This window comes from Bos grunniens, chromosome 29 (assembly GCF_055505025.1).
Source record: "Bos grunniens cultivar Pamir isolate PY7600 chromosome 29, Bosgru_T2T1.0, whole genome shotgun sequence".
NCBI lineage: Eukaryota > Metazoa > Chordata > Mammalia > Artiodactyla > Bovidae > Bos > Bos grunniens.
The window spans coordinates 12,122,745-12,194,394 of NC_141193.1; the positions used below are offsets into that span (position 1 = coordinate 12,122,745).

The 71,650-nt window shown below is 42.4% G+C and overlaps 1 protein-coding gene and 1 pseudogene across 1 annotated transcript; both read left to right on the plus strand.

Annotated features, from left to right (window-relative positions):
- Positions 1 to 232: 232 nt before the first annotated feature.
- Positions 233 to 9,261, plus strand: LOC147342107 (pregnancy-associated glycoprotein 1-like). Its single transcript, XM_086384512.1, has 9 exons — positions 233 to 333; positions 1,399 to 1,549; positions 2,524 to 2,641; positions 2,740 to 2,858; positions 4,029 to 4,222; positions 5,143 to 5,259; positions 6,938 to 7,079; positions 7,167 to 7,265; positions 8,969 to 9,261. Exons 1-9 carry the CDS (start codon positions 233 to 235, stop codon positions 9,116 to 9,118), a joined length of 1,191 nt encoding a protein of 396 aa, XP_086240638.1. The 3' UTR covers positions 9,119 to 9,261.
- Positions 9,262 to 28,647: 19,386 nt separating this feature from the next.
- Positions 28,648 to 39,908, plus strand: LOC147342108 (pregnancy-associated glycoprotein 1-like; annotated as a pseudogene).
- Positions 39,909 to 71,650: the final 31,742 nt, after the last annotated feature.

The window sequence follows — 71,650 nt, forward strand, 5'->3', positions numbered from 1 at the left end:
CTTCTTAGATGTCCATGCAGATCAGTCTGATTTTCCATCCAAGCTTCAAGGAAGAGATTACAGTTCAATTCTATGTATTCTGAGAAGCTTCAAAGGCCACTCGCGAAGGACACTGATGAAGGTAAAGATTTTATCGAGACCTTTGTGGTTTTTTTAGATCTTTTAGTGGCCTACAGGGGAAAACTAGGGTAGGTCAGAGCATATATAACTAGGGGCTCCTGGTCACCACTACATGCTAAGAACCAAAACTTTCCTGAGTACCTGGAGCCAGGAAAGAAGCATGAAGTGGCTTGTGCTCCTCTGGCTAGTGGCCTTCTCAGAGTGTATAGTCAAGTAAGTATGGGGACTGTAAGCCACATCATGTTCCTTTCTCGGATTTTTCTTTTCACCTGATTATTCCACCCATCAGGTTTAGAAGGCAACGGAATATTTCCCTAAATCTTTATTATTGATAAGTAACTTGCTCTAGGAACTGTAGATGCCAAGGTCTTATGTCGATATGCATGGCTGCACAATTCTTGGGGTCCAGTCATGTCGTGACCTATTGAAAATGCAACTCCTTGCAACTGTTCAGTGCACAGTCTATGCAGATGTCGATGTGGTCCTGTGGAATAGCACTTTTCTACATTTTATTCAACATGTCCTCTTTTTTCCCTGTCTACTTAAGTGTGTATATGTCTATGTCTACATCTCTGTATCACTGTCATTTATCTCTCCATCTCTTTGGAAGGCACTGGGAGTGTATTTCTCTCTGTGTTGTTTTCTTTTAATTTTTCATTTGACACATCCTTCCTTCTCAAGCCTCTGAATTTCCCTTACTTGTTCCCTATATCTTGGATTCTTTTTTCAACTCTCATTTCTCTTTCAAAGTGGAGAAAGATACATTGTTTTATATACACTGTTTTATGTCTGACAAGCAGTGTGACCACAGTCAACTCAGAAACCTTTTGCATTTCAAATTGCTCCCTTGTAAAAGAGGATAAGAGTTCCCCTTCTACCTCCTTCCCTGAGGTTCTATGAGAAGGATAGTGTGGGATGGCAACAGCAATGCTAATGACTTTCATGTTGAGACTTCTTATTTATCAGGTACCTTATATCCATCACTTCACTTATCCCCAAGATATTCTTTTTTGGAGGGTTTGTATTGTTACATTCCACCGTTTTACTGAAGGGGAAACTGAGACACCACACAGTCATATGGCTTATCCAAGATTGCAGAACAGAGCCTGTATTCAAAGTGATGTCTTTGCCATGGTATATGCATAAAATTTTGATAATAATGTGCCTCATAAAAATGATTAGAAAATACAGAGGGTCATTACAATGACAATTATACCTTAACACTGACAGCTAATTGTAGCATCCTCTTTGTTTTCTTTGTCAAATGTTCCATGAAAGAATACCTCTAAGGCAAGTGAAGACCATGAGAAAAACCCTCAGTGGAAAAAACACGCTGAACAATTTCTTGAAGGAACATACTTACAGTCTGTCCCAGATTTCTTCTCGTGGTTCAAAACTAACTATTCACCCACTGAGAAACATCATGGATGTGAGTATTTTGGGGGGATGGTGCTCCATAGAGCCCCCTGGTGCTCTAGCCTAGCACCGAGGCTCATCTGGAGGTGCCTGGTGGGATGTTGGGGTTGGGGTTCCTGCAGGAGGCAGACACACTGGAAAACAGGGACCCCACCCAGAGGAGAAGGTACTCTCATCCTCAACTGTTGGTCTTGGTGACTGGGCCCGGCAATTACCAGGTGGCAGGTAAACTCCCTTTCTGTGTCAAAGATGTGTCATTACTTTGAGGGCGATTGTTCCTTAGGAACTGTGTGAGCCACTCAGTTACAGATGAAGAGTGAGCCATCACTGATCAAAAGGTAGAACCAACTGCAAAGCAACTGTGACTCCCCCGGCAGAGGAATTCAGTTTCCACAGATGCAAGAACCACAGCAGTAAAATGTTACTGAACTTGTATTCCGTGTAAGGCCATAAGAATCTAACACTGTGGTTACTGTTTTTAGATTAGACAAAGGGCTTATTTTGTCTTCAAGAATGCCCATGCCAGCCTGAGAGATAGGCAAAGGGTATATACATGTCGAGTGAAAGGGTCACCTGTGTGGAGTTGATTGGATGTGGTCTGATAGAGGGAGTGGCAGGGGTTGATCCAGAATGACCTCCTGGAGAAGGGGGCGCTGAGGCTGGGATTGAAGGGACTACAGACCTTCTCAAGTGAAGGTACCAGGACTTCCCTGGGTGTCCAGTGGTCCTGGAGGCCCAGTGATTATGCCTCTGTGCTTCCAATGCAGGCGATACCACTTCAATGCCTGGTCATAGAATCAATATACTGCATACAATACAGCACAGGAAAAATATATCAAATGCAGACATCTCTGTGACCAAAGTCTGTGAGCTGCACGGTGGTTAGAAAGTGATCTCAAGAGATATGTGACACCCCAAGGGAGGCAGTAGTGTGGGAATAGAGGGTAGCCAGTTCTGCACTAACCCACTCCCTCCTTTTCACTGTAGATGCTCTACGTGGGTAACATCACCATTGGAACACCCCCTCAGGAATTCCAGGTTGTCTTTGACACAGGCTCATCTGACTTGTGGGTGCCCTCCGTCTTTTGCCAAAGTCTAGCCTGTGGTGAGTACAGACACCCCCTACCTGGACCATCCTTCACTTGCCCTGTTCCCCTGTTTCCACCCTTGGCACCTGATGACACTCATCTCTTGTGTCTGCAGCTACAAAGGTTATGTTCATACATCTTCAGTCTTCCACCTTCCGGCATACCCAAAAGGTCTTCAACATCAAGTACCATACTGGAAGGATGAAAGGACTTCTTGTTTATGACACAGTTCGGGTAACAAATGCTGAGTCTGGACTGGCTATGGAGTGACCCCTGCTTGCAAAACAGATGTAGGACCCTTCTTAGCCTAACTCCCATAGATATTGGCCATCTTACCCACAGGACCCTCCATCTGGGGAGACAGTGCCTGTGGTGACACATGAGCAGATTAGCTAACCCAGAGGGTGACTTGAAGTGTAGACTTGTAGCTCCTCTGCCCATGAGCAGTTCAAGTCATTTTGCTGGGGGCGAGAAAATGGGAAAAAAAACACCCAATTTTATATTCACAGACTGTTCCAGGCACTTTCAGCTGATAATTGGCTTAATCCTGCAACAACCTCACACAGCAGTTACTCTGATTAGCTCATGAGACATATGAAGAAACTGACGTGCAGACAGAAAGGGCCTTGCTGAGGGTACACATGTGGTAAAAGGTGGAGTTAGCCTGGCTTTTCAGGACTGAAGTTGCTGTGGGGTGTTTGGGGACAGGATAAAACTGATCTGGGGACCCTGGGGGCAGTCAAGGGCTTCAGGTATCCATAATGCGAAACTGGAGGCCTGAGAAGTCAAGGGGCCTGATAAATGAGTTGTCACTCTAGAGGATCCTTGAGAGTCTAATTAACCTATGGCCTGCCTCCCCCAAATTATTTGAGTAGTTCTGCTCTCTCACTTTCTCTCTCATACATACTCACACAAATGCACACATATCCCCAAAGGTGAATTCCCCAGGCAGTAATTTCATAGAACCCTGCAAGTAAGATTGTGTTTTTGGCTTCTGTCTTCCTGGACAGATGCAGAATCCACAGTACCTTACAGAGAATGCAGTCCATTCTTGTCATTAGGTCACAGTGATGCCAAAGAGAAGGCTATCTTTTTCTCCACTCAGTTTGCCATAAGATGGCACCAATGGGTCCTGGCCTGACTTGGTTGCCACACCTGTACAGAAGCCACGAGGCCAATTTGACTCACTCAGGTGGTGTTTTTCAGAGGGGCAGATGTTTTAAAATTCACAGCCTCTCTCAAGTGGAACCCAAATTCCCCTCCCAGCTTGGTCTAATCATCTGAGGGCCACTGAAGACAGAGCCCAGCCTCAATTCTTCTCTGAGGATCTAATGGCAATGTACCCTAGCCCATTCCTAGCCCATTTCACGTATCTATGAATGGGAACACTCTTCTCTCCCATAGATTGGGGACCTTGTAAGTACTGACCAGCCATTCTGTATAAGCCTGGCAGAAGTTGGGTTTGACGGTATACCTTTTGATGGTGTCTTGGGCTTGAACTATCTGAACATGTCCTTCTCTGGAGCCACCCCCATCTTTGACAACCTGAAGAATGAAGGTGCCATTTCTGAGCCTGTTTTTGCCTTCTACTTGAGCAAGTAAGTCTGAGATAGACAATCTCTTTATCCAAATTAGCTGTAAGATGCTTTCAGTTGCATGAAAATTGTAGAACACTTGATAAAGAAGTATCTTGAGAGATAATCTAACCCAGGATAACTATGGTCCAAGGGCCTTATCTGGCTTCACCAGTGGCTTTTATAAATAATGTTTTATTAGAACACACCCTGATCCTGGGCTCAAGATCAGTAAATTGGTCTCCTGGGGTGAGTGAGGAGGAAGGCTAATGGAAGGCAACAGGAAGCATGTTGAATAAAAAGCATTAGGATTTTCTTATGTATTTGATAAGGAAGTAAGGAGAAGGATGGTGGATATCTTTCCTTCCTCATTAGCATTTCACTGGGAGCCCAGGACCAGCTACCCAATTTGCAGGTTCCAGTGAAAAACAAAAGTGTGGGACACAAAACTCTGGAAACCTTGTTCAAGAAATATTAGGCATTTCAAGACAGGGAGAGCAGAAGTGGGGTGCCTTCTGAGTATGGGGCCCTTTGGACAGTAGAGGTCACAGGCTAGTGGAGCCAACTCTTGGTGACCTGAACCCACATCCTTAGAACTCCCAGGCCTTGATTTTCCTGAAAAATGACAAGGTGGATAAGGCAAAAGCCAAAAGCTTCAGCACCGTGTCCTCTGAGGGTGTTTGAGCACTCAGGTCCCTGGAGGTTCAGGGTGTCTTTAGAAGACATAGTGGGTGGAGCCCAACCAAGTGATTCAGCTTCTAACCTCCTCTGTGCCACTCACTAACCACTTACAGACCTCAGTCTGGATCTCAATCACTCCCAGACACTATTTCTGCATCTCTATGTGGGGACCTTATTAGGGCTTTGATGGGTGGACAAGCACAGCTCTCAGACAGTGCTGTTTTTACTGTCCTCCAAGGATCCCCCCTCACTTCTCTCTACAGAGACAAGCGGGAGGGCAGTGTGGTGATGTTTGGTGGGGTGGACCACCGCTACTACAAGGGAGAGCTCAACTGGGTGCCATTGATCCAAGCGGGCGGCTGGACTGTACACGTGGACCGGTAAGCCTCTTCCTCTGAGGGTCAGCCCAAGTGATGCTCCCGCTACTGTACATGGACACAGGCAGACACACACAAATGCATTCTCAGACACACAGTCACACAGACTATACACTATCCACAATGACACAGACAGACACACAGACACATGGAAACACATAAGCAGACACATATAAACATACACAGAGGCACATATAAACATGCATAGGTAGTCAGAGACACACAAGCACACACAGAGACACATACAAACACACATACAAATAAACACACAAGCACACAGATACACAAACAATCCATGGGTTCAGAATCCCCAGGCCTTCTGAGCATGGCTCTTACCAGGGTCCTAAAAGGGTACAGAGAGGTCTGTGCAGCTGGGAGAGAGCTGCATCCACTGCCCTTTGAGGTGGGGAGCATGGTTAGAGGACCCTACATTGTGGTGAACAGACGATCAGGGAGTATTTTAGCAGCCTGAACAGAGTTATGATAAGATGACCAACAGTCCAGGGCTACCTTGGACATAGGAAGTTCTCAGTACAGATAAACGTCTGTTTAAGAACAGGGAAAGTTCTGAGCAAATGGGGAAAACTGGTCTCCTTAGGGAGCAGCTACCTAGCACTGGAGAGAGGTTGGCTGCAGTCTTAAGACGTGAAAGCAACTAATAAAAAAGACACCCCATGTACCTGGGCACACAGTGGGGGGGTCTATAAGAGAATCAGGAAGGTGGGATCCAGGAGTGACCTGAGGACAAGAGGCATAATTGATTGGATTCTGTGTGAGAGAGCATAGGACAAATGCTGACCTGTCCTTTGGAGTTTCTGTGGGCTACTTATATATTTCCTGGTCAGGGTCTCAGGGTCTGAGCTGGTTGTTGGAGCAGTGCTTGGAGACACCCTCTCCCAGAGGAGCCCCTTTCTCCCCCTACTATGAGAATCTGCTGCCCCGGTGAATCTTCATCTTCACTCTGTGTGCTACCCGTTATTTGTTCCCCACCAGGTACAGCTCTCTGGATGTTTCTTATTGTTTTCTCAGTCTTCATTCAGTCATTGAACAGACAAGCATTGGCATCCACTGTGTGCCAGGCACTTTAGGGAGGCAAGGAGACTAAAACTTGCCCTCACATCTAAGAAGGCAGATGTACATGAAGTGACTCACCCACATAGTGAATTGTGCCTTTGGTACATGCTAGACATGAGGAGGAGAAGGCAATGGCAACCCACTCCAGTACTCTTGCCTGGAAAATTCCAGGGATGGTGGAGCCTGGTGGGCTGTTGTCTATGGGGTCGCACAGAGTCAGACACGACTGAAGTGAGTTAGCAGCAGCAGCAGCAGCAGCAGACATGAGGAAGGGTCTACAGAGAGTGACCAAGACAGGAGACTTATAAACATGGGGGAAAGACTTCCCCAAAACAATACAATTAAGGTGGAATCCAGAAGATGAGAAGAAATTTGCTAGTCAAAGTGGAGTGGAGTCTTCTAGGAAGGAAGACCAGTCTGTGTTAAGGTGCAAAATATCCTGTTGTATTCAAGTACTGCATTCGAGGATGTCATGAAAGGTGCTGTGTTGAGAGCAAGGGAAAAGAGGGCAAGAGACAAAGGGCTGTTTAGGAGACAGTCAGGAAGGGGTCAGCTCTGGTGAGACTCAGATTGATCTTGATGCCTGCTTTCTTCCACTCTCTCTCAGCATCTCCATGAAAAGAAAGATTATTGCTTGTTCTGGAGGCTGCGAGGCCCTTGTGGACACCGGAACAGCACTGATCAAAGGCCCAAGAAGACTGGTCAATAACATACAGAAGCTCATCGGCACCACGCCACGGGGTTCCAAGGTGAAGGGTCATGCCTCAGGTTCACTCCCAGTCTCCACACACAACAAGGATCTCCAGGGCCAAACTCTCTCCCTCTCTCTCTAACAGCACTACGTTTCATGTTCTGTGGTCAATACCCTGCCCTCTATTATCTTCACCATCAACGGCATCAACTACCCGGTGCCAGCACGAGCCTACATCCTCAAGGTGAGGGGACAACACTGAGCGGTGTTCTTAAATTGGGGCTTGCAGCAACCCACGGGCTGCTGTTGGGAGGAGCGCGCCCTCTACTGGCCATCTCACACCATTGCAGATGCTGATGAGACCTGTGGCTGGGTCAATGACTGCCAGAAAACCAACCATTTGAGATTAAAGGGCCGTCTGGGACACTTATCTTCATGAAACAAATATGGAGAGGCCACACCATGCTGGCATGGTGGGAGTCACAAGGGGGGACACTAAGGTCCTCAGTCCTCAAAGAGCTTCAATTCAATCTGAACCCTTAGCTGTATGAACATGGAAGTCAGCTCTAGCGGTCCCTGAAATAGGCCATGTTACAAGGAGAATGGCTGGGGGCATTCCCAGTGTGATGTCCCAGCATAAGTTAACAGTCTGCCTTCCCTTCTCAAGTTTTTTTCTGGTTTGGATGATAAATTACATGGTCAGCTTAGTACTCGGCTGCATCTTCCCCTTGCTCTGGCCAGGTGCCTTCCTTTGTGAGTTGGGATACCCGACCCCTCTGTGGGGAGGTTGGATACTAAGGTGAATACTGGGTGCACAGTGACTGCTCAGCCCCGGCACAGGGTGGAGGCTTCATGTCAGCTCCCTGCGGGAGTTCAGAGCAGGCTGATGGGCTCAAAGAAGGCTTTGAGGAAGAGAGGGAATTTCAGGAATTCTAAACCACAAACTCATTGAGCCATATGCAGGTTTGCTTGGTTCAAGGCAAAACTGCACTGCATTCCATGTAAATGGCATCTCAAGGTGGTCTGCACTGGAGCACTGGGGCCTTACTAAGGGTGATAAAGGCTACAGGTTGACCAGTGGGGAAGGGGAACCAGAGTACGTTACCCAACCAAGCCTGGAGTGGCCAAGGAGGGTGAGTGAGGACCAAAGGAGGCTTTGTAGAGTTCCTGAGTTAAGTCTTCAGGAACGTGTTGTGGGCACTGATCTATTTAAGATGGATGACCAATAACGAGTTACTGTGTAGCACAGGGAACTCCCCTCAGTTATATGACAGCCTGGATGGGAGGGGTATCTTTGGGACCAGGATGCACGGATACATATGGCTGAGTCCCTTTACTGTCCACCTGAAACTCAGAACATTGTTAATCAGCTATACTCCAATACAAAATAAAGTTTTATTTTTTAATAAAGTATGGATTGTGGGCACACAGGAGGAGAACCAGCATTCTCTACAGAGAAAACAAGGAGCAGGAGTCATAAGGAAGGAAACAGGGAGTGAGGAGAACTATGGACACACTTGTTCTTTTCTAAAAAATTATATTGAAGTGTGGCTGATCTTCAGTTTTGCATTAAATTCTGCTGCATTGCAATGTGATACAGATAAAAAGTGTGCTATACACATAAAAATATTTTTTTCTTATTCTTTTTCATGTGGTTTATCACTGAATATTGAATATAATTCCTTATGCTCTACAGTAGGACTTTGTTATTTTGTATTCCTCTGTTTCCCCAACTCCAAGTCTTCTACTCACCACACACTTCCTCATGGCAACCTCATGTCTTGGCCCTCTTTGGTTTTGGTTGAACTCTCAAATCCTCTGCTGCTGAGAAAACCCCTTGATACTTACCAAAAGAGGGGAATAAAACAAATTGTGCTGGTTCTGGGTATTGGTGGGAGGCACCGGTAAGGGCTCATGCTGACTGGAGTGTGTCTCTGACTCCCCCAGGATTCTGAAAGCCACTGCTATACAACCTTTAAAGAGAACACAGTGAGGACGTCTAGAGAGACCTGGATCCTGGGTGACGTCTTCCTGAGGCTGTATTTCTCAGTCTTTGATCGAGGAAATGACAGGATTGGCCTGGCACGGGCAGTGTAAATGCTGGGAGTGGTTCAGGAATCAGTAAGGCCTCTCCTAACATACACTCACTCACCCTTTGAGCACTCCTTCCCAGGATGCAGGTGAACTGTATTTGGTGGTCTGCACACCCTATTCTCAGTAAAGAATAAAGGGTTTCACTCATAATGGTGCTGAAACAAATTGGTGTGTCTGTTTGTGTCTGGCAGGTATACAATGATCAGGAAGGTTCTAGAACCAAGTCTGAATCAAAATTGAGAGGAGCCCTACTCCAACTGGCTTCAAGGAAAAGGGAGACTTATTTAAATGATTCTGGGAATCCAGGACACAAGAATCGGAGCAAATACAAAGATTTCAGTGACTGGATCCAAGAAATCAGAAGTCATCAATTGTCTCTCTCTTTCCCTTCACACTTCTTTGATGGTCTTAGCCTGGCAACTTTCTTCCGTAAGGCTTCTACACCTAGTGAAGGAGTCCAAGCTACCTGCCCTAGGGTTTTAAATCCCAAAGGCATCACCTAGTAAGGAAAGAAGATTGCAGACATCAGAGTTCAAGGGTGTTCTCTGAATGACCCACCTCAGATCACATGTACAGCCCCAGATTAGGCATTCTGGCAGGGACATGGGGACTTTTCACTGGCTTTACATGGTTTTTGGCCCTGACCCAGCAGCACACATTATTGTCAATGTCCTCCCGAACTACATGACTGAAGCTGGGGAGAAACAGCCCAAAGGATAGCCACTGGCAGATGGTCTAGGCCATGGAAGAGTTTGTGATGACCCACCTACTCCACCACCTCCTCATTCAGAGGAATTATAAGGGGTAATGAAATAGACTCTCTCCATCCCATCTCAGATGATCTTATCACTGGGCTTCTCCTCCAGGGGATTTTGGGTGAGGTAATTCATGCAGAGCTGGTTCCCTCTTGTTGCCACACCCCTGTCACCAGGTCTCTGCCACATATGCCTGCTCTGTCCTTTCCAGTCCTACTTGGTAAGTGGTAGCCCCAGTGGATCCCTGAGCCATCCCCTTCCTCCAGGACCCAGAATGCCCCTTGCTTGGCCTCCAATGCTGGGGAGAATGCAACACATGTATTGGGGGAGCCAGGGTACACAGAGCCTTCAGCCTCTCTGAGCTTCCTCCAGGGGTGGAGCTACAAACTATTTGCTTGGAGCTGCCATGGTTAGGCCCTTTTGCAGTGGAAGCATCCATTCTTTCCACCTTGAGGCCCTCAGTAGATGGCTCGGCTAAGACAGCAGGGGTTAGAGGTTGACTTCCTTTCAGACTGACTGGTTTGATCTCCTTGTTGTATAAGGGACTCTCAAGAATCTTCTCAAGCACCACAGTTCAAAAGCTCAATATTTTGCCATTCCCCCTTTCTTATGGTCCAGATTGCACATCTGTACCTGGTTACTGGAAAAACCATAGTTTTGACACTACAGACTTCTGTAGCAAAGTGAGTCTCTGCCTATTTTAATACACTCTGCAGGTTTCTCATAGCCTTTCTTCCTTCCAAGCAGCAAGTGTCTTTTAATTTTGAGGCTGCAGTCAAGGCCCATAGTGGTTTTGGGGCCCAAGAAAATAAGATCTGCCACTGTTTTCACTTTTCCCTCATCCGTAAGCCATGAAGTGGTGTGACAGGATGCCATGAATGTTGAGTATATTTTTGTGAATAGTTTTTTAATCTTGTGTTTTAAGCCAGTTTTTGCATCTCCTCTCCTCATCAAGAAGCTCTTTAGTTCTTTCTTGCTTTCTGCTATTAGGGCAGTGTTGTCTTCATATCTGTGGATGTTGATATTTCTCCCAGCAATCTTTATTCCATCTTGGGAATTATGCAGTCCAGCATATCAAATGATGTATTCTATATAGAAGTTAAATAACCAGAGTGAGAATATACACATTGTCATGGTGCTTTCCCACTTTTAAATCTTTCAGTTGTTCTGTGTCTTATTCTAACTGCTGCTTTTTGAGCTACATACAGGCTTTTCAGGAGACAGGTAAGGTGATCTCGTACTCCCATTTCCTTAAGAATTTCCACAGTTTGTTGTGGTCTACACAGTGAAAGGCTTTAGCATAATCAGTGAAGCATATGGAAATATTTTCTGGGATTCCCTTTTCCTATGATCCAATGGATGTTGGCAATTTGATCTCTTGTTCCTCAAACCAGTATGTACATCTGGAAGTTTTTAGTTCATGTATTGTTGAAGCTTAGATTGAAGGATTTTGAACATTACCTTGCTAGCAAGTGAGATGAGAGCAATTGCATGATAGTTTGAACATTCTTTGGAATTGCATTTCTTTTGAATTGGAATGAAAACTGACCTTTTCCAGCACTGTGGCCACTGCTGAGTATTACAAATTTGCTGACATATTGAATGCAGCACTTTTACAGTCTCATTCTTTAGGTTGTTTTAAACAGCTCAGCTGGAATTCCAACACCTCTCCTAACATTGTTTGTAGTGATGCTTCCTAAGGCCCACTTGACTTCATACTCCCGTATATCTGGCTTTACATGAGTGATGAGTGCTTTACCCAAGCATCATCACTATCCCAGTCATTATGACGGTTTTCTTACAGTTCTTCTGTGCATTCTTGCTACCTCTTCTTAATCTCATCTGCTTATGTTAGGTCTTTGACTTTTCTGTCCTTTATTGTGCCCATCCTTTTATGAAGTGTTCCTCTGGTAGCTCCAATATTCCTGAAGCAATCTATACTCTTTACAATTCTATTATTTTCCTCTAATTCTTGCAGTGTTCATTTATGAAGACTTTCTTATCTTTCCTTGCTATTCTCCAGAACTCTGCATTCCATTGTGCATATCTTTCCTTTTCTCCTTTGCCTTTGACTTCTCTTATTTTCCCAGCTGTTTTAAGGCCTCCTCAGGCAACCCCTTTTTAAAATCACATTTATTTTTCTTGGGAATGGTTTTGATGATCACCTCCTGTACAATGTTACAAACCTCTCCATCCATAGTTCTTCAGGCTACCAGACCTAATCCCTTGAATCTATTTTTCATCTCCACTATAAATTCATAAGGGATTTGATTTAGGTCATAGCTTATTGGACTAGTGGTTTTCCTCAATTACTTCAATTTAAGTCTGAATACTGCTTGCTTCTGCCTAAGTTTGGTGCCAGATCACCACCCACCACTCCCAGTGGGTGTGGAGCAAAAACACACAATTTGAGGACTGTTACCCTGGGTTTGTGCTTGGCTTTTCGCATGCTTAGCTGTGTGACTTTGATCAAGTCTCAGAACCTCAGTTTCCTCATCTGGAAAATGGGCACCATGATGATAGTTCCACCTTATAGATTGCATGTGTGCCTGGTGAGAACAAGTGGCCCTGAGAGGGCTTTCTGGGTTCCTGAGTCTGGAACAAATATGAATTATTCTTCCACCTGGGGAGAAGGAAATCTTCTGTTTAGAGGTTATGGCTGCCATTTCCAAGGCTAAATACTGATTCAAGCCAAATGATATCTATCTCTGAAACATGACACAGAACTCTGAATGAGACAATGCTTCTGTTTTCTGGGCTCCCAAAAGAGCTAATGATTACTGGCTCAGATTATTCCCTTCCTCATCCTTACCAGTCAGCCTTTCATTGTCAACTACTTTTAGCCTGAAATCACACTGCAAGGAGAGTTGTAAGGCTTTTGGTCTCTTTTCCATTTCCCACATCTCCAGCATGGCAACAAGTAGCTGAGATGGCTTCTTGTCATAGCAACAACTATGGCAACCTGTACAGTCCAATCTCAGCCTGTTAACGAAACTTTCCCCGTTTGGCCCCTCATGTTTAAATTACCTGCAGTTGCTTTAGAAACCTTACTATGCTTGCTGTTTAACAACAAAACATGTGTGGATTTGATCTATTTTCTTTCCCAAGCATGATTTCAACCATGCAATGAAGTAACCAGACATTTAGTCATCTAACTACTCACAGGAATTGACAAAAGCACACCACCCATAGTCCATTTCTAGCTTGACCCAAAATGACATTGAAGTGATCTGCTGAAATAATGTGATACATTGGCATGTACATGCCAGAAGGGGCATTTTTTCTGGATTCGTCTTCCACCTAGTGCAGAATGTCTACCACAAGCCTTGCCTTCCAGCAGCTGTTCACCTGGTTTTTGCAGACTCAGCCCGCCCCCAATCCCTTTCAAATCCCTCAGTAAAATCTAGAGAACAAACTCAGTCAAAGCTCTCTCTCCTGGAGAAAACAGTTTTTGTGTTTTTAGAAAATAATGTTTGGTAACACATTCAAAATCTTGTACTCCTTGCCTTGGATTCAAGGACCTGCACCAGAGGATGGGAAGCCTCCTCTTCCACCCAAGTCTTTATCCACTTCAACCAGGAACAGAGCCCTCAGTGGACTCCATGTCCTTATTGGTATTGTTCAGTTGCTAAGTCATGTCTGACTCTTTGTGATTACATGTTCGGCAACAAAGCAGGCTTCCCTGTCTTTCACTATTTTGCAGAGTTTCCTCAAACTCATGTCTTTGAGTCGGTGATGCCATCTCACAATCTCATCCTTTTATTCCCTCTCCTCCTGACCACAATCTTTCCCAGCATCAGGGTCTCTTCCAATGAACTGGGTTTTCACATCAGATGGCCTAAGTGTTGGAGCTTCATCTTCAGCATCAGTCCTTCCACTGAATATTGCTCTACCACTTCCAAAACAAAACTCATGTTTCAAAACACCTAATAATATTGAGCATTGATAAAGTTTAGTAGAACAGGGATCTAGTCCTCTGGGAAATCTCAGCACTGCCGCCCTGCCTTTCTCTTACCATTCTCTCCACATGGCATAGAATTGGTTCCCTACAGTTTCTCCAGCTTGAAACCGCTTCCCGACCGATCATTGTCAGCTGTTCAGGAATAGTTCCTTCCTCCTTCCTTAAAGACTTCTGCCTGCTCCCTGATTGTCCTCTGTACATCAGTTCAGTTCAGTCTCTCAGTCATGTCCAACTCTTTGCTATATCATGGGGTGCAGCACGCCAGCCTTCCCTGTCCATCACTAACTCCCAGAGCTTGCTCAAACTCATGTTCATCAAGTTGGTAATGCCATCAAGCAATTTGGTCTTCTGTCTTCCCCTTTGCCTCCTGCCTTTAATCTTTACCAGCATCTGGGTCTTTTATAATGAGTCAGTTCTACCCATCAACTGGCCAAAGTACTGGAGGTTCAGCCTCAGCATCAGTCCTTCCAATGAATATTCAGGACTGATTTCCTTTAGGATGGGCTGGTTGGATCTCCACTGCAGTCCAAGGGACTCTCAAGAATCTTGTCCAACACCACAGTTCAAAAGCATCAATTCTTTGGTGCTCAGCTTTCTTGATGGTCCAACTCTCACATCCTCTCATGACTTCTGGAAAAACCGTGGCTTTGACTATACAGACCTTTGTTGGTAAAGTAATGTCTCTGCTTTTTAGTATGCTGTCAAGATTTTTCATAGCTTTTCTTCCAAGGAGCAAGCGTCTTTTTTTTTTTTTTTCCCCCAGCTGCCATCACTATCTGCAATAACATTTGAGCCCAGGAAAATAAAGTCTGTCACTGTTTTCATTGTTTCTCCATGTATTTGCCATGAAATAATGATCTGTACATACCTCATCAAGACCATCCCCAAGAAAATGAAATGCAAAAATGCAAAATGGTTGTCTGAGGATGCCTTAGAACTAACTTAGAAAAGAAGAGAAGCAAAGGCAAATGGTAAAAGAAAGACATACCCATCTGAATGCAGAGTTCCAAAGAATAGCAAGAAGAGATTTTTAAAAAGCCTTCCTACCTGATTAGTGCAAAGAAATAGAGGAAAGCAATAGAATGGGTAAGACCAGAGATCTACTCAAGAAAATTAGAGGTAGAGAAAGATCATTTCATGCAAAGATGGGCCAAATAAAAGACAGAAATGGTGTGGACCTAAAAGAAGCAGAATATATTAAGAAGAGGTTGAAAGAATATATAGAAGAACTATACAAAAAAGATATTAATGACCCAGATAACCATGATGGTGTTTCACTTAGAGCTGCTGCTGCTACTAAATCACTTCAGTCGTGTCCGACTCTGTGAGACCCCATAGACGGCAGCCCAGCAGGCTCCCCCATCCCTGGGATTCTCCAGGCAAGAACACTGGAGTGGGTTTCCATTTCCTTCTCCAATGCATGAAAGTGAAAAGTGAAAGTGAAGTCACTCACTCGTGTCCAACCGTCAGCAACCCCATGGACTGCAACCTTCCAAGCTCCTCCATCAATGGAATTTTCTAGGCAAGAGTACTGGAGTGGGGTGCCATTGGCTTCTCCGCACTTAGAGCTAGACATCCTGAAATGTGAAGTCCAGACAGCCTTAAGAAGCATAACTACGTGCAAAACTAGTGGGGGTGATGGAATTGCCATTGAGCTATTTCAAATCCTAAAAGATGAAGCTGTTAAAGTGCTGCACTCAATATGCTAGCAAATCTGGAAAACTCAGCAGTGGCCACAGGATTGGAAAGGTCATTTTCATTGCAATCCTAAAGAGAGGCAATTTCAAAGAATGTTCAACTACCACAAAGTTGCACTCATCTCACATGCTACCAAAGTAATTTCTGCAAGCAAGTCTTCAACAGTACATGAACTGTGAAATTCCATATGTTCCAGCTGGATTTAGAAAAGGCAGAGGAACCACAGAACAAATTGCCATCACTTGTAGGTCTTCGAAAAAGCAAGAGAATTACAGAAATACATGTACTTCTGCTTTATTGATCATGCAAAAGCCTTTGACTGTGGATCACAACAAACTGTGGAAAACTTATAGAGATGGGAATACAAGACCATCTTACCTGCCTTCTGAGAAATCTGTATGCAGGTCAACAAGCAACAGTTAGAACTGAACCTGGAGCAGCATATTGGCTCCAAATCAGGAAAGGAGTACGTAAAGGCTATGTATTGTCACCCTGCTTATTTAAATTATATGCTGAGTAAGTCATGCGAAATGCCCAACTGGATGAAGCACAAGCTGGAAACACAGTTGCTGGGAGAAATATCAATAACCACAGATATGCAGAAGACACGTGTCAGAATGTGAGGAGAAACTAAAGAGCCTCTTGATGAAAGTGAAAGAGGAGAGTGAAACATTTGGCTTAAACTCCACATTCAGAAAATGAAGATCATGGCATTTTGTCCCATCACTTCACGGCAAATAGATGGGGGAACAATGGAAACAGTGAGAGACTTTACTTTGGGGGGCTCCAAAATCACTGCAGATGATGACTGAAGCCATGAAATTAAAACTTGCTTGCTTGTTTGAAGAAAAGCTATGGCAAACCTAGCAGCATTTTTAAAAGCAGAGGTATTACTTTGCAGAAAAAGTTCAGTATAATCAAAGCTATGATGTTTCCAATTGTCATGCATTGATGTGAGAGTTGGACCATCAAGAATGGTGAGTGATGAACTGATGGTTTTGAACTGTGGTGTTGGACAAGACTCTTGAGAGTCCCTTGGACTACAAGGAGATCCAACAAGTCAATGCTAAAGGAAATCAATCTTGACTATTTATTGGACAGACCGATGCTGAAGCTGAAGCTCCAATACTTTGGCCAACTGATGTGAAGAACTTACTCATTAGAAAAGACCTTATTACTGGGAAAGATTGAAGGCAGTAGGAGAAGAGGACGATAGAGGATGAGAAGGCTGGATGGCATCACCGACTTGATGAACATGAATTTGAGCAAGCTCCAGGAGTTGGTGAAGGACAGGGAAGCCTGGCATGCTGTAGTCCATGGGGTTGCAAAGAGTCGGACATGACTCAGTGACTGAACTGAACTGAACATACCCCATAGCAAATGCTAGTTGTAATTGTCATGTTTCTCCCTCAAACCAGGGCTCCCCAAGGCCCCAACACATATCCCTAGTCAAGTCTGTACCCATGCACAGTGCCTAGAATCCACAAAGCATTCAGTGAGTTCTGATTGCAGGGGGACCTCCAATTTGGTAGACATAGAGGAGCAAAGGACACATTTATCCTCCTGTCCCAAACAACTTGAAAGTAGAAGAGATAAAAGAAAGATCAGTTTTTTACATCAAAAGTCAGGCAGCAGAGTATGGATTCCCGAGGCAGGGAACAAGCAAGGTGAGTTCTACAATTGCCCCAACTCTAGAAACAGTTTCCAACACATACATGGAAGGGGTATATAGGCAGAGACAAATGGTCTCCTCAAGAAGAGAGATTTGAGACTCTAGATAGTTAGGGTTCACAGGACAGAGCTACACACAGAGAACTCTGGGAGTGTGCAGGTGATACCCCTTCAGTTTTCAGCAGAGAGTTGATAGTACTGGTCAGTATTACAGAGAACAATCCTTGAGTCTCAAATTGAGCCAAGTCTAACGGTGTCCCCACCCACCAGCATGGAAATTACTCATATTTCCCATGACATCAGTATGGTCTGGAAGACAATATTACCTTACTAGTGGGGGATAGTAAACCTGGGCTAATTGCTGGCCTCTTATAGCTAAACAAAAAACTGAACAGCAAGCCTTCAAAAAATAAAACTGTTTCCAAGATATTAACAATGTTTGCAAACAGTGCCAGGAATAATTTATAAAAATTAAAAAATATCCAGCATCCAAAGGGTAAAATTTACCATATCCAATATCCAATTTAAAATTTCCATATGAATTGTGAAAATATTTGTCCTAGGTCAATCATAATATTGTAAAGAAATTATCCTCTAATTAAGATACACACATAAATTTAAAAGAAAAACATTTCTGATATATAAAGAAGCAAGAAAATATCCATAATGAGGGAAAAATCAATTAGTAAAAACACAGTTAAAATATACATTACATCATTAGCAGGGAAGGACATTAAAATGCTTACTACCTCAATAATCCTTATATTCATGAAGCTGAAGAAAACTGAGTATGTTAAATACAGACATGGAAAATAGGAATGGAAAGACTGTGGAAAAAATTAATTGTGCATCACAGAGATTTGAAACAACATTAAGAATACTAAAATATATGTAAATGGAATCTTACAGGAAGTGAAAGAAGGAGACTAGAGAAAGAACTTCATAATTATTGGCTGAAAAATTACCAGATATGATGAAAGCTTTAAACCCATAAACATAAAAGCACAATTAATTCAAGGACAAGAAATATGACAACTATTCAACAGTGCATGATAATTCATTGTTTAAAACAATCAACCAAGGAAATGTAACCAGAAGGAAAAAGAGACACAGTAGAAGAAAAAAAATAGGAAAGATAGCAGATTAGGCATATGAAACAATGTTAGCCAAAGTACATTGGCACCATATCTTAAAATGCTGAGAGAAATATAATTGACTCAGAATTCTATACCCAATAAAAATGCATATCAAAAACAAGATGAAATACTTTCTCAGACCTAGAACAACTATGAGACTGCATCACCACCAACAGACAAATGTAACAAGAAATACTTTTTAAAAGGCCTCAAACGTGAGATCTCCATAATTCTAGCCATCTCAGTCCTTCAGAAGACCTTGATAAAGACAAACAAATACTAAAGTAGAAATAGTCATTGTGTTTCTACCCACTTCTAGAAAGTGTTGCTAACTCCTCAGTACTGGATCTTGCAATGCTGGTGGACTAGATGGAGAAGTGATGTGAACAGAAATAAGGAAGGTGAGACAGGTAGGTCAGAGTGTGAGGTAACAAAGACAAGGTATTTAGAAGCTGAAGAATTGAGAGAGATTTGGGACCTGGGTTGGAAAAGCAGTTTTCAAAAAAAATTGGGTCATGTGGTTCATATAATCCTCACTTCAGTCCTTAGAAGATCTCTGTTATCTGCCTCTTTTATCTTCAGCACAGTTCAGGTCCATCTAGCTGTTTCTCATTGCTGTTCCTTTCTCCTGGCTCCCACACTGTGCCCAGCCATTCAGCCTAATCCATTCGGAAAAGATTTGTTCTTTAAGGCAGACACAGCAGGCTACCTACAAAATGATCTATTATCTGCTTCTCTTTCAAAACTGAAAATAGTTATATAGCCATGAGCCCAGTAGCTACGGAACTGCATTTCCTGCCCACCTGTGCTCTTCATCATGACAGGTAACTTAGAGATGCAAGCAGATCAGTAAGAGGGATTTCTTGGAAGCCTGCTTTCAAGGAGCTGATTTAGCTGAGAGATGGGACTCTTCCTTTCGCCACCTACTTCCTAACTGTTGTCTGGATTTTAGTTTTGATGGCTGGAACTCCTGCAGTTGTATTAGACAATCATGTAACCTTGGAGATGGATAGCACCCAAGCTCTGGCTGGCCCACCTCAAGCTTTGTTCCAGTGGGAGAGAAAAATCAAGTTTATCTTTCTAAAGTTATAGTTTAGTTTTTTGCAATGTGCATCCAAACGTAATCCTGATACTACTCTGTGTTTAATACAATACAGCCTTATTATTTTGTTGGGTTTAGTGAATATATTTATATTTTAAATTTTTATAATTTTTATTTTATAAATTGATTCATCAACCATTATACCTAAATTGTATAAATGCAAAATTATTATTTTAACCATGCTTTCCTTTAGATTTTGTATTTTTATAATTTCTTTTTTTATTTTTTATTTATTTTATTATTATTTTTTAATTTTACTTTATTTTACTTTACAATACTGTATTGGTTTTGCCATACAACAACATGAATCCACCATGGGTGTACATGTGTTCCCAATCCTGAACCCCCCTCCCACCTCCCTCCCCATACCATCTCTCTGGGTCATCCCAGTGCACCAGCCCCAAGCATCCTGAATCCTGCATCGAATCTAGACTGGCGATTCATTTCTTATATGATATTATACATGTTTCAATGCCATTCTTCCAAATCATCCCACCCTCTCCTTCTCCAACAGAGTCCAAAAGACTGTTCTATACATCTGTGTCTCTTTTGCTGTCCCACAATAATAGTGGGAGACTTTAATACCCCACTCACACCTATGGGTAGATCAACTAAACAGAAAATTAACAAAGAAACACAGACTTTAAATGATACAATAGACCAGTTAGACCTAATTGATATCTATAGGACGTTTCACCCCTAAACAATGAATTTCACCTTTTTCTCAAGGGCTCACGGAACCTTCTCCAGGATAGATCACATCCTGGGCCATAAATCTAGCCTTGGTAAATTCAAAAAAATTGAAATCATTCCAAGCATCTTTTCTGACCATAATGCAGTAAGATTAGATCTCATTTTTATACTTTCTTATCTTCTTTCCTTTCTTGTTTTCTCCATATTTGTACAGCCTGGGCCATCTCCTCTCATAACCTCATCTATATCCATATCTGCAGGCCAAAACAGACCAAGAGCTGTGTGGGGAGGACCAAAGAAGAATGAATTACAGGGACATGAATGAAGGTTTGTGGCCTTTGCTACTCATCATGAATGTTCTTCAGTAGGATCACGTTCCCCTGCCCTTCTGTGTGCCCACCACCCCCAGGTTTGCTATGACCATGGAAGATTCTTCAGCCAGTGGAATTTGAGTAGAGGTGATATGTTAGTTCCAAGTGGAAGTATTATTTTCTGTCCCATTAGCTGGAATGCACATGTAATGACAGGAGCCTGGAACAGCCATGTTAGACCAGAGGTAGTTAGCACAGGTAGAAGATGTGACAAGAAAGAAGTGGGCCCTCATCTCTGTGGAGAGACCTGCACTAAGATTACATGAAAGAGAATTGAAATTGTATTTAAGACAATGTTATTTAGGGTTTGATTGCAGTCGTTGTTGAACCTGTAACCTAACACTCAGAATAACTGATCTTTGTGTTAGCATTTTCTTGACATTAGGGTCTGAATGAGACAATATCTACTAACATGTACTTAGAAGTGAGTCAAGTGACAGCCCTGCCCTCTGGAAGCTGCGGTCTAGTGTGGGATTCAGAAACTCAAGCAAGAACAAAGCCACATGGCAGGACAGTTTCAAGATCCTGTAGGAACCCTTGGGAGGGGAACCTCAATCAGTCCTTGTCTCAGGAGGTTGCTTGAAGCAGGGACAATCCTCTATGTTTCTCCTCATAAATAGGCCATGGTACCAAGTTTCATGTAAAAGTGATTTATTTCAAATTCCTTCCAGAGTATTTTCCCTTTTGATCCAGTACTTAAGATATGCATTTGAGTCCTGGTTTGGGAAGATTGTAGATGCCCCAGGGTAACTAAGCCGGTGGGCCACAACTACTGAGCCTGAGTGCCTAGAGCCTGTGATTTCCATCAAGAGAAGCACAGGATTGAAAAGCCAGTGCACTGTATTAGAGAGTAGCCCCTGCTCGCTGATAATAGAGAAGTCCTGAGCAGCAATGAAAACTTAGTTAAGTGAAAATGTTTTTTAAAAAAAATTCCTCCAATTAAAATAAATAAATTTATATTAAAATATTCTCCCAGAGAAACCAGTGAGGTCTCAGGGGAAGCAGGACATGAAAAAGGATGAAACCAATCTGGGTCTGATATCATGCAAGTCATCGAGAGGGAAGCTACAGCCTGTTTTCATAGGGAAATTGGGATGTAAGTTTTGCCTCAAACGTGCCGCAACGCAGGCTGCTGCTGCTGCTAAGTCACTTTAGTCGTGTCCGACTCTGTGCGACCTCATAGACGGCAGCCCATCAGGCTCCCCAGTCCCTGGGATTCTCCAGGCAAGAACACTGGAGCGGGTTGCCATTTCCTTCTCCAATGCATGAAAGTGAAAAGTGAAAAGTGGTAGTCAAGTCACTCAGTCATGTCTGACTCTTAGCGACCCCATGGACTGCAGCCTACCAGGCTCCTCCATCCATGGGATTTTCCTGGCAAGAGTACTGGAGTGGGGTGCCATTGCCTTCTCCACAATGCAGGCTAGGGAGCTGGGATTTCACTCTCCCACTAGCACCTCCCTCTAATCCTTCAACTAACACCCAGCTGGTGTCTCCAAGCCCTCGTATTAGATCCTCCAAAAACAAATCAAAGGTGACACTAGAAGCAAAAGACACCAAAGCTCAGGAAAATGTAACCTCAGAAAAATGTCTAGATTTCTCCACCTGTTCTGCCATATCCAGCATCATATCTGAAATCCTGCTAGTCTAAGGAGCTCCATTGGTCTCTACATGTAAGCATTTAAAAAAAATCAACTTTTGATCTATATAGGAGTATAGTTTATTTACAGCATTATATTAATGTTAATTGTATGAGAAATTAATTCCCTTATACATAGACATGTGTCCATTCTTTCCTAGAGTCTTTTCCCATACAGGATATTACAGACTATTGAGCAGAATTCCTGTGCTGTACAGTAGGTCTTTGTTGATTATCTGTTAAATAAAGTAGTATACATATATTAATCTCAAACTCTCAATTTATCCCTCTTCCACCTTTCCACATTGGTAACTATAATTACTGTTTTGATGGAGGGGGTGTCTAGGCACTTGTTGGATCAGGGTCTGTTTTTGTAAGAGTGCAGTGGCCAGGGAAAGCAAACCTGAGAGAGATTCATTTGAGTTAATGCTAAATGTTGTGAAGGACCTGGCCATGCAAAAGCCTGGGAGAAAAACATTCTGGATGTGGGAAGTAGCCCCTGCTAAGGACCAAGGTAACCAAGTTTAATGAATGGCTACCCTTCCACAGTCAACCTTTATTCCATGCTTGGAACTTGGCCTACAGGTCGACCACCATGAGCTCATCCCATGCTTCAGTTGTGAGTTAGCAGAAATGAGGCATTTCAGCCTTCCCAAGAAGGGAGAATCTGGGGCTATCACGAGGCTGAATATGCTTTGGCCTCAGTAACGTGTCCACAAACTGGTTATCACCAGGAGCATCAGGTGCCAGGGGCACCACCAATGCCTCTGACTATCCCCATGTACTTGTTCTCAGGAGTAGAAATGCCAAGGAACTCATAGAACAAAGAAACAAGTAATGACTCTTGTTTCATCTTGCCCTGTGTGAAACCCATGGCCCTTTGAGCATACTACTCTCTAACCAAAAACTCTTTTCTCTTTTGCTTCCTCAAAGGTAGCTTGTGAATTACATCAGCACCTGACTGTGAAGCCTGGTGGATGGAACTCAACTCACAATCATCTGGGACCTAGAGATGTCCAGCCTAGTCCTGAGTTTGTGTCCTTTTTCTCCAACCAGATTCATAAACCAAAGTCCCTACAAAATATAAGGGTGATTTTAATTCTTTCAAGGCTTTTGAATCTCCAAGGTCTATTTGGAGCATCAAAGAGGGAACACATTCCCCTGCATCCAGGCTAGTCTCAGACCTTAGCCTCCCTCAGCCAGGGGTTCCCTGAGGAAACATAAGACACTTATCTAATATTCCTGACAGCTGAGAAGAGAATCCTTCTCACTCTTAATGCAGGTTTATGTTATCCAGTCACCCAAAGGTCTGTGTTGTCTGAATGAGGAGCGGGAGTTCTGGGGATTCTGAGTTGGGAGTGAGTCAGTCACCACATCAGGACTGCCTCCTGGGGTCACTACAGCTGGGGCTCCCCCACTGTGCCTGGAATCCAAAAGAAACTGCCCTGAATATTGCTTTCCTGCTGCTACATGGAGGCAGGTCTGCTGATAAAATTGGAACCAGAGTTGAGGGGCAACGGGAAAGGAACTTCCACTCTGGTGCCTGCAGATATGTGAGAACTGCCCATCAGTGGATGCAATGGAGTTTTCTCTCATTTTTCCCTTTGTGGAAGTCTCCTGGTCTGAGAACCAGAGTTTCTGGGTCCCAAGTATTCACTAACTTACCTGCAGCTTTAGAGTGAGTCATACCACCCAGGGTTCAGTTTCCCACCTCTTGGATGACAGATACTGGACTTGCTCCAGAATACTTGTTCCAGACTGATGCTCAGTGCCAATCAGTGGACAAGAGGCTCAGAGGTGGGTGTTGCTGAGGATGCTGAGGTTGCCTCTGGTGGGCAGGGGGCTGTAACTGTCTGGTGATGTTCATGGGTCCTGGGCTCAGACCTGGGAGTGGTAGACCACTTGGCACACAGCTGCTGTGACACCGAGGACCTTAGAGGCCTTGCCCCCTCAAAATTACCATCATTTGGATTCTGTGGGATGAGGTCAGGTACTTAAAAGTCAGATGTTAACCATGGGGAAGTTTGTAGATTCAGCAGAAACCCAAATTAGGCTGATGAATCATCTCTGCTAAAAAACTCAGAGAACTATATATGCCAGGACTCTTAGACAAATTTTGTAGTATTTTAAATACCATTAAAGTAGGTCATCTTTTGGATGACCTGCCATTTGCTCTCTGGCTTGGGATGATACCCACAGTTAGGGTGGAATCAACAGGCTCTGGGGGATGTGGTCCCTCTCCCTGTGACTCAGTAGGAGTGAGTGCAGCTCTCTCCCCTCCATATCTGGTGCAGGAATTTCAGCAGGAAGGATGTGATCTCCAAGTTCAACCAGAAGACTCAGGTAGGTGTGGCCCACAGGTAGATGCTATTGTTTTCCCAGTTGCTTTTTCCTTCCCTCCTGGGTCCTGTGAAAGCTGCCCACCTCCTGGTTATTGGGTTCTGAATTCCTCCTCTCTTCTCTTGCAAATATCCATGCAGTCCCACTTGTGGCTTCCTCTCTACCCAGGCCTAACCCTTCACATGCAGATGACACTAAAGAAGGGAAAACAAAGATGGGTCTGCCCAGTTCATTCTTTCTAAAAATATCTGCATTCCTTCTGCTTCCAGACCCTGTCCTGAATCATTAACATCTCCAGCTAGATGACTCAGCTAAGCAGGGTAATGGAAATGCAGATGGTGGGGGGCGGTAAAGTTGTCAGGTGTGTGGGACAGTGTTCAGATAACAAGAGATGAGTTGGAGTAAGGAACATGTTGTCCTCCAACCACTCATTCATTGGGGACCTACCTGAATCTGCTATCTTGGGCTCCTCATGGTATCTCTAAGATAGAGACCTAAACTATCTGTCCATTTCCCCATTGGCCTTTGAAATCCCTTAGCTTTCTGATCCTTCACTATACCCAAGATTACTTTGTGCATTTCTTTACCCAGTCCTGAAATCAGCCATCTCTTTAAGAATCCATGCATCGTCTGATGGGAAATGTATTTAGAAGCTACATGTGAGACCTCAGAATAGTCACTGTTATCAAGTTGTCATTGCTTGTAGGTTTTACATTGGTCAGAGAAGGAAGGACACATTTTCCTTAAAAAACTAAATTAAAAGGAATATAATTAGTTGGTATAAACTTATGCTTTCAGTTGAAGGTTTAAGACAGCAGGGTTTTAATTAAAGTTCTTTATGTTATGAGTGAACCTCTTTTTCTAGCCACTGAAAGGCTTACATCAGAACATTAGTTTTAATTCTTGTGTTGCTTTTACCTGTTAACATATATGTGATTCTGTCACAATAACAGAAGCAATATGAGGAATAATAAGTTGTTGAATATAGTTTCAGATTTCTTTCCTGTATTTCTTTTGATTTTTTTTTGGTTTTGTTTTGGATGGGCAGTGTTTTTGTTTTTCCTTAGAAGATATTCCACTTTGAATGTACTCATAATTCTGAATTTTAAAGCCACTGTTGTTATGGGCAGCTAGTCACCGACTTGATGCAATCGATTTATCAGCCTTTGTTCTCAATTTGTTGAGTTCAGTTCAGTCCTTCAGTCGTGTCGGTCTCTTTGCAGCGCCATGGACTGCAGCATGCCAGGCTTCCTTATCCATCACCAACTCCCGGAGCTTACTCAAGGTCATGTCCATCGACTTGGTGATGCCATCCAACCATCTCATCCTGTCTTCCCCTTCTCTTGCTGCCCTCAATCTTTCCTAATATCAGGGTCTGTTCCAATGAGTCAATTCTTCACATTAGGTGGGCAAATAATTGGAGCTTGGACTTCAGCATCAATTTTTCCAGTGAATATTCAGGAATGATTTGTTTAGGATGGACTGGTTTGATCTCCTTGCATTCCAAGGGACTCTCAAGAGTCTTCTCCAACACCATAGTTCAAAGGGCATATATTTGTGTCATTTGTCAGTGACGTCATAGTCCCCTTGTTGGGATTTAACCACCAGAACGGAATTGAAACAATGTGCAAAAATGAGTGTTATGACACCGTGCCCCATCTACACACATCTGGTGACTAGGAGAGGCTCCTGTTGTATTCAAGGGGCAGTCATTGATAGATCTCATGCAGGAATAGACCCTGGGAGTCCTGGATGAGTCATTAAATAAGATTGTCTTTACTTGGCTGCCACTATTGTTTTGTCTTCTTTGATTGGGAAGACATTTCAGAATTGTCTTTTTTGTATGTTTGGTTTGGCAGACAAAATTTTTCACAGCATAGACCCTATGAGGAAATTATATCAGAAATATATCTATTTATCTTCAACAGTTAAACTTGTTGGTTTGTATGTCCCCGGTGATATTTCTTTATAAATAGAAAGGAAACACACATGTTCAGTGTGCATTCAGTCTCTTTGTAAATCAACCAACATGAATTAAATTCCTCTCTGTCCCCACTGCACTCCCAACTCTAGGCGAGAAATAAAACCCTGCAGAGACTGAAGGCTGATTCAAGCACATTGCTGTGGAGATTTCATTCCCACTGTTCCCCACCCCCTTTGGAAAAAAAAAATTAGTTGCTAATATTAAAATCAGTACATTGTACATATGCAACTTCTGACTTCTCTTGAAAACATGACCAACTGTCCTGCTTTCCAGCATGGTTGAAGTGTAGGAAAGGCTGCTCCCAGTGCTGTGCTGGGAGGGTTCTGTGTTGCCCAGGGCCTCCTGGGGCCATGAGTTTGTGAGAACTAGACTGCTAGCTATCTTAAGATAAAGCCTACTTTTGTCTTGATCAACTTTGGCTTTGAAGCCTTTAACCCAGAACCCAGAACACATTATTTCCTTGTACATTTTTTGGATGATATAAAATATCTTGTGGATGCATATGACATTTCTTCCAATACTGAAACCATACAATTGAAGTACTACTCTGCCCTAAATCTTTGATGCAGCCTGGCATAGTAGACTTCCCCTGGTATCTGCCATTAGACCCACTACCTAAAGCCAGTTGTATGTCCCTGGGCTGTCCCTGAAGTCTTCACTTTGCCATTTGACAACTTATCCTCCTAGCAATCTCCTCTCCAATGAGGACATCAATGCATTGTCAGGGTCCAGCCTCAGCAGAGTCCAGGGATACCCTCAGGATGAACGGCGTCGGTGAAAGATGACACAGGAAGACCAAACTTAGGTGAAGTGGGGTCTGCAGCTTTATTTTCAAAAGAAGCTTTTATACCCTAAGTTACAGATTTCCAAAAGTGAAAGATGCAGAGTCATGCAGAGTCAGCTCAACATTCCATCAGTTTTGACCTTTATTGAAACCAGGATGTTTTCTACATACCTTTCCATTTACAAGGGTCTTATGTTATGTACATTATCTTCTGGCCCGGAGGCCTGTTGACATTTTATGACCCTTTTCTGGTAAAGATTGGTCAACCAGAAAACTTGTTTTCCCTTAAAGTGTTTTTTCTTTATTTTTTCAATCTGTGTCAGTCTCAGACAGTACTAAATAAAGTTACATTCTTATGGAGCAAAGGTGCAGTGGGTTACAACAACAAAAAAAGAACTTATTAACTCAAAGGTCTAATGTTGTTAATGCCAAGGCTACTACTTGTTTTTCCTACATTCCAACCATATTAACTAATGCACTCCCAGGCACACAATGGATAAGGGATATGGAAACTTGGCAGCAAGCATTGGCTCAACAATGAAACCCTTCACCAGTACTATTATAATAATTTTTCACCCCCCGAAGGGCTCTATGTCCATTAGGACTTTTAGAATGCTTAGGCTTCCCATGCCTTTTATGGTTGGGAAGTTGTGAACAATCATGTGAGTTAGTTGCAAGAGTATGGATAAACCTGCCAAGCAAGCTAAAATGCCAACAGAGGGGTTTGAATTAAAATATTCCTTTCATGCCCAAGAGACTTATTAACTAGAGCCCTAAGTTGATTTTCTTCAGAGAAAGGTGGTCAGGGATAGCCCCCTGTTAATGTCAGAAGAGTTGGTGAAAGGCATAATATAGTAAACAGTAGACAGACAGACTTTGGTTTCAGGGTAGATGCTCGAGCAGGTCGAGGGAGTCCCTAGAGTCCTGATCCGCCTTGCCTGTCAGGTCTCCTCCACATGACCTTGTCATGGGTGGGATCTCCTGTGCTGGCTCCCGGCAATGCATATCTCATGAAGTGGCTAGGAAGATGACATGAAACCATGAATGTCAAGCATGGTTCTTAGTATCCATTTTCATGATGTTCTTAGCAGTTTTTTCCTCCAAGTAGGCAAGGTTCTCCATCTTCTTAGATGTCCATACAGATCAGTTTGATTTTCCAATCAAGCTTCGAGGAAGAGATTGCAGTTGAATTCTATGTATTCTGAGAAGCTTCAAAGTCCACTCACCAAGGACACTAATTAACTCGAGATTTTGTTGAGACCTTTGTGTTTTTTTCAGACCTATTTTTGGCCTAAAGACCTAAACTTCGGCATGTCAGAGCATATATAATTAGGGACTCCCAGTCACCACTACATGCTAAGAAACTGAACTTTCCTGAGTACTTGGAGCCAGGAGAGAAGCATGAAGTGGCTTGTGCTCCTCGACCTGGTGGCCTTCTCAGATTGCAGAGTCATGTAAGTATGGAGACTGTAAGCCACATCATATTAATTTCTGCAATTTTTCTTTTCATCTGATTATTATATTCATCCATTTTAGAAGGGAATGGAATATTTCCTTGATAATCTTAAAGTTCAACCTTTACTTATTGAGAAGTACTTTTCTATAGGAACTGTGGGTCCCAGGGTCTTGGTGTAGATTTGCATAGCTGCACAACTCTTGGGGTCCAGTCATGTCATGACTTATTGAAATTGGAACTCCTTGCAATTGTTCAGTGCACAGTCAATGCAGATGTAGGTGTGGTCCTGTGGAATAGCACTTTTCTACATTTTATTTAGCATGTTCTCTTTGTTCCCTCTCTACTTCAGTGTGTATAAGTCTATGTCTGCATCTCTGTATCACTGTCATTTATCTCTCCATCTCTTTGGAAGGCTCTGAGTGTATTTCTCTCTGTGTTGTTTTCTTTTAATTTTTCATTTGACTCATCTTTCCTTCTCAAGCCTCTACATTTCTATAACTTGTTCCCTATCTCCTGGATTCTTTTTTCAACTATTTCTTCTCTTTCAACTTGGAGAAACATTGGGAGAGCTACTTATACACTGTTTTATATCTGACAAGCAGTGTGACCACAGCCAATTCACAAGCCTCTTGCATTTATAATTCCTCCCTTGTAAAAAAGGATAGGAATCCCCCTTCTGCCTCCTTTCCTGAGATTCTATGAGAAGGATACAGTGGAATGGCAACAGCAATGATAGTGGCTGTCATTGTTGAGACTTCCTATTTATCAGACACCTTATATCCATCACTTCACTATCCCCAAGATATCCTATTTGGAGGGTTTGAATCATTACATTCCACTATTTTACCAAAGGGGAGACTGAGAACCCACATGGTCATATGGCTTACCCAGCATTACAGAACAGAATCTTTATTCAAACCTATGTCTTTGGGTTCAGCAATACGTGAACCATGAACTTTCAGATGTTCAAGCTGGTTTTAGAAAAGGCAGAGGAACCAGATTGCCAGCATCTGCTGGATTATGGAAAAAGCAAAAGAGTTCTAGAAAAACATCTATTTCTGCTTTATTGACTGCCAAATCCTTTGACTGTGTGGATCACAACAAACTGTGGAAAATTCTGAAAGAGATGGGAATACAAGACCACCTGAACTGCCTCTTGAGAAACCTATATGCAGGTCAGGAAGCAACAGTTAGAACTGGACAAGGAACAACAGACTGGTTCCAAATAGGAAAAGGAGTATGTCAAGGCTGTATATTGTCACCCTGATTATTTAACTTCTATGCAGAGTACATCATGAGAAACCCTGGGCTGGAAGAAGCACAGGCTGGAATCAGGATTGCCGGGAGAAATATCAATAAACTCAGATATGCAGATGACACCACCCTTATGGCAGAAAGTGAAGAGGAACTAAAAAGCCGCTTGATGAAGGTGAAAGTGGAGAGTGAAAAAGTTGGCTTAAAGCTCAGCATTCAGAAAATGAAGATCATGGCATCTGGTCCTATCACTTCATGGGAAATAGATTGGGAAACAGTGGAAACAGTGTCAGACTTTATTTTGGGGGGGGCTCCAAAATCACTGCAGATGGTGACTGCAGCCTTGAAATTAAAAAATACTTACTCCTTTGAAGGAAAGTTATGACCAACCTAGATAGCATATTGAAAAGCAGAGACATTACTTTGCCAGCAAAGGTCCGTCTAGTCAAGGCTATGGTTTTTCCAGTGGTCATGTATGGATGTGAGAGTTGGACTGTGAAGAAAGCTGAGCACTGAAGAATTGATGTTTTGAACTGTGGTGTTGGAGAAGACTCTTGAGAGTCCCTTGGACTACAAGGAGATCCAACCAGTCCATTCTGAAGGAGATGAGCCCTGGGATACCTTTGGAGGGAATGATGCTGAAGCTGAAACTCCAGTACTTTGGGCACCTGATGCGAAGTGTTGACTCATTGGAAAAGACTCTGATGCTGGGAGGGATTGGGGGCAGGAGGAGAAGGGGACAACAGAGGATGAGATGGCTGGATGACATCACTGACTCGATGGCTGTGAATCTGAGTGAACTCTGGGAGTTCGTGATGGACAGGGAGGCCTGGCATGCTGCACTTAATGGGGTCGCAAATAGTCGGACACGAGTGAGCAACTGAACTGAAGTGATCCATAAAATTCTGATAATAAGGTGACTCATAAAAATGATTAGAAAATACACGGTGCCATTGCAATGACAGTTATACCTTGACAATGACACCTAATTGTAGCATATTATTTGTTTTCTTTGTCAAATGTTCAGTGAAAAAATACCTCTAAGGAAAGTGAAGACCATGAGAAATACCTTCAGTGAAAAAAACATGCTGAACAATTTCCTCAAGGAACATGCTTACAGACTGTCTCAGATTTCTTCCTGTGGCTCAAATATAATTATTCACCCCTGAGGAACATCATGGATGTGAGTGTTTTGGGAGGATGGTGCTCCAAAGCACCCCCTGGTGCTCTAGCCTACCACTGGGGCTCAACTGGAGATGCCAGGTGGGAGGCTGGGGCTGGGGCTCCTGCAGGAGCAGAAGCACTGGGCCAAAGAGGCCCCACGCAGAGGAGATGGCACTATCATCCTCAACTCTTGTCTTGGTGACTGGGCTCAGAAATTGCCAGGTGGCAGGTAAACATCCATTTCTGTGTCAAAGATGTGTCATTGGTTTGAGGGAGATGGTTCCTTCTGAGCAGAGGGAAATACGACCCACTACAGTTCTCTTGCCTGGAAAAACCCAAGAACAGAGAGGCCTGGTAGGCTGCAGTCCATGGGGTCGCTAAGAGTTGGACATGACTGAGTGACTTCACTTTCAATTTTCACTTTCCTGAATTGGAGAAGGGAATTGCAACCCACTCCAGTGTTCTTGCCTGGAGAATCTCAGGGATTGTGGAGCCTGGTGGGCTGCTGTCTATTGGGTTGCACAGAATCAGACACGACTGAAGCGACTCAGCAAAGCAGCAGCAGCAGCAGCAATTCCTTCTGAACTAAGGGAGTGAACTAGTTACAGATGAAGAGTGAACCACCACTGATCAGAAGATAGAACCAACTGCAAAGCAATTGTGAATAACCAGGCAGAGGAATTCAGTTTCCACAGATGCAAGAACCACAGCAGTAAAGTTATTGAACCCGTATTCCATGTAAGGCCATCAGAATCCAACACAGCGGTTACGGTTTTTCAACTATAAAAATGGCTTATTTTGTCTTCAAGAATGCCCACGCCAGCCTGAGAGATAGGCAAAGAGTAAATACATGTCAAATGAAAGGGTCACTTGTGTGGTGTTGATTGGATGTGATCTGAGTTTGGAAGGAGTGGCTGGGGTTGATCAAGAAGGACCTCCTGGATAAGGGGGTGCAAAGGCTGGGTTTGGAGAGACTACAGAGTTTCTCAAATGAAGGCAACAGGACTTCCCTGGGTGTCCAATGGTCCCGGATGCCCAGTGGTTATGCCTCTGAGCTTCCAATGCAGGAGGTACCACTTCAATGCCTGGTCATAGAATCAATATCCTGCATACAATGTAGCATAGGAAAAAAAAATCAAATGCAAGCACCTCTGTGATCAAAGGCTGTGAGCTTCACAGTGGTTGGAAAGTGATCTCAAGAGATACATAGCACCCAGAGGGAGACATCAGTGTGGAATTAGAGGGTAGCCAGTTCTTCACTAATCCACTCCCTCCTTCTATCTGTAGATGCTCTACATGGGTAACATCACCAATGGAACACCCCCTCAGGAATTCCAGGTTATCTTTGACACAGGCTCATCTGACTTGTGGGTGCCCTCCCTCTTTTGCCCCAGTCCAGCCTGTTGTGAGTACAGACACCCTGTACCCAGACCATCCTTCACTTGCCCTGCCACTCTGTTTCCACCCTTGGCACCTGATGACACTCATCTCTTGTGTCTGCAGCTACACAAGTTAGGTTCAGACATTACAAGTCTTCCACCTTCCGGCCTACCCAAAACACCTTCTGGGTAGCCTATGGATCTGGGAGCATGAAGGGATTTATTACTTATGACACTGTTCGGGAAACATGTAAAGAGAAGCTGAGTCAGGACTGGCTATGGAGTGACCCCTGCTTGCAAAACAGGTGCGGGACCATCTGTCAGGACCCTTCCTAGCCTAACTCCCATAGGTATTGACCATCTTATCCACATAATCCTGTCCCTGGGGAGGCAGTGCCCATGGTGACACACAAGCAAACAGATTAGCTAACCCAGGGAGTGGGTTGAGGTGTGGACTTGCAGCTCCTCTGCCCATGAGCAGTTCAAGACTCATTTTGCTGGGAGTGAGAAAAGGGGAAAAAAATAAATCACCTACTTTTATATTCACAGACTGTTCCAGGCAGTTTCAGGTAATACTTGGTTTAATCCTGCAACAACCCCACACAGCAGGTGGTCTGATTAGCTCATGAAACATATGAGGAAACTGAAGTGCAGACAGCAAGGGCCTTGCTGAAGTCACACATGTGGTAAATGGTGGAGCTGGGTTGGGTTTTCAGGACTGAAATTGCTGTAGGGTGTTTAGGGACAGGATAAAAATGATCTGGGGATCCTTGGGGCAGTCAAGGGCTTCAGGTATCCATAGTGGAAACTGGAGGCCGGAGATGTCAAGGGGCCTGATAAATGAGTTCTCACTCTAGGGTGCCTTTGAGAGTCTAATAAAATGTATGGCCTGCCTCCCCAAAGTACTTGAGTAGTTCCCCCCTCTCTCTTTATCTCTCATACACATTTGCACAAATACACACATATCCCCAAAAGTGAATTTCCCAGGCAGCAGTTTCATTGATACCTGCAAGAAAGACTATGTTTTTGGATTCTGTCTTCCTGGACAGATGCAGAATTCACAGTACCTTACAGAGAATTCACTCCATTCCTGTCATTAGGTCATAGTGTTGACAGAAAAGGCTACCTTGCTCTCGACTCATTTTGTCCACAAGGGGGCACTAATGGGTCCTGGCCTGACTCTTGGTTACCCCACCTGTACAGAAGCCACAAGGCCAATTTGACTCACTCAAGTGGTGTTTTTCAGAGGGGCAGATGTTTTAAAATTCACAGCCTCTCACAAATGAAACACAAATTTTCCTCCCAGCATGGTCTAACCGTTTGAGGTCCACCAAAAACACAGCCCAGCCTCAATTCTTCTCTGAGGATTTAATGGCAATGCACCCCAGCCCAGTCCTAGCCCCAATTCTTGTATCTGTAAGTGGGAACACCCTTCTTTCCCACAGATAAGGGACCTTGTAAGTACTGACTAGCTGTTCGGTCTAAGCGTTGTGGAATACGGGTCTGAGGGTGTACCTTTTGATGGCGTCTTGGGCATACCAGACCACCTGACCTGCCTCCTGAGAAACCTGTATGCAGGTCAGGAAGCAACAGTTAGAACAGGACATGGAGCAACAGACTGGTTCCAAATAGGAAAAGGAGTATGTCAAGGCTGTATATTGTCACCCTGATTATTTAACTTCTATGCAGAGTACATCATGAGAAACCCTGGGCTGGAAGAAGCACAAGCTGGAATCAAGATTGCCGGGAGAAATACCAACAATCTCAGATATGCAGATGACACCACCCTTATGGCAGAAAGTGAAGAGGAACTAAAAAGCCTCTTGATGAAAGTGAAAGTGGAGAGTGAAAAAGTTGGCTTAAAGCTCAGCATTCAGAAAATGAAGATCATGGCGTCTGGTCCTATCACCTCATGGGAAATAGATGGGGAAACAGTAGAGACAGTGTCAGACTTTATTTTTTTGGGCTCCAAAATCACTGCAGCCATGAAATTAAAAGATGCTTACTCTTTGGAAGAAAAGTTATGACCGACCTAGATAGCATATTGAAAAGCAGAGACATTACTTTGCCAACAAAGGTCTGTCTAGTCAAGGCTATGGTTTTTCCAGTGGTCATGTATGGATGTGAGAGTTGGACTGTGAAGAAAGCTGAGTGCAGAAGAATGATGCTTTTGAATTGTGGTGTTGGAGAAGACTCTTGAGAGTCCTTGGACTACAAGGAGATCCAACCAGTCCATTCTGAAGGAGATCAGCCCTGGGATATCTTTGGAGGGAATAATGCTGAAGCTGAAATTCCAGTACTTTGGCCACCTCATACAAAGAGTTGACTCATTGGAAAAGACTCTGATGCTGGGAGGGAATGGGGGTAGCAGGAGAAGGGGATGACAGAGGATGAGATGGCTGGATGGCAACACTGACTCGATGGATGTGAGTCTGAGTGAACTCCGGGAGTTGGTGATGGACAGGGAGGCCTGGCATGCTGTGATTCATGGGGTCTCAAAGAGTCAGACACGACTGAGCGACTGAACTGAACAGAACTGGGCTTGAACTACCCTAACATATACGTCTTTGGAGCTATCCCCACCTTTGACAACCTGAAGAATCAAGGTGCCATTTCTGAGCCTGTTTTTGACTTCTACTTGAGCAAGTAAGTCTGAGATGGACACTCCCTTTCTCCAAATTAGCTATAAGATGCTTTCAGTTGCACAAAAATTATTGAACACTTGATAAAGAAGAATCCTGAGAGATAATCTAACCCAGGATAAATATAGCCCCAGCTTTGTACCTGGCTTCACCACTGGCCTTTATAAATAACGTTTTATTGGAACACAACCCTGCTCCTGGACTCAAGACCAGTAACTTGGTCTAGGGGGTTGAGCAAGGAGGAAGACTAATGGAAGGCCACTGGAAACAATTTGGAGGAAAAAGCAATATGATTTGCTTATGAATTTGATCAGGAAGGAAGGAGAAGGATGATGGATATCTTTCCTTCCTCATTTGTATTCCACTGGGAGCCCTGGCCAGCAACCCAATTTGCAAGAGCCAGTGAAAAATGAAAGTGTGGGACACAAAACAAACATGTGGGACCTCTTGTTCAAGAAATACGAGGCATTTCAAGACAGGGAGAGCAGAGGTGGGGTCCCTTCTGAGTGTGGCGCCTTTTGAACAGTAGAGGTCATAGGCCAGCAGAGCGAAATCTGGGTGTCCTGAACCCACACCCTTAGAACTCCCAGGCTTTGATTTTCCTGAAAAATGACAAGCTGGACAAGAAGAAAACCAATATGCTTCAGCACCGTGTCCTCTGAGTGTGTCTGAGCACTCAGGTCGCAGGAGGTAGGGCATCTTCAGAAGATAGAGTGGGTGGAGCCAAGCCAGGTGACTCAGGTTCTAACCTGCTCTGTTCCACTCATTAGCCAGTAACCGACCTTGGTCTAGATCTCAATAGCTCCTAGCCTTGATTTCTGCATCTGTACATGGGGACCTTATTAGGGCCTTGATAGGTGGACCATCAGAGCTCTCAGACAGTGCTGTTGTTACTGTCCTCCAAGGATCCCCACTCTTTTCTCTCTACACATGCAGGTGAAAGGCAGTGAGGTGATGTTTGGTGGGGTGGATAAATCTTACTACCAGGGAGCGCTCAACTGGACACCATTGATCCAAACGGGCGACTAGAGTGTACACACGGACCAGTAAGCCTCTCCCTCTGAGGGTCAGCTCAAGTGATGCTCCTGCTACTGTACATGGACACAGGCAGACACACACAAATACATTCTCAGACACACAGTCACACAGACATATACACCACCCACAATGACACTGACACACAGACGCATTGAAGCACACAAGCAGACACATATAAACATACACAGAGACACATACAAACATGCATAGCTAGTCAGAGACACACAAGCACTCACAGAGACACATACAAACACACATACAGACACAAATACAAACAAACACACAAGCAGATAGATATGCAAACAACCCATGGATTCATAATCCCCAGGCCTTCTGACCAGGGCTCTACCAGGGTCCTAAAAGGGTCTGGAGAGGTCTGTGCAGCTGGGAGAGGATTGCACCCACTGCCCTGTGAGGCGTGGAGCATGGCTAGAGGACTCTACAGTGTGATGAACAGAGGATCAGGGAGAATTTCTCCAGCCTGAAGAGAGGTATAAGATGAGCAACTGTCCGGAGCTATCTTCGACCAAGGAAGTTCTCAGTACAGATAAATGTCAGTTAAAAAACAGGGAAAGTCCTGAACAAATCACAAGAACTGGTCTCCTAAGGAAGCAACTACTAAGAAGTGTAGAGAGATTTGCTGGAGTCTTAAGATGTGAAAGCAACAACTAAAAAAGACACCCCAAGTTCATGGGCACACAGTGGGGCAGGGGCTATAACAGAATCAGGAAGGTGGAATCCAGGAGTGACCTGAGAACAAGAGGCATAATTGATAGGATTCTGTGTGATACCCTCAGACAAAAGCTGACCCGTCCTTTGGAGTTTCTGTGGGCTAGTCATGTATTTCCTGGCCAGGGTCTCAGCGTCTGAGCTGGTTGTAGGAGTAGTGCTGGCAGACACCCCCTCCCAGAGGAGCCCCTCTCTCCCATCATAATGAGAATCAGCTGCCCTCTTGAATCTCAGTCTTCACTCTGTGATTGACCCGTTATTTGTTCCCAATCAGATACAGTGCTATGGATGTTTCTCATTCATTATTCTCACAGTCTTCATTCACTAACTAAACAGACAAGCCTTGGGTATCCACTGTGTGCCAGGCACTTTAAGGAGGCAATGAGGTAAAACTTGCCCTCCCATCTAAGAAGGCAGATGCACAGGAAACGAGACACACACATAGTGAATTGTGACTTTGGTACATGCTAGACATGAGGAAGTGTCTACAGAGACTGTCAGGAAAGGAGACTGATAATCAGGAAAGGTGGGGAAAAGACTTCCCTGAAACCATGACAATTAAGCTGGAATCTGGAAGATGAGAAGAAATTTGTTAGTCAAAGGGGAGGGTGCTCCTCTAGGAAGGAAGACCAGCTTGTGTCAACAGGCAAAAGAGCCTGGTGTATTCAAGTACTGCATTCAAGAATGTCAAGGAAGGTGCTGTGTTGGGAGCAAAGGAAAAGAGGGCAAGAGACAAAGGGCTGTTTAGAAGACAGTCGGGAAGGGGGCATCTCTGGGTAAACTCAGAGGGGCCTTGATGCCTGCTTAGTCATACTGTGTCTCAGCATCTCCATTAAAAAAAGGGTTATTGCTTGTTCTGGTGGCTGTGAGCCCTTTGTGGATACTGGGATATCACTGATCCTTGGCCCAAGAAGACTGGTCAATAATATCCAGAAACTCATCAGCGCCACGCCAAGGGGTTCCAAGGTGAAGGGTCATGCCCCAGGGTCACTCCCAGTCTCCACACACAAGAAGCATCTCCAGGGCCAACCTCTTTCCCTCTCTCTCTAATAGCACTACGTTTCATGTTTTGTGGTCAGTACCCTGCCCTCTATTATCTTTACCATCAATGGTATCAACTACCCAGTCCCAGCTCAAGCCTACATCTTCAAGGTGAGGAGAGGACCCTGAGGGGTGGTTCTCAAATAGGAACTTGCAGGAACCCTTGGGCTGCTGCATGGAAGAGGGTGCCCTCTGCAGGCCATCTCACACTATTGCAGATGCTGCTGAGCCTTGGGGCTGACCAGAGACTCCCACAACATGAACCACTTGAGAGTAAATGGCTGTCTGGGACACTGATCATCCTGAAATAAATGTGGAGACACCACGCCATGCTGGCATGGTGGGAGTCACAAGGAGATGGGATCACTCAGTGTTCAAAGAGCTTCGGTTCAATCTGAACCCACAGGTGGATGAACCCAGAAGGTCAGCTCTAGCAGTCCTTTAAATAAGTCATGTGACAAGGAGAATGGCTGGGGACACTCCCAGTGTGCTGTCCCACCATAGGGATTAACAGTCTCCCTTCCCTTCTTGCAGTTTTCCCGGTTTAGATGATAAATTACATTGTCACCCTAGTTCTCGGATGCATCTTCCCCTTACTCTGGCCGGGTGCCCACTTTGTGAATTGGGATACCCGACCCCTCTGTGGGGAGGCTGGATGTTAATGTGAATAAAGGGTGCAAGGTGACTGCTCAGCCCTGGCACAGGGTGGAGGCTTCATGTCAGCTCCCTAGGGGAGTTCAGAGCTGGCTGATGGGCTCAAAGAAGACTTTGAGGAAGGGAGGGAATTTCAGGAATTCTAAAACTGCAAACTCATGGAGCCATATGGAGGGTCGCTTGGTTCTGGGCAAAACTGCACTGGATTTCATGCAAATGGCATCCCAAGGTGCTCTGCATTGAGGCACTGGGTACTTAATCTGGGTGATAAGGGCTACGGACTGACCTGTGGGGTTGGAAAACCAGAGTAGGTTACCCAACCAAGCCTGGAGTGGCCAAAGAGGGTAAGTGTGGGCCAAAGGAGGCTTCCCAGAGTTTCTAAGTTAAATCTTCAATAACGTGTTGTGGGCACTGTTCTATTTAAGATGGATAACCAACAAAGGGTTACTGTGTAGAACGGGGAACTCCGGTTAATTATATGACAACCTGGATGGGAGGGGTATTTTTGTGACCAGGATACATGGATATATATGGCTGAGTCTGTTTACTGTCCCCCTGAAACTCAGAATATTGTTAATCAGCTATACTCCAATACAAAAAATAGATTTTTAATGAAGTACAGATTGTGGGGATGCAGGAGGAGAACCAGCATTCTCTGTAGAGAAAACAAGGAGCAGGGGTCAGAAGGAAATAAACAGGGAGAGAGGACAACTATGGACACTCTTTTTCTTTTCTAAAAATTTTATTGAAGTGTGGCTCATCTTCAGTGTTGTGTTAAGATCTGCTGCACAGCAATGTGACTCAGTTATGCACATACAGAAATATATAATATTTTTCTTATTCTTTCTCATGTGGTTTATCACTGGATATTTAATATATTTCCTTATGCTCTACAGTAGGACTTTGTGGTTTATCATTCCTCTGTAACCCCAACTCCCAGTCCTCCCCTCCCCCATACCCTCTCTCATGACAACCTCATGTCAGGCCTTATTTGGTTGTGGATGAACTCTCATATCCCCTGCTAATGAGAAAATCCCTTGATATTTACTAAAAGAGGGAAATAAAACCAGGAATTTTTTATTGCTGAGTCTGGATATTTGTGTGAGTCACAGGTAAGGGCTCAGGCTGACTGGTGTGTGTCTCTGACTCTCCCAGGATTCTAGAGGCCACTGCTATACCACCTTTAAAGGGAATACAGTGAGGACATCTACAGAGACCTGGATGCTGGGTGACGTCTTCCAGAGGCTGTATTTCTCAGTCTTTGATCGAGGAAATGACAGGATTGGCCTGGCACAGGCAGTATAAATGTTTGGAGTGGTTCAGGAATCAGTAAGGCTGCTCCGAGCAAACAATAAATCACACTTAGGGTACTCCTGCCCAGGATGCTGGTGAACTGTATTTGGTGGTCTGCACACCCTATTCTCAATAAAGAATAAAGTGTTTTACTCGTAATGGTGCTGAAACAAATGGGTGCCTCTGTTTGTGTCTGGGAGGTGTACAGTGTTCGGGAAGGATCTAGAACCAAGTCTGAATCACAGTTGAGAGGAGCCCACTTCCGACTGGCTTCCAGGAAATGGGAGACTCATTAAAATGATTCTGGGAATCCAGGACACAAGACTCAGAAGCACACATGATTGTCAATTTCCTCCAGAACTACATGACTGAAGCTGGGGAGAGGCAGCTCCAAAGAAAGCAACTGGGAGATAGTCTAGGCCATGGAATGGTTTGTGATGACCCACCAACTGCACCACCTCCTCAATCAGAGGAATTATAAGGGGTAATGAAATAAACTCTCTTCATCCCATCTCAAGGGATCTTATCACTGGGCTTCTCCTCCAGGGGAGTTTGGGTGAGGTACTTCATGCAGAGCTGGTTCCTTCTTGTTCCCACACCCCAGTCACCAGGTCTCTGCCACATAAGTCTGCTTTGTCCTTTCCAGTCCTACTTGGTAAGTGGTGGCCCCAGTGGATCCCTGAGCCACCCTCCTCCTCCAGGGCCCAGAATGCCCTTTGCTTGGCCTCCAATGCTGCTGGGGAGAATGCAACGCCTGTATCGAGAGACCCAGGGTACTCAGAGCCTTCAACCTTTCTGAGTTTCTCCATGGGTGGGGATACAAACAGTTTGCTTGGAGCTGCCATGGTCAGGTACTTTTGCAGTGGAACCATCTGTTCTTTCCCCCTGGAGGCCCTCAGTAGATGCCTCAGCTGAGCCAGCAGGGGTCCCAGGCTGATTTCCTTTCAGATTGACTGGTTTGATCTCCTTGTTGTATAAGGGACTCTCAAGAATCTTCTAAAGCACCACAGTTCAAAACCTCAATGCTTTGGCATTCACCATTTTGTATGGTCCTGATCTCACATCTGTTCATGATTATTGGAAAAATGATAGCTTTGACACTACAGACCTCTGTAGCAAAGTGAGTCTCTGCTTTTTAATACACTGTGCAGGTGTTTCATAGCCTTTCTTCCTTCCAAGGAGCAAGTGTCTTTTAATTTTGTGGCTGCAGTCAAGGTCCATAGTGATTTTGGAGCCCAAGAAAATAAAATCTGCCACTATTTCCACTTCTCATTCATCTATATGCTATGAAGTGGTGGGACTGGATGCCATGAATGTTGAGTATCTTTTTGTGAATTGTTTTTTGAATGTTGAGTTTAAGCTAGTTTTTTTTTAATTTCCTCTCCTCATTGAGAGGTTCTTTAGCTCTTTTTTACTTTCTGCTATTATGGTAGTGTTATCTTCATATCTGTGGATGTTGATACTTCTCCCAACAATCTTGATTTCAGCTTCGGATTTATCCAGACCAGCATATTGAAAGATGTATCCTACATATAAGTTAAATAACCAGAGTGACAATGTATACCTTGTCATTCTCCTTTCCCAATTTTAAATCTTTCAGTTGTTCTGTGTCTGATTCTAACTGCTTCTTTTTGACCTACTATAGACTTGTTAGGAGAAAGGTAAGTTGATTTGGTACTCCCATTACTTTAATAATTTTCCAAAGTTTTTTGTGGTCCACACAGTGAAAGGCTTTAGCATAGTCAGTGAAGCAGATGGAAATGTTTTTCTGAGATTCCCTTGCTTTCTCTATGATCCAATGGATGCTGGCAATTTGATCTCTGCTTTCTCAAACCCATTTGTATATCTGGAAATTCTCAGTTCATGAACTGTTGAAACTTAGCTTGAAGGATTTTGTGCATTGCCTTGCTAGCAAGTGAGATGAGCACAATGGCACCATAGGTTGAACATTCTTTGGAATTGCCTTTCGTTTGGATTGGAATGAAAATTGACTTTTTCCAGCACTGTGGCCACTGCAGAGCTTTCCAAATTTGCTGACATATTGAATGCAGCACTTTGACAGCCTCATTCTTTAGGATTTTTAAACAGCTCAGCTGGAATTCCATCACCTTCCATTTCTTTCCTTGTAGTGATGCTTCCTAAAGCCCACTTGATTTCATACTCCAGCATATCCAGCTTTATGTGAGTGACCCCAATATCATCCCTATCTTGGTCATTATGACCATTTTTGTATAGTTCTTCCATGCATTCTTGTCACCTCTTCTTAATCTCATCTGCTTCTGTTAGGTCTTTGAATTTTCTGTCCTTTATTGTGCCCATCTTTGCATGAAGTGTTCCTCTGGTATCTCAACTTTTCTTGAAGAGATCTATATTCTTTACAGTTCTGTTCTTTTCCTCTAATTCTTGCACTATTCACTTATGAAGACTTTCTTATCTCTCCTTGCTATTCTCTGGAAGTCTGCATTCCATTGGGTATATCTTTTCCTTTCTCCTTTGCCTTTTACTTCTCTTATTTTCTCAGCTGTTTTTAAGGCCTCCTCAGGCAACCACTTTGCCTTGTAACATTTGTTTTTCTTGAGGATGGTTTTGATGACCACCTCTCGTACAATGTTACAAACCTCCATCCATAGTTCTTCAGGCTAACAGACCTAATTCCTTGAATCTACTTTTCATCTCCACTATATAATCATAAGGGATTTGATTTAGGTCATAGCTGAATGTTCTATTGGTTTTCTTTACTTTATTAAATTTAAACGTGAATATTGTTTTCTTCTGCTTAAGCATTGCTTCCAGATCACCACACACCACTCCCAGTGGGTGTGGAGCAAAACCCCACAATTTGAGGACTGTTACCCTGGGTTTGTGCTTGGCTTTTCATATGCTTAGCTGTGTGAGCTTGATCAAGTCTCTTAACCTCAGTTTCCTCATCTGGAAAATGGGCACCATGATGATAATTCCACCTACTAGATTGCATGTATGCCTGCAAAGAGCAAGTGGCCCTGAGCGGGCTTTCTGAGTTCCTGCTGCTGCTGCTGCTGCTGCTGCAAAGTCACTTCAGTTGTGTCTGACTCTGTGCGACCCCATAGACGGCAGCCCACCAGGCTCTGCTGTCCCTGGGCTTATCCAGGCAAGAACACTGGAGTGGGTTGCCATTTCCTTCTTCTGAGTCTGGAACAAATATGAATTATTCTGCCACCTGGGGAGAAGGAAATCTGTTTAGAGGTTATGGCTGCCATTCCCAAGGCTAAATATTGATTCAAGCCAAATGACATCTATTTCTGAACACTGACCCAGATCTCTGAGCTGGTGCTTCTGTTTTCTGGGCTCCCACAAGCGCTAATGATTACTGGCTCAGATTACTCCCCTCCTCAGCCTTACCAGTCAGTCTTTCCTTGTCAACTACTTCTCCCCTGAAATCACACTGCAAAGAAAGTCATACAGGCTCTTGGCCTCTTGTCAGTTTCCCACATCTCCAGCATAGCAACAAGTAGCTGTTAGGGGTACTTGTCATAGCAACAACTATGGCAACCTGTACAGTTCAATCTCAGCCTGTTAAATGCATCTTTCTCCATTTGGCCCCTCATGTTTAAATTACCTATAGTTGCCTTAGTAACCTTCCTATGCTTGCTGTTTAATGTTGAAATATGTCTGGATCTCATCTAGTTTTCTTTCCCAAGCATAATTCCAACCATGCAATTAAGTAACCAAATATTTAGTAATCGAACTACCCACAAGAATTGACAAAAGCCAACCACCCATCATGCATTTCTTGCTTGCCCCAAAACACCATTGAAATGATCTGCTGAAAAATGTGATACAATGGCATGTACACTGCAGAAGGGACACTTTTTCACTGGATTTGTTTTTCACCTAGTGCAGAAAGTCTACCATAAGCCTAGCCCTCCAGTAGCTGGTCATCTAACTTTAGCAGACTCAGCCCACTCCAGATCCCTTCCACATCCCTCAGTAAAATCTAGAGAACAGACTCAGTCAAAGTTCTCACTCCTGTAGAAAAGTTTTTTTTTTTTTTTTTTAGAAAACAATATTTGGTAATACATTGAAAATCTTGTGCTCCTTGCCTTGGATTCAAGGACCTGCACCAGAGGATGGGAAACCTCCCCTTCCACCAAAATCTTTCACCACTCCCACCAGGGCCATAGGCTTGACTGGACCCCAAAGACTTCTGCCTGCTTGCTGATGTCCTCTGTACATCAGTTCAGTTCAGTCTCTCAGTCATGTCCAACTCTTTGCTATATCATGGGGTGCAGCTTTCCAGGTTTCCCTGTCCATCACCAACTCCCAGAACTTGCTCAAACTCATGTTCATCAGGTCAGTGATGCCACCCAACAATTTCATCTTCAGTCTTCCCCTTTGCATTCTGCCTTTAATCTTTCCATGCATAAGGGTCTTTTTAAATGAGTCAGTTCTTCCCATAAATTGACCAAAGTATTAGAGATTCAGCTTCAGCATCAGTCCTTCCAATGAATATTCAGGGCTTATTTCCTTTAGGGTGGACTGGTTGGATCTCTTTGCAGTCCAAGGGACTCTCAAAAGTCTTGTCCAACACCACAGTTTAAAAGCAACAATTCTTTGGTGTTCAGCTTTCTTTATGGTACAACTCTCACATCCATTACACCTTGGCAAAACCATAGCTTTGACTATACAGACCTTTGCTGTAAAGTAATGTCTCTTTAGCTTTTTAGTATGCTGTCTAGGTTTTTCATAGCTTTATCTTCCAAGGGTCAGCGTCTCTCTCTTTTTTTTTTTTTTTCACAGCTGCAGTCACTATCTCCAGTGATTTTGGAGCCCAGGATAATAAACTTGTCACTGTTTTCATTGTTTCTCCATGTATTTTCTGTGAAGTAATGGGATGGGATGCCATAATCTTCGTTTTTTTTTGGTCTGTACATACCATATCAAGACCGTCCTTAAGAAAAAGAAATGCAAAAATGTTGTCTGAGAAGGCCTTACAAATAACTTACAAAAGAAGAGAAGCAAAAGACAAAGGAGAAAAGAAAGACATACACATCTGAATGTAGAGTTCCAAAGAATAGAGGAAGAGATTTTAAAAAAGCCTTCCTAGTGATCAGTGCAAAGAAATAGAGGAAAACATTAGAATGGTAAAGACCAGAGATCGCTTCAAGAAAATTAGAGATAGGGAGGGAATGTTTCAGGCAAAGATGGGCACAATTAAAGAGAGACATGGGATGGATCTAACAGAAGCAGAATATATTAAGAAGAGGGTGAAAGAATACATAGAAAAACTGCACAAAAAAGATATTAATGACCCAGATAATCACGATGGTGTGAACACTCACCTAGAACTAGACAATCCTGAAATGTGAAGTCAAATGGGTCTTCAGAAGCATCACTAAGAGCAAAGCTAGTGGAGGTGATGGCATTGTAGTGGAGCTATATCAGATCCTAAAAGATGATGCTGTTAATGTGCTGCACTCAATATGCCAGCACATGTGGAAAACTCAGCAGTGGCCACAGAACTGGAAAGGTCATTTTCCTTGCAATCCCCAAGAAAGGTGATTTAAAAGAATGTTCAACTACCATACAGTTGCACTCATCTCACATGCTACCAAAGTAATTTCTCCAAGCAAGTCTTGAACAGTACATAAACTGTGAAATTCCATATGTTCAAGCTGGATTTAGAAAGGGTGAGGAACAAGAGATCAAATTGTCAACATTCTTTGGATCATAGAAAAAGCAAGAGAATTCTAGAAAAACACCTACTTCTGATTTATTGACCATGCAAAAGACTTTGTGTGGATCACAACAAACTGTAGAAAACTTACAGGGACGGGAATACCAGATGATCTTACCTGCCTTCATAAAAATCTGTATGCAGGTCAAGAAGCAAAAGGTAGAACTGAACATGGAAAAGAAGACTGGTTCCAAATAGGGGGAAGGCGTATATAAAGGCCGTATATTGTCACCTTGCCTATTTAACTTATATGCAGAGAACGTTATGTGAAATGCCCAACTGGATGAAGCACAAGCTGAGCTGAAATCAAGATTGCTGGGAGAAATATTAGCCTCAGATATGCAGAAGACACCACTTTCATGGCAGAAATTGAAGAGGAACTAAAGAGCCTCTTGATAAATGTGAAATAGGCGAGTTAAACATCTGGTTTAAACTTCACATTCAGAGAATGAAGATCATGGAATTTGGTCCCATCACTTCATTGCAAATAGATGGGGAAACAATGGAAACAGTGAGAGACTTTAATTTTGGGGGCTCCAAGATCATTGCAGATGATGACTACAACCATGAAACTAAAAGATGCTTGCTCATTTGAAGAAAAACTATGTCAAACCTATACAAATTTTTTAAAAGTAGAGACATTACTTTGCTGAAAATTTCAGTATAATCAAAGCTATGATTTTTCCAGTTGTCATGTATGGATGTGACAGTTGCACCATAAAGAATGGTGAGCGATGAACAACTGATGGTTTTGAACTCTGGTGTTGGACAAGTCTGTTGAGAGTGCCTTGGACTGCAAGGAGATCCACCCGGTCATCCTAAAGGAAATCAATCCTGAATATTCATTGGAAGGACCAATGCTGAAATTGAACCTCCAATACTTTGGCCAACTGATGTGAAGAACAGACTCATTAGAAAGCACCCTGTTATTGGGAAAGATTGAAGGCAGAAGGAGAAGAGGATGACAGAGGATGAGATGGTTGGATTGAATCACCAACTAGATGGACATGAGTTTGCCCAAGCTCCAGGAGTTGGTGAAGAACAGCAAACCCTGGTGTGCTGCAGTCCATGGGGTTGCAAAGAGTCGGACATGACTGAGCGACTGAACTGAACTGAGCATATCACATAGCAAATACTATTTGTAATTGGCATGTTTTTCCAGCAAGACTGGGGCTCCCTAGGCCCCAAAAATATCCCAATCAAGTTTGTGCTCATGCACAGAAGTCAGTGTCTAGCATTCACAAGGCATTCAGTGAGTTCTGATTGCAGGAGGACCTCCATTTTAGTCGACATAAAGGAGTAAAGGACACATTTATCCTCCTGTCTCAAATAACTCCGAAGTATAAAAGACAAATGAAAGAGCATTGTTTTATATCAAATATCTGGCAGCAGAGAATGGATTCCCAAGGCGGGGACCAAATAAAGAGAGTTCTACAATTTCCCCAACTCTAGAAATAGTTTCCAACACATACATGGAAGATGTACCTAGGCAAAGACAAACACTCTCTCCAAGAAGAGAGAGTTATGACTCTGTATAGTTAGAGTTCACAGGAGAGAGCTACATACAGAGAAATGTGGGAGGTACAGGTGATGCCCTTCAAGTTTTTAGCAGAGAGCTGATAGTACTGGTCTGAATTATAGGGAACAATCATTGAGTCTCAAATTGCACCAAGTCTAATTGTGTCCCCATCCATCAGCGTGGAAATTACTTTTTTAATATAAATTTATTTATTTTAATTTATTTAATTACTTTACAATATTGTATTGGTTTTGCCATACATCAACATGAATCCTCCATGGGTGTACATGTGTTCCCCATCCTGAATCCCCCTCCCACCTCCCTCCCCATTCCATCCCTCTGGGTTATCCCAGCGCACCAGCCCTGAGCATCCGGTATCATGCACTGAACCTGGACTGGAGATTCGTTTCACATATGATACTATACATGTTTAAGTGCCATTCTCCCAAATCATCCCACCGTTGCCCTCTCCCACAGTGTCCAGAAGACTGTTCTATAGATCTGTGTCTCTTTTCCTGTCTCTCATACAGGCTATTGTTACCATCTTTCTAAATTCCATATACATGTGTTAGTATACTATATTGGTGTTTTTGTGTCTGGATTACTTCACTCTGTATAATAGGCTCCAGTTTCATCCACCTCATGAGAACTGATTCAAATGTATTCTTTTATTTCTTTAGTTTTTATTTTGTTTTTAAACTTTACAATATTGTATTTGTTTTGCCAAATATCAAAATGAATCCGCCACAGGTATACCTGTGTTCCCCATCCTGAACCCTCCTCCCTCCTCCCTCCCCATACCCTCCCTCTGGGTCGTCCCAGTGCACCAGCTCCAAGCATCCAGTATCTTGCATCAAACCTGGACTGGCAACTCATTTCATACATGATATTATACATGTTTCAATGACATTCTCTCAAATTTCCCCACCCTCTCCCTCTCCCACAGAGTCCATAAGACTGATCTATACATCAGTGTCTCTTTTGCTGTCTCGTACACAGGGTTATTGTTACCATCTTTCTAAATTCCATATATATGCGTTAGTATACTGTATTGGTGTTTTTCTTTCTGGCTTACTTCACTCTGTATAATAGGTTCCAGTTTCATCCATCTCATTAGAACTGATTCAAATGTATTCTTTTTAATGGCTGAGTAATACTCCATTGTTTATATGTACCACAGCTTTCTTATCCATTCATCTGCTGATGGGCATCTAGGTTGCTTCCATGTCCTGGCTATTGTAAACAGTGCTGCGATGAACATTGGGGTACACGTGTCTCTTTCCCTTCTGGTTTCCTCAGTGTGTATGCCCAGCAGTGGGATTGCTGGATCATAAGGCAGTTCTATTTCCAGTTTTTTTAAGGAATCTCCACACTGTTCTCCATAGTGGCTGTACTAGTTTGCATTCCCACCACCAGTGTAAGAGAGTTCCCTTTTCTCCACACCCTCTCCAGCATTTATTGCTTGTATACTTACGGATCGCAGCCATTCTGACTGGCATGAAATGGTACCTCATAGTGGTTTTGATTTGCACTTCTCTGATAATGAGTGATGTTGAGCATCTTTTCATGTGTTTGTTAGCCATCTGTATGTCTTCTTTGGAGAAATGTCTATTTAGTTCTTTGGCCCATTTTTTGATTGGGTTATTTATTTTTCTGGAGTTGAGCTGTAGGAGTTGCTTGTATATTTTTGAGATTAGTTGTTTGTCAGTTGCTTCATTTGCTATTATTTTCTCCCATTCTGAAGGCTGCCTTTTCACCTTGCTAATAGTTTCCTTTGTTGTGCAGAAGCTTTTAAGTTTAATTAGGTCCCATTTGTTTATTTTTGCTTTTATTTCCAATATTCTGGGAGGTGGGTCATAGAGGATCCTGCTGTAATGTATGTCGGAGAGTGTTTTGCCTATGTTCTCCTCTAGGAGTTTTATAGTTTCTGGTCTTATGTTGAGATCTTTAATCCATTTTAAGTTTATTTTTGTGTATGGTGTTAGAAAGTGTTCTAGTTTCATTCTTTTACAAGTGGTTGACCAGTTTTCCCAGCAACACTTGTTAAAGAGATTGTGTTTTCTCCATTGTATATCCTTGCCTCCTTTGTCAAAGATAAGGTGTCCATATGTGCATGGATTTATCTCTGGGCTTTCTATTTTGTTCCATTGATCAATATTTCTGTCTTTGTGCCAGTACCATACTGTCTTGATAACTGTGGCTTTGTAATAGAGCCTGAAGTCAGGTAGGTTGATTCCTCCAGTTCCATTCTTCTTTGTCAAGATAGCTTTGGCTATTCCAGGTTTTTTTGTATTTCCATACAAATTGCGAAATTATTTGTTCTAGCTCTGTGAAGAATACCGTTGGTAGCTTGATAGGGATTGCATTGAATCTATAAATTGCTTTGGGTAGTATACTCATTTTCACTATATTGATTCTTCCAATCCGTGAAGCTGATATATTTCTCCATCTATTAGTGTCCTCTTTGATTTCTTTCACCAGTGTTTTATAGTTTTCTATATATAGGTCTTTAGTTTCTTTAGGTAGATATATTCCTAAGTATTTTATTCTTTCCGTTGCAATGGTGAATGGAATTGTTTCCTTAATTTCCTTTTCAGTTTTCTCATTATTAGTGTATAGGAATGAAAGGGATTTCTGTGTGTTGATTTTATATCCTGCAACTTTACTATAGTCATTGATTAGCTCTAGTAATTTTCTGCTGGAGTCTTTATGGTTTTCTATGTAGAGGATCATGTCATCTGCAAATAGTGAGAGTTTTACTTCTTCTTTTCCAATTTGGATTCCTTTTATTTCTTTTTCTGCTCTGATTGCTGTGGCCAAAACTTCCAAAACTATGTTGAATAGTAATGGTGAAAGTGGGCACCCTTGTCTTGTTCCTGACTTTAGGGGAAATGCTTTCAATTTTTCACCATTGAGGATAATGTTTGCTGTGGGTTTGTCATATATAGCTTTGATTATGTTGAGGTATGTTCCTTCTATTCCTGATTTCTGGAGAGTTCTTATCATAAATGGATGTTGAATTTTGTCAAAGGCTTTCTCTGCATCTATTGAGATAATCACATGGTTTTTATTTTTCAATTTGTTAATGTGGTGTATTACATTGATTGATATGTGGATATTGAAGAATCCTTGCATCCCTGGGATAAACCCACTTGGTCATGGTGTATGATCTTTTTAATGTGTTGTTGGATTCTGATTGCTAGAATTTTGTTAAGGATTTTGGCATCTATGTTCATCAGTGATATTGGCCTGTAGTTTTCTTTTTTGGTGGGATCTTTGTCAGGTTTTGGTATTAGGGTGATGGTGGCCTCATAGAATGAGTTTGGAAGTTTACCTTCCTCTGCAATTTTCTGGAAGAGTTTGAGCAGGATAGGTGTTAGCTCTTCTCTAAATTTTTGGTAGAATTCAGCTGTGAAGCCGTCTGGACCTGGGCTTTTGTTTGCTGGAAGATTTTTGATTACAGTTTCAATTTCCGTGCTTGTGATGGGTCTGTTAAGATTTTCTATTTCTTCCTGGTCCAGTTTAGAAAGTTGTACTTTTCTAAGAATTTGTCCATTTCTTCCACGTTGTCCATTTTATTGGCATATAATTGTTGATAGTAGTCTCTTATGATCCTTTGCATTTCTGTGTTGTCTGTTGTGATCTCTCCATTTTCATTTCTAATTTTATTGATTTGATTTTTCTCCCTTTGTTTCTTGATGAGTCTGGCTAATGGTTTGTCAATTTTATTTATCCTTTCAAAGAACCAGCTTTTGGCTTTGTTGATTTTTTCTATGGTCTCTTTTGTTTCTTTTGCATTTATTTCTGCCCTAGTTTTTAAGATTTCTTTCCTTCTACTAACCCTGGGGTTCTTCATTTCTTCCTTTTCTAGTTGCTTTAGGTGTAGGGTTAGGTTATTTATTTGACTTTTTTCTTGTTTCTTGAGGTATGCCTGTATTGCTATGAACTTTCCCCTTAGCACTGCTTTTACAGTGTCCCACAGGTTTTGGGTTGTTGTGTTTTCATTTTCATTCGTTTCTATGCAAATTTTGATTTCTTTTTTGATTTCTTCTGTGATTTGTTGGTTATTCAGCAGCGTGTTGTTCAGCCTCCATATGTTGGAATTTTTAATAGTTTTTTTTCCTGTAATTGAGATCTAATCTTACTGCATTGTGGTCAGAAAAGATGCTTGGGATGATTTCTATTTTTTTGAATTTACTAAGGCTAGATTTATGGCCCAGGATGTGATCTATCCTGGAGAAGGTTCCATGTGCACTTGAGAAAAAGGTGAAATTCATTGTTTTGGGATGAAATGTCCTATAGATATCAATTAGGTCTAACTGGTCTATTGTATTGTTTAACGTTTGTGTTTCCTTGTTAATTTTCTGTTTAGTTGATCTACCCATAGGTGTGAGTGGGGTATTAAAGTCTCCCACTATTATTGTGTTATTGTTAATTTCTCCTTTCATACTTGTTAGCATTTGTCTTACATATTGCGGCGCTCCCGTGTTGGGTGCATATATATTTATAATTGTTATATGTTCTTCTTGGATTGATCCTTTGATCATTATGTAGTGACCATCTTTGTCTCTTTTCACAGCCTTTGTTTTAAAGTCTATTTTATCTGATACGAGTATTGCTACTCCTGCTTTGTTTTCGTCCCTATTTGCATGGAAAATCTTTTTCCAGCCCTTCACTTTCAGTCCGTATGTGTCCCCTGTTTTGAGGTGGGTCTCTTGTAGACAACATATGTAGGGGTCTTGTTTTTGTATCCATTCAGCCAGTCTTTGTCTTTTGGTTGGGGCATTCAACCCATTTACGTTTAAGGTAATTACTGATAAGTATGATCCCATTGCCATTTACTTTATTGTTTTGGGTTCGAGTTTATACACCATTTTTGTGTTTCCTGTCTAGAGAATATCCTTTAGTATTTGTTGGAGAGCTGGTTTGGTGGTGCTGAATTCTCTCAGCTTTTGCTTGTCTGAGAAGCTTTTGATTTCTCCTTCATATTTGAATGAGATCCTTGCTGGGTACAATAATCTGGGCTGTAGGTTATTTTCTTTCATCACTTTAAGTATGTCTTGCCATTCCCTCCTGGCCTGAAGAGTTTCTATTGAAAGATCAGCTGTTATCCTTATGGGAATTCCCTTGTGTGTTATTTGTTGTTTTTCCCTTGCTACTTTTAATATTTGTTCTTTGTGTTTGATCTTTGTTAATTTGATTAATATGTGTCTTGGGGTGTTTCGCCTTGGGTTTATCCTGTTTGGAACTCTCTGGGTTTCTTGGACTTGGGTGATTATTTCCTTCCCCATTTTAGGGAAGTTTTCAACTATTATCTCTTCAAGTATTTTCTCATGGTCTTTCTTTTTGTCTTCTTCTTCTGGGACCCCTATGATTCGAATGTTGTAGCGTTTAATATTGTCCTGGATGTCTCTGAGATTGTCCTCATTTCTTTTAATTCGTTTTTCTTTTATCCTCTCTGATTCATTTATTTCTACCATTCTATCTTCTAATTCACTAATCCTGTCTTCTGCCTCTGTTATTCTACTATTTGTTGCCTCCAGAGTGTTTTTAATTTCATTTATTGCATTATTCATTATATATTGACTCTCTTTTATTTCTTCTAGGTCCTTGTTAAACCTTTCTTGCATCTTCTCAATCTTTGTCTCCAAGCTATTTTTCCGTGATTCCATTTTGATTTCAAGATTTTGGATCAATTTCACTATCATTATTCGGAATTCTTTATCAGGTAGATTCCCTATCTCTTCCTCTTTTGTTTGGTTTGGTGGGCATTTCTCCTGTTCCTTTATCTGCTGGGTATTCCTCTGTCTCTTCATCTTGTTTAAATTGCTGATTTTGGGGTGTCCTTTCTGTATTCTGGCAGTTTGTGGAGTTCTCTTTATTGTGGCGTTTCCTTGCTCTGTGTGGGTTTGTACAGGTGGTTTGTCAAGGTTTCTTGGTTAGGGAAGCTTGTGTCGGTGTTCTGGTGGGTGGAGCATTTATTGTACGTTTAGATCTTTAATCCATTTTGAGTTTATGTTTGTGTATGGTGTTAGAAAGTGTTCTAGTTTCATTCTTTTTCAAGTGGTTGACCAGTTTTCCCAGCAACACTTGTTAAAGAGATTGTCTTTTCTCCATTGTATATTCTTGCTTCCTTTGTCAAAATAAGGTGTCCATAGGTCCATAGGATTTTTGCATCTGTGTTCATCAGTGATATTGGCCTGTAGTTTTCTTTTCTTTCTTTTTTTTTTGAGGCATCTTTGTCAGGTTTTGGTATTAGGGTGATGATGGCCTCATAGAATGTGTTTGGAGGTTTACCTTCCTCTGCAATTTTCTGGAAGAGTTTAAGTAGGATAGGTGTTAGCTCTTCTCTAAATTTTTGTAGAATTCAGCTGTGAAGCTGTCTGGACTTTTGTTTGCTGAAAGATTTCTGATTACAGTTTCAATTTCTGTGCTTGTGGTGTGTCTGTTAAGATTTTCTATTTCTTCCTGGTTCAGTTTTGGAAAGTTATACTTTTCTAAGTATTTGTCCATTTCTTCCATGTTGTCCATTTTCTTGGCATATAATTGCTGATGGTAGTCTCTTAAGATCCTTTGTATTTTTGTATTGTCTGTTGTGATCTCTCCATTTTCATTTCTAATTTTGTTAATTGGATTCTTCTTTCTTTGTTTCTTGATGAGTCTGGCTAATGGTTTGTCAATTTTATTTATTCTCTCAAAGAACCAGGTTTTGGCTTTGTTGATTTTTCTTATGGTCTCCTTTGTTTCTTTTACATTTATTTCTGCCAGAATTTTAAAGATTTCTTTCCTTCTACTAACCCTGGTGTTCTTCATTTCTTCCTTTTCTAGTTGCTTTAGGTGTAGAGTTAGGTTATTTATTTGACTTTTTCTTGTTTCTTGAGGTATGCCTAGATAGCAATGAACCTTCCCCTTAGCACTGCTTTTACAGTGTCCCACAGGTTTTGGGTTGTTGTGTTTTCATTTTCATTTGTTTCTATGCATATCTTGATTTCTTTTTTGATTTCTTCTGTGATTTGTTGGTTATTCAGCAGCGTGTTGTTCAGACTCCCTATGTTGGAATTTTTAATAGCTTTCCTCCTGTAATTGAGATCTAATCTTATTGCATTGTGGTGAGAAAAGATGCTTGGAATGATTTCAATTTTTTGAGTTTACCAAGGCTAGATATATGGCCCAGGATGTGATCCATCCTGGAGAAGGTTCCGTGTGCACTTGAGAAAAAGGTGAAGTTCATTGTTTTGGGGTGAAATGTCCTATAGATATCAATTAGGTCTAACAGGTCTATTGTATCATTTAATGTTTGTGTTTCCTTGTTAATTTTCTGTTTAGTTGATCTAGTCATAGATATGAGTGGGATATTAAAGTCTCCCACTATTATTGTATTATTGTTAATTTCCCTTTTCATACTTGTTAGCATTTGTCTTACATATTGCGGTGCTCTTATGTTGGATGCTTTAAATTTATAATTGTCATATCTTCCTCTTGGATTGATATTTTGATCATTATGTAGTGTCCTTCTTTGTCTCTATTCACAGCCTTTGTTTTAAAGTCTATTTTATCTGATATGAGTACTGCTACTCCTGCTTACTTTTGGTCTTCATTTGAATGAGATATCTTTTTCCAGCCCTTTACTTTCAATCTGAATGTGTCCCTTTTTTCGAGGATGGTCTCTTGTAGACAACACATATAGGAGTCTTATTTTTGCATCCATTCAGCTAGCCTTTGTCTTCTGTTTGGGGCATTCAACCCATCTACATTTAAAGTCATTATTGATGAGTATGATCTCATTGCCATTTACTTTATTGTCTTGGGTTTGAGATTATACACCCTTTCTCTGTTTCCTCTCTAGAGAATATCCTTTAGTATTTGTTGGAGAGCTGATTTGGTGGTGCTGAATTCTCTCAGCTTTTGCTTTTCTGTAAACCTTTTGATTTCTCCTACATATTTGAATGAGATCCTTGCTGGGTACAGTAATCTGGGCTGTAGTTTTTTTTTTTTTTTTTTCTTTTCATCACTTTAAGTATGCCTTGCCATTCCCTCCTGGCCTGAAGATTTTCTATTGAAAGATCAGCTATTATCCTTATTGGAATCCCCTTGTGTGCTATTTGTTGTTTTTCCCTTGCTGCTTTTAATATTTGTTCTTTGTGTTTGATCTTTGTTAATTTGATTAATATGTGTTTTGGGTGTTTCAACTTGGGTTTATCCTGTTTGGGACTCTCTGGGTTTTTTGGACTTGCATGATTATTTCCTTCCCCAATTTAAGGAAGTTTTCAACTATTATCTCAAGTATTTTCTCATGGTCTTTCTTTTTGTCTTCTTCTGGGACTCCTATGATTTGAATGTTGGGGCATTTAACATTGTCCCAGATGTCTCTGAGATTGTCCTCATTTCTTTTAATTCTTTTTTTCTTTTTGCTTTCCCTCTCTGTTTCATTGATTTCTACCACTCTATCTTCTACCTCACTTATTCTATCTTCTGTCTCTGTTATCCTACTCTTGGTTCCTCCAGCATGTTTTTTTTTTTTTTTTTTAATCTCATTTATTGCATTATTCATTATATATTGACTCTTTTTTATTTCTTCTAGGTCCTTGTTCAACCTTTCTTGCATCTTCTAAATTCTTGTCTCCAGGCTATTTATCTGTAATTCCTTTTTGTTTTCAAGATTTTAGATCATTTTCACTATCATTATTCGGAATTCTTTATTAGGTATATTCCCTATCTCTTCCTCTTCTGTTTGGTTTGGCAGACATTTATCCTGTTCCTTTACCTGTTGGTATTTCTGTGCCTCTTCATCTTGTTTATATTGCTGTATTTGGGGTTGCCTTTCCGTATTCTGGCAGTTTGTGGATTTCTCCTTATTGTGATGCTTCCTCTCTGTGGGTGGTGTTGGACGGGTGGCTTGTCAAGGTTTCCTGGTTAGGGAAGCTTGTGTCGGTGTTCGGGGGAGGGGGGTGGTGCGCGGACCTGTATTTCTCCTCTCTGAAGTGCAATGAAGGGTCCAGTAATGAGTTATGAGGTTTCAGTGGGTTTGGAGTGACTTTGGGCAGCCTGTATATTGAAGCTCAGAGCTACATTCCTGTGTTGCTGGAAAATTTGTGTGGTATGTCTTGCTCTGGAACTTGTTGGCCCTTGGGTGGTACTTGATTTAAGTTTAGGTAGGGAGGCGTTTGATGAGCTCCTATTGATTAATGTTCCCTGGAGTCAGGAGTTCTCTGGTGTTCTCAGGATTTAGACTTAAGCCTTCTGCCTCTGATTTTCAGTATTATTCTTACAGTAGCTGCAAGACTTCTCCATCTATAGAGCACCAATGATAAAACATCTAGGTTAAAGATGAAAAATTTCTCCATAGTGAGGGACATCCAGAGAGATTCACAGAGTTACATGGAGAAGAGAAGAGGGAAGAGGGAGACAGAGGTGACCAGGAGCAGAAGAGGGAGAATCAAAAGGGGAGAGAGCAAACTAGCCAGTAATCTCTTCCTTATGAGCTCTCCACAGTCTGGATCCCTCAGAGGTGTTCACAGAGTTACACAGAGAAGAGAAGAGGGAGGATGGAGATAGAGGTGAACAGGAGGAGAAGAGGGGGAATCAAAAGGGGAGAGAGAAGCTAGCCAGTAATCACTTCCCTAAAAAAGGAGTATGCCAATGCCAAGGCTGTACATTGTCACACTGCTTATTTAACTTATATGCAGAGTACATCATGAGAAACACTGGGCTGGAAGAAGCACAAGCTGGAATCAAGATTACCGGGAGAAATATCAGTAACCTCAGATATGCAGATGACACCACCCTTAGGGCAGACAGTGAAGGGGAACTAAAAAGCCTCTTGATGAAAGTGATAGAGGAGAGTGAAAAAGTTGGCTTAAAGCTCAACATTCAGAAAATGAAGATCTGGTATCTGGTCACATAACTTCATGGGAAATAGATGGCAAAACAGTAGAAACAGTATCAAACTTTATTTATTCGGGCTCCAAAATCACTGTAGATGGTGATTGCAGCCACGACATTAAAAGATGCTTACTCCTTGGAAAGAAAGTTATGACCAACCTAGATAGCATATTGAAAAGCAGAGATATTACTATGCCAACAAAGGTCTGTCTAGTCAAGGCTATGGTTTTTCCAGTGGTCATGTATGGGTGTGAGAGTTGGACTGTGAAGAAAGCTGAGCAGTGAAGAATTGATGCTTTTGAACAGTGATGTTGGAGACGACTCTTGAGAGTCCCTTGGACTGCAAGGAGATCCAACCAGTCTATTTTAAAGGAGATCAGTCCTGGGTGTTCTTTGAAAGAAATTTGCTAAAGCTGAAACTCCACTACTTTGGCCACCTGATGCGAAGTGTTGACTCATTGGAAAAGACTCTGATGCTTGGAGGGATTGGGGGCAGGAGGAGAAGGGGAAGACAGAGGATGAGATGGCTGGATGGCATCACTGACTCGATGGATGTGAGTCTGAGTGAACTCCAGGAGTTGGTGATGGACAGGGAGGCCTGGCATACTGCAATTCATGGGGTTGCAAAGAGTTGGACATGACTGAGTGACTGAACTGAACTAACTTATGTGCTGTCCACAGTCTGGATCCCTCAGAGATGTTCACAGAGTTACACAGAGAAGAGTAGAGGGAGGTAGAAGACAGAGGTGGCCAGGGAGATAAAGTGTGGAATCAAAAGGAGAGAGACAGATCCAGACAGTAATCAGTTCCCTAAGTGTTCTCCACAGTCGGGAACACTCAAAAAGGTTCACAGAGTTGGGTAGAGAAGACAATCGGGAAGGGAGGAGATAGAGGCAACCTGGTAAAGAAAAAGGAGATCCAAATTGGAAGAGAGCAATCAGGCCAGTGATCTCTCTCCCAAGTAAAAGTGGTTACTGAAGATTGGGTTCTTAAAGGTACAAAATTGATACCAAATACCAAAAAGCAAAATTTGAAAATCTAGAGTAGAATTTGGATTCTCAAAAATACAATATTTAAGGGAAAAAACCAAGTCACAAATATATATATATATATATATATATATATATATATATATATATATATGAAGTTTGCTTTAAGAAATAGGGTCTTTTTTTCAAAGTAATAGTAGGTTATAAAAATGAAAATTAAAGGAGTAGTAGAGGATGCAAAAATTAAAAAAAATTAAATTTAAAGAATGAAAATAGTAAAAAATATATATAGGACTTTCTCTGGTGTTTTTGTGAACAGTGTGGGGTCAGTTTGCTTTCAGTTAGTTTCTTCATCCAGCTTATAGTTCTCAAGATCTGTAGTGTCCTCCTTATGTAGTCGGTGCTAACTGCAGGGTTTTAATCTATTGCACCTGTCACTTCCAGGGCGGTTCCCTCTGTTTTAGTTTCTTCTGTTTACTGGTCTCTTCAGTGTCTAATTTCCACCCTAACCCAAGGGGGTGGTGGTGAACAATTTTTTAGGCTCACTTGTTCAGTCATGCTGTGGGGAGGGAGGAACGCTGCAAACAAATATCACTGGCGTGTGTGGGGAGTGCTCCCAGTTTCTCAGGCACACTGAGTTTGCCCCCGCTCACAGTGTGTGTGCTTTCACAGTCTACACTGCTCAGCCTCTAGGTTGCTCTGCCAGGAATTGTCTAAGGAGAGCCCTGGGTTGCATGCATTTCCCAGGTCTAAGCTGCTCAGGTTTAAGTACTTGGGTACTCCTTAAAGGCGCAGACTCGGTTGGGCCTGCGTTTTGTGCCCTTCCCAGGTCTGAGCCACTCAGTTGACCAGGTGTTTGGAGAGCACGGTCACTGCTACTTATTGCCTCTCTCTTCCCTGCTGCTCATTTTTCTGGGTGTACAACCGGCGCACCTTCTCAGGTGGACGTTAACTGTCCAGAATCCCAAGAAGTCTTGGTGAGCAACAAACTCTGCTTGCAGTTTGGTAGATGATGCCTCTCTGGGGCCGAGATTTCCCCCTTCCGGCTTTGGCTGCCCTCGCCTCCCTGTCTCTGGCAGGGGATGGGCTGGTCCACAGCTGGCTAGCTCTGCTCAGTCCTTTGCTCTGTGAGAAGGCCTGGCGGTGTCTTAGTTTATGGATTTTTGCTGGGGTAGCTATCCCAGGGTCTGGTTTGTTATTTCAAGTTAATTCCCTCAGATTGCCCTCGGGGCATTCAGGTCCGGTCCTTATTTTAAGCAATGCAGCCCGTGCCTCCCTGCCCAGCCCCCGCTTGCTAGTGGTGGATGCAGGTTTCTGTGCTGCTTCTGTGCTGGGAGTTACTGTGGGGCATGCAATCTGTGGGTTTAAATTATTTATTTATTTTTCCTCCCAGTTATGTTGCCCTCTGAGGTTCCAAGGGTTGCCACAGACTCGCCAGTGAGAGTGTTTCTTGGTGTGCGGAAACTTCTCTCTTTTTTAGGACTCCCTTCCCGGTATGGATCTTTGTCCCTACCTCTTTTGTCTCTGTTTTTATCTTTTACATTTTTTCCTACCCCCTTTTGAAGACAATGGGCTGCTTTTCTGGGTGCCTGATGTCTTCTGCCTGTCTTCAGAAGTTGTTTTGTGCCATTTACTCAGCGTTCAAATGTTCTTTTGATGAATTTGTTGGGGAGAAAGTGGTGTCCCTCTCCTATTCCTCTGCCATCTTAGAACTGCCCTCGAAATTACTCCTATTTCCCATGAGATCAATAGGGCCCTGAAGACAATATTGCCTTCCTAGTGGGGAATAGTAAACATGGTCTTAAGGCTGGTTGCATCTCATCTTAAAAAACTTTACAGCAAGCCTTCAAAAAATGCAATTGTTTCCAAGAAATTAACAGTGTTTGCAAACAGTGAAAGGAATAGTTAATAAAAATTAAAAAATATCCAGCATCCAAAGGTAAAGTGACCACATCCACAATCCAATTTAAAATTTCCATATAAATTGTAAAAATATTTGTCCTAGTTTCATCTGAATATTGTTAGGTAATTATACTCTGATTAAGATAAATAATTAAATTTAAAAGAAAAACAAATTACAGATGTGTAAAGAAGAAAGAAAATATCCATAATGAGGGAAAAATCAATTAGTAAAAATACAAGTAAAATATATATGGCATAATTAGCAGGGAAGGACATTAAAATGCTTACTACATCAATAATCCTTATATTCATGAAGCTGAAGAATATTAAGTATGTTAAACAGAGACATGTAAGATAGACATGCAAAGACTGTGGGAAAAATTAATTGTGCATCAGAGAAATTTGAAGTAATTTTACAAGTGTTAAAATATGTGTAAATGAAATCCCACAGGAAGTGAACAACAGGAGAATAGAGCAAAGAACTTCATAAGTACTGGCTGAAAAATTCCCAGGTATACTGAAAGCTTTTAACCCATTAACACAGAAGCTCAATTAATTCAAGGCCAAGAAATAGGAAAACTATACAATGGCATATCATAATTCATGTTTTAAGACAATCAACCAAAGAAATGTAACCAGAAGGAGAAACAGACATAGTAGAACAAAAAAATGGGGATGACAGCAGATTAGGCAAATGAAATAATGTTAGCCAGAGGACAATGGCACCGCATCTTAAATGCTGAGAGAAATATAATTGGCTCAGAATTCTATACCCCAGAAAAATACATATCAAAAACAGGATAAAATACTTTCTTAGACATACAACAACTACAAGAGTGCATCACCACCAACAGACCTTTTATAAAACGTTTCAAGTCAGAAGGAATTTAAAACGAAGTGAAAATCTGGATCTGCAGTGGGAATGAACAGTACCCAAAATGATAAACATGTAATACGCATTAAAATGTAAATATATGGACTTCCTTGGTGGTCCAGTGGTTAAGGATCTGCTTTGCAATGCAAAGCATTTGCAAATGGAAAAGGTTTGTCCTTTGCCAGAGAACTAAGATCCCACATGCCACTGGACAACTAAGCCTGAATGTCTCAAATAGAGTTTACATGCTGGAAGTACTGAGCTTTCCCTCCTCAAATAGAGAGTCCCTACCACAAGGAAGATTCTGCATGCCACACTAGGACCCAGTACAGACAAAGAAATGATAAATAGATAAATGATTTAATAATTATCATAATTAATAATGGTATACTGTCAAGTTAAAGATGAATACTATGGATCTTAAAACTTTAAAATCAGTTATACTTAACAAAGTGACAAAGGATATAAAAGTGAATCATAAAAACTACTCAGTCACAAAGAAGTCAGGGATAAAAAGAGACATGGAAAGAAAGAACATGGGACAAACTGAAGATAAAGAGCAAGATGATCGAAATAAACCCAACTAGAAATAACCTCATTAGTGAAGGCAATGGCAACCCACTCCAGTATTCTTGCCTGGAGAATCCCATGGACAGAGGAGCCTGGTGGGCTACAGTCCATGGGGTCACAAAGAGTCGGACACGACTGAGCAACTTCACTCACTTTGAGAGTTAACACCTCACATGTGAACCAAGGCCGAAGATATAACCCAGGGCCCAGATGACAGCAGATTCCGATACACTGCACTGTGCAGCCAAAACAGAACCTGCCAGGCCCCAGGGCCCCACGTGCTTGGGGACAGAATAGCACCAGAAGATTATATGGAACAGTAAATTAGAAGACTTCAATCATACAAAGTTCATCCTCTGTTTATAAAGAAATGGCATTAGAAACCAATGTTCACTGGACAGAAGAAGAATAAGGTGCTAGCATAATGCAGACCTTCCATCTTTCAGAATTCTAATTCTTTTCAGGAGGGAGCAGATAAATTGACAGGACTTACATCTCTTCAGTAGTAGACCTACTTGACATACATAGACAATACTAGACATACATGTTTGATTTTCATGGTTCACTCTCCTCTCTCTTCTCCTCTCTTGCTCATCCTGGGCAACAAGTCATGCTCCTTTAAACCACAGCTCAATCACTACACACAAAGCCAGATGATATTTCCTGAGTCTTTCACATAAACCAGTGAAAACTTGTTTCCTCATATTTTGCGCTCTTGGCTCTTTTCAACCAGTCACGGCTCTTGTCCTATCTCCTGGGATCCTGGTCCTCTGTCACTTGCACACATGTTCCCATCCACAGGGTCTCAGTTACATCCAAAGAAATTCCTATTCAGAGTGGCCATAAAATTCCTATTCAGAGTGGCCATAATACACGTAAAAAGTGAAAGAACAGGCAGCTCATTACTCTCCTCTTTTGTCCCTTCACTACATACATTCACTGAAAACCTGTGTAGCAAGTTTGTTACATACAAACATTCAAGTTGAAAACTTTCAATCATTTAAAAGTGCATTTGCATGTGCCATCACATCAGTTAGTTCACAGATCTGACACACATTGTTTTGGGCACATCTAAGAAAAGTTGGTGTGCTTTTTTGTACTTTACTGTACAGAATGGTGTGGAGTACAATAGTCCAAGACTTTTATGTCAAGCCAACGCTTTCTGAAAGGAAGCATAAATTCAGTTGTAGTGTAGATGGTACTACTATTCTATTTTTAAAGGTGTACTTAGCTGCTAAGCTGTGTCTGAATTTTCAACATATGGACTGTAGTCTGCCAGGCTCCTCTTGCCATGGGGATTCTCCAGACCAAGAATACTGGAGTGTGTTGCCATGCCCTATCCAGGTACCACAAGATTAAAAATGTTTCTTTTATTGTTTGTGTTTTTTTTTTTTTTTATGTATTATTAGTGTGAAAAGTATCATAAAGCTATTAAACTACACTAATATATAGGTAAATGTCTTTGTTGGCTATCTAAGTAACTTTGTTGGATTTATGAAGAAATTGGGACTTTGAACACTCTTTTTAAAAGTAACTTGTTTATATACAGGGGGCTTACTGTTCTGCTAAACCTGTGGGTCCAAACGTGAACGCATCTCCTCCAGGTCCAAGGAAGTCACATTCTTGGTTGGGATTTTAGAGGAAACGTGAGATCTCCATAATTCTAGCGATTTCAGTATTTTCAAAAGGCCATGATCAGGACAAACAAATAGTAAAGTAGAAATAGTCATTGTGTTTCTACCCACTTCTAGAAAGTGTTGCTAAGTTCTCAATACTGGATCTTGTAATGCTGGTGGATTAGATGGAGAAGTGATGTGAACAGAAATAAGGAAGGTGAGACAGGTAGGTCAGAATGTGAGGTAACAAAGACAAGGTATTTAGAAGCTGAAGAATTGAGAGAGATTTGGGACCTGGGTTGGAAAAGCAGTTTACAAAACAAATTGGGTCATGTGGTACGTTTAATCCTCATTCCAGTTCTTAGAAGATCTCTACTGGCCAGTCTGCCTCTATTTTCTGGAGCACAGTTCAGATCCATCTAGCTGTTTCTCATTGCTGCTCCTTTCTCCTGGCTCCCACACTGTTCCCAGACATTCAGCTTATTCTATTCTTTTTATTTGTTGTTGTTCTATAAGTCAGGCACTGCAGGCTACTTACAGAATGTTTGGCAAAGCTAGTACAATATTGTGGAGTTTAAAAATAAAATAAAATAAAAAAAAAAGTACAAGTCACTGGAAAAAAAAAAGATCTGTTTTCTTCTTCTCTTTAAAAACTGCAAATGGTTTGTTATATAGCCATGAGCCCAGTAGCTACAGGACTGCATTTCCTGCCCACCCGTTCTCTTAGTCATGACAGGTGACTTAGAGATACAAGCAGATATGTAAGAGGGATTTCTTGGAAGACTGCTTTCAAGGAGCTGATTTAGTTGAGAGATGGGACTCTTACCTTCCCTACTTTCTTTCTAACTGTTGTCTGGATTTTAGTTGTGATGGCTGGAACTCCTGCAGTTGTATTGGACAAACATGTAACTTTGGAGATGGATAGCACCCAATCTCTGGCTGGACCACCTCCAGCTTTGTTTCAGTGGCAGAGAAAAATCAATTTTATCTTGCTAAATTATAGTTGTTTTAGTTTTTTGCAATGTGCATCCACACTTAATCCTGATACTACTATGTGTTTAATACATTATAGCTTTAATATTTTGTTGGGTTTGGTGAACATATTTATATTTTACATTTCTCTAATTTTTTATTTTATAAATTGATTCATCAACCATTATACCTAAATTGTATAAATGAAAAATTATGATTATAAGCATGCTTTTCTTTGGATTTTGAATTTTATACTTTCATATCTTCTTTCCATTCTTGTTTTCTCCATATTTGTACAGCCTGGGCCATGTCCTCTCTTATAACCTCATCCATATCCATATCTGCAGGCCAAAACTGACAGAGAGCTCTGTGGAGAGAACCAAAGAAGAATGAATACAGGGATATGAATGAGGGGTGGTGGCCCTTGTAACTCATCATGAATGTTCTGAACTTTGATCAAATTCCCCTGTCCTTCTGTGTGCCCACCACCCCCAGGTTTGCCATGACCATGGAAGATTCTTTGGCCAGTGGGATTTGAGTATAGGTGATATGTCACTTCCAAATGGAAGTATTATTTTCTGTCCCACTAGCTGGAATGCAGATGTAACGACAGGGGCTGGAGCAGCCATTTTAGACCAGAGGTAAATAGCATGGACAACCCCACGTCCAAGGAGCTGTGGTTGCGTGGGCACAGGAGGGGCTAGAGGAGCAATTCCATATTGAAGGTCAGGAAGGGCAGTGGTGAGAAGATACCCCTGGTCCAAGATAAGGAGCAATGGCTGCGCTTTGCTGGAGCAGCCCTGAAGAGATACCCCATGCCTAAGCTAAGAGAAACCCAATTAAGAAGGTAGGTGTTACAAGAGGGCATCAGAGGGCAAACACACTGAAACCATACTCACAGAAAACTAGTCAATCTAATCACACTAAGACCACAGCCTTGTCTAACTCAATGAAACTAAGCCATGCCCATGTGGCAACCCAAGATGGGCGGGTCATGGTGGAGAGATCTGACAGAATGTGGTCCACTGGAGAAGGGAATGGTGAACCACTTCAGTATTTATGCCTTGAGAACCCCGTGAACAGTATGAAAAGGCAAAATGATAGGATACTGAAAGAGAAACTCCCCAGATCAGTAGGTGCCCAATATGCTACTGGAGATCAGTGGAGAAATAACTCCAGAAAGAATGAAGGGATGGAGCCAAAGCAAAAAGAATAACCAGCTGTGGATGTGACTGGTGATAGAAGCAAGGTCCGATGCTGTAAAAAGAAATATTGCATAGGAACCTGGAATGTCAGGTCCATGAATCAAGGCAAATTGGAAGTGATCAAACAAGAGATGGCAAGAGTGAATGTCGACATTCTAGGAATCAGCGAACTGAAATGGACTGGAAAGGGTGAATTTAACTCAGATGACCATTATATCTACTACTGCGGGCAGGAATCCCTCAGAAGAAATGCAGTGGCCATCATGGTCAACAAAAGAGTCCAAAATGCAGTACTTGGATGCAATCTCCAAAATGACAGAATGAGCTCTGTTCGTTTCCAAGGCAAACCATTCAATATCACAGTAATCCAAGTCTATGCCCCAACCAGTAATGCTGAAGAAGCTGAAGTTGAACGGTTCTATAAAGACCTACAAGACCTTTCAGAACTAACACCCCAAAAAGATGTCTTTTTCATCATAGGGGACTGGAGTGCAAAAGTAGGAAGTCAAGAAACACCTGGAGTAACAGGCAAATTTGGCCTTGGAATACGGAATGAAGCAGGGCAAAGACTAATAGCGTTTTGCCAAGAAAATGCACTGGTCATAACAAACACCCTCTTCCAACAACACAAGAGAAGACTCTAAACATGGACATCATCAGATGGTCAACACCGAAATCAGATTGATTATATTCTTTGCAGCCAAAGATGGAGAAGCTCTATACAGTCAGCAAAAACAAGACCAGGAGCTGACTGTGGCTCAGACCATGAACTCCTTATTGCCAAATTCAGACCTAAATTGAAGAAAGTAGGGAAAACCACTAGACCATTCAGGTATGACCTAAATCAAATCCCTTATGATTATACAGTGGAAGTGAGAAATAGATTTAAGGGACTAGATCTGATAGATAGAGTGCCTGATGAACTATGGAATGAGGTTCGTGACATTGTACAGGAGACAGGGATCAAGACCATTCCCATGGAAAAGAAATGCAAAAAAGCAAAATGGCTGTCTGGGGAGGCCTTACAAATAGCTGTGAAAAGAAAGGAAGTGAAAAGCAAAGGAGAAAAGGAAAGATATAAGCATCTGAATGCAGAGTTCCAAAGAATAGCAAGAAGAGATAAGAAAGCCTTCTTCAGCGATCAATGCAGAGAAATAGAGGAAAACAACAGCATGGGAAAGACTAGAGATCTCTTCAAGAAAATCAGAGATACCAAAGGAATATTTCATGCAAAGATGGGCTCGATAAAGGACAGAAATGGTATGGACCTAACAGAAGTAGAAGATATTAAGAAGATATGGCAAGAATACAGAGAACTGTACAAAAAAGATCTACACGACCCAGATAATCACGATGGTGTGATCACTGACCTAGAGCCAGACATCCTGGAATGTGAAGTCAAGTGGGCCTTAGAAAGCATCACTATGAACAAAGCTAGTGGAGGTGATGGGATTCCAGTTGAGCTATTCCAAATCCTGAAAGGTGATGCTGTGAAAGAGCTGCACTCAATATGCCAGCAGATTTGGAAAACTCAGCAGTGGCCACAGGACTGGAAAAGGTCAGTTTTCATTCCAATCCCAAAGAAAGGCAATGCCAAAGAATGCTCAAACTACCGCACAATTGCACTCATCTCACATGCTAGTAAACTCATGCTCAAAATTCTCCAAGCCAGGCTTCAGCAATATGTGAACCGTGAAATCCAGATGTTCAAGCTGGTTTTAGAAAAGGCAGAGGAACCAGAGGTCAAATTTGCGAAAATCCGCTGGATCATGGAAAAGCAAGAGAATTCCAGAAAAGCATCTATTTCTGCTTTATTGACTGTGCCAAAGCCTTTGACTGTGTGGATCACAATAAACTGTGGACAATTCTGAAAGAGATGGGAATACCAGACCACCTGGTGTGCCTCTTGAGAAATTTGTATCCAGGTCAGGAAGCAACAGTGAATACTGGACATGGAACAACAGACTGGTTCCAAATAGGAAAAGGAGTTCATCAAGGTTGTATATTGTCACCCTGTTTATTTAACTTATATGCAGAGTACATCATGTGAAATGCTGGACTGGAAGAAACACAAGCTGGAATCAAGATTGCCAGGAGAAATATCAATAACCTCAGGTATGCAAATGACACCACTCTTATGGCAGAAAGTGAAGAGGAACTAAAAAGCCTCTTGATGAAAGTGAAAGAGGAGAGTGAAAAAGTTGGCTTAAAGCTCAACATTCAGAAAACGAAGATCATGGCATCTGGTCCCATCACTTCAGGGGAAATAGATGGGGAAACAGTGGAAACAGTGTGAGATTTTATTTTTCTGGGCTCCATAATCACTACAGATGGTGACTGCAGCCATGAAATTAAAAGATGCTTACTCCTTGGAAGGAAAGTTATGACCAACCTAGATAGCATATTCAAAAGCAGAGACATTACTTTGCCAGCAAAGGTCCGTCTAGTCAAGGCTATAGTTTTTCCTGTGGTCATGTATAGATGTGAGAGTTGGACTGTGAAGAAGGCTGAGCACCGAAGAATAGATGCTTTTGAACTGTGGTGTTGGAGAAGACTCTTGCGAGTCCCTTGGACTGCAAGGAGATCCAACCAGTCCATTCTGAAGGAGATCAGCCCTGGAATTTCTTTGGAAGGAATGATGCAAAAGCTGAAACTCCAGTACCTGGACACCTCATGCAAAGAGTTGACTCATTGGAAAAGACTGATGCTGGGAGGGATTGGGGGCAAGAGGAGAAGGGGATGACAGAGGATGAGATGACTGGATGGCATCACTGACTCATTGGACGTGAGTCTGAGTGAACTCTGGGAGTTGGTGATGGACAGGGAGGCCTGGCATGCTCCGATTCATGGGATCGCAAAGAGTCGGACACAACTGAGTGAGTGATCTGATATGATCTGTGGTAGCACAGGTGGAAGATATGATAAGAAAGAAGTGGATCCCCATTTCTGTGGAGAGACCTACAGTAACATTATATGACAGAGAATTGAAATTATATTGTATTTAAGATAATGTTATTTAGGGTTTGATTACAGTCGTTGAAACTGTAATCTAACACTCATAATAGAATAAGAGATCTTTGTGTTAGCCTTGTCTTGACATTGGGGTCTGAATGAGACAATATCTACTGACATATACTTATAAGTGAGTCAAGTGACAGCCCTGCCCTCTGGAAGGTGTGATCTAGTGTGGGATTCAGAAACTGAAGCAAGAACAAACCACATGTTAGGACTGCTTCAAGATCCTGTAGGAATACTTGGGAGGGGAACCTCAATCAGTCCTGATCTCAGGAGGTTTCTTGAAGCAGAGACAATCCTCTCTTAGTCTCCTCATAAACATGCCATGGTGCCAAGTTTCATGTAAAAGTTATGTATTTCAAATTCCTTCCAGAGTGTTTTCCCTTTGATCCAGTGCTTAAGATATGCGTTTGGACCTGGTTTGGGAAGATTGCAAATGCCCCAGGGCAAATAAGCCAGTGGGCACAACTACTGAGCCTGAGTGCCCTAGAGCCTGTGATCAACTTTACGAGAAGCACAGGATTGAAAATCTAGTGCACTGCCATTACAGAGTAGCCCTTGCTTGCTGAAAATAGAGAATTCCTGAGCAGCAATAAAGACCTGCTGCTGCTGCTAAGTCACTTCAGTTGTGTCCTACTCTTTGTGTCCCCATAGACATCAGCCCTCCAGGCTCTGTGATCTCTGGCATTCTCTAGGCAAGAACAGTGGAGTGGGTGGCCATTTCTTTTTCCAATCAATGAAAGTGAAAAGTGAAAGTGAAGTCGCTCAGTCATGTCCAACCCTCAGCGACCTATGGACTGCAGCCTTCCAGGCTTCTCTGTTCATGGGATTTTCCAGGCAAGAGTACTGGAGTGGGGTGCCATTGCTTTCTCCACAATGAAGACCTAGTGCTGTCAAAAAAAAAAAAAAAAAAATTCTCCCAGAGAAACCAGTGAGGTCTCAGGGGAAGCAGGACATGTAAAAGGATGAAACCAGTCTGAGTCTGATATTATGCAAGTCGTGGAGAGGGAAGATACAGCCTGTTTTCACAGGGAACTTGGGATATAAGTTGTGCCTCAAATGTGCCCCAACCCAAGGCTAGGGAGCTGGGATTTCACTCTCCCACTGTCTCCTCCCTCTCATCCTTCAACTAACACCCAGCTAGAGTCTCCAAGCCCTTGTATCAGATCCTCCAAAGACAAATCAAAGGTGACACTAGAAGCAAAAGACACCAAAGCTCAGGAAAATGCAAACTCAGATAATGTCTAGATTTCTGCACCCGTTCTGCCATCTCCAGCACCATATCTGAAATCCTGAAAGTCTAAAGAACTCCATGGGTCTCTACATGAAAGCATTTTAAAAAACAATTTCAGGTTTTGATTTATATAGGAATGTTGTTGATTTACGGCATTGTACTAATATTATATGTATGGGAAATTAATTCCGTTATACATACACACGTATCCATCGTTTCTTAGATTCTTTTCCCATACAGGATATTATAGACTACTGATCAGAATTCCTGTGCTGTACAGTAGGTCATTATTGGTTATCTATTAAATAAAGTAGTATACATATATTAATCTCAAACTCTCAATTTATCTCTCTCCCACCTTTCCACTTTGTTAACTATATTTATTGTTTTGACGGAAGGAAGGGTCTAGGCACTTTTTGGATGAAGGTCTCTACTTGTGACAGTGCAGTGGCCAGGGAAAGCAAGCCTGAGAGAGACTCATTTGAGATGATGCTAAATGTTTAGAAGGACCCAGCCATACAAAAAGCTGGGAGAATAATATTCTAGGTGTGGGAAGTAGCCCCTGCTAAGGACCAAGGTAACCAAGTTTAATAAATGGCTACCCTTCCACTGCCAACCTTCCTTGCATGCTTGGAACTTGGCCTACAGGTCAACCACCACGACCTCATTCCATGCTTCACTTGTGAGTTAGAAGAAATGAGGCATGTCAGCCTTCCCAAGAAGGGAGAACCTGGGGCTATTACGAGGCTGAATATGGTCTGGACAATCTGTTTATCACCAGGAGCATCAGGTGCCAGGGGCACCACCAATGCCTCTGACTATCTCCATGTACTTGTTCTCAGGAGTAGAAACACCAAGGAACCAATAGAGCAAAGAAACAAATAATGGCTGCTGTTTCATCTTGCCTCAGGTGATTCCCATGGCCCTTTGACCACACTGCTCTCTGACCAAAAACTCTTTCCTCTATTCCTTCTTCAAAGGTGGCTTGTGAATAACATCAGAACCTGACTGTGAAGCCTGGTGGCTGGAACTCAACTCGCAGTCAGCTGGGACCCAGAGATGTCCAGCCTTGTCCTGTGTTTCTGTCCTTTTCTCCAACCAGATTCATAAAGCAAAGTCTCTACAAAATATAAGGGTGATTGTAATTCTCTCAAGGCCTTTCAATCTGCAAAGTCTATTTGGAGAATGAAAGAGGGAACACATCCCCTGCATCCAGGCTAGTTTCAGACCCCAACCTCACTCAGCCAGTGGTTCCCTGAGGAAACATAAGGCACATATCTAAGTTGCCAGAAGGCTGAGAAGAGAATGCTTCTTGCTGTGAATGCAGGTTCATGTTACCCAGTCAGCAAAGGGTCTGTCTTGTGTGAAGGAGGAGTGGGAGCTCTGGGGATCTGAGTTGGGAGTGAGTCAGTTACCACCTTCACAACTGCCTCTGAGCGTGGGTCTCCCCCACTGTGCCTGGAACCCCGAAGAAAGATCACTGAACACTGCTTTCCTGCTGCTACATGCAGGCAGGTCTGCTGATAAAATCGAAATCAGACTTGAGGGGCAACGGGAAAGAAATTTTTACTCTGGTGCTTGCAGACCTCTGAGAGGTACCCAGGAGTGGATGCAATTGGGCTTTCTCTCATCTTTCCCTTACTGGAAGTCTCCTAGCCTGGAAACCAGAGATTCTGGGTCCCAAGCCTTCACTAACTTACCTGCAGCTAAGGTGAGTCATACACCCCAGGGTTCAGTTTCCCATCTCTTGGATGAGGGAGACTGGACTTGCTCCAGAACACTTGTTCCAAAATAAGGTTCAATGCCAATCAGTGTCCCAGTTGCCCAGAGGTGCATGTTGCTGAGGATGCTGAGGCCGCCTCTGTTGGGCAGGGGGCTGTAACTGTCTGGTGATGTTCATGGGTCCTGGGCTCAGGACTGGGAGTAGTAGACCACTTTGCACACATCTACTGTGACACCTAGGACCTTAGAGGCCTAGCCCCCTGGAACTTTTCATCATTTGGGTTCTGTGGGATGAGATAAGGTAGTTATAAGTCAGAAGTTACCACTGGGGAAGCTTGTAGATTCCTCAGCAGAAACCCAAATTAGGCTGATGAATCATCTCTAAAAAAAAAAAACAAAAAACAAAAAAACACCTCTGGGAACTAGATATGCCAGGACTCTTAGACAAATTTTGTAGTATTTTAAATACCATTTTAAGTAGGTCATCTTTTAGATTACCTGCCATTTGCTCTCTGGCTTGGAATGATACCCACAGTTAGAG

What these genes read in the sequence shown, in the direction of transcription:
- LOC147342107 (XM_086384512.1), top strand. Translation starts at nt 233, where the DNA reads ATGCTAAGAACCAAAACTTTCCTGAGTACCTGGAGCCAGGAAAGAAGC. An exon ending in CACTGAGAAACATCATGGAT is followed by an intron (nt 1,550 to 2,523) that starts GTGAGTATTTTG and finishes TTTTCACTGTAG; the next exon opens with ATGCTCTACGTGGGTAACAT. An exon ending in TTTGCCTTCTACTTGAGCAA is followed by an intron (nt 4,223 to 5,142) that starts GTAAGTCTGAGA and finishes TTCTCTCTACAG; the next exon opens with AGACAAGCGGGAGGGCAGTG.